Consider the following 72,089-nt stretch of genomic DNA (forward strand, 5'->3'; position numbering starts at 1 on the left):
ATATACATGCACATTTATTTTATTTTTCTGATTTAATGATTCGACTCTGTAGAATATTTGAATTATTTGTAATTTTATAATATTTCAAAAATTATATGTACTACATACATATATATTTATATAAATTTCAGCCATCGACGCATGTCAAACCAATTCGATTGGGAAATTTAAAAACAGTCTGTTTTGATTTCCAAGTTGTGTTTAAATATATTATAAAATTAAACACAACCACTATGTATTCTTAACCTATAATAAAAATTCGTAATAAATTTTACTATAAATAAGTATTTATAAAATTAAATAGCATAAGATTTACTTGTGTGCGACACGGGTTTTTACCTGATTAATTGTATAACTAAAGTTGGGCAAAGATTAAAATTTTTGGCAAGAGGGAGACAAATAAATCAACATCATTTTAAAATAGTATAAATCATATTAAAATAGCATGTCATCTAAAAATTTGGTGTTTTAAATAAAAATGTGTACCATATCGAAACAATAACATAAATTTGGGGAAAAACGCGCAAACTTTTCCGGTGAGAAAAAACGATATGGGGAGATATATACAGAAAAAGAGATTCTATGTGAGGGTTATTAAAGAATTAGGGTTTCTTTTCCTCTTTCCTTCGGATATGCTATTCTCTCATCCGAAAATGTTTGCTCTCATCTTGTAGCAACAATAATGGTCGATGAGGGTAGGCCTTTAATACGAACTCCCTTAGATCGTAGACTCTGAAACTGGTTGAGTGACTGGGATAGGCTTGCATCGACTGAGCCAAAGCACAGAAGGCAAGGAATGGATCGAATGGTTACACAGAGGTTGCAAAAAACCTCAGATACACACTATAGAGACGACTAGGATTTCTCAAGGATATTACACACCAATAGAGAATGATCTAGCTTAAAGAGCTTTTTGATAAAAAGATAGATGATTGTCTCAGAGAGATACATGGAGTTTAAATAGAAAAGAAAGAGGAGATGAGAAGATAGACAACAAGGCATCGAAAATGACAACAGAATTAAAAGACAAGTTTGAAAACGAAATTAGCTTCCTCCCCTTCATTTGGTCGTGATCTTGAGACATATGAGGCCTTGGGATTTTGATTCAACAAATAGGCCATGATGGAGTGAGACAATTATCTCGTTAAAAACTTTGTCAAAAAAATCTATTGGGACAAAACTCGACAAGGTAGAAAGAGTACAATTGAATCACTCTCCCATTGTTGAATTCAATTAGTTTAGCTCTTTCTCCAAGCCAAGGTGGTTTGATCAGCTTTTTCATTAGAACATCCGCAACTACAAGCTCATCCTCGGGTTCATGATGCTCCTTTGATTCAAGCTGCTTCCTTCTTCCAAGCTCCTTAGTTGCAGCTCCATACTCGAGTGAGTCCTCCTTAGCAGTTTGGTCGAGTACCTGGTTGAGCTCCTTCTCCTTAGCTGCAACTCCTTCTCCTTAGTTGCAGCTCCATACTTGAGTGAGTCCTCTTTTGCAGTGTGGTCGAGTGGCTCCTTAGCTCCATAATCCAAGCTTCCTATTATCACATCATCTTCTTCCACTTGAAAAGGATTTGATGTCAAATCCAATTCTCCTACATCAAAAGGAAACGGTTTAGACACAAAGAACATGGTAAAACCAAAATAGACATTAGCAAAGTAGTATTTTAGAGTAGAGCATCCTATTGCGATTGTAGTCGTTTTCCTCATGTACTTCCAGTTTCAAACTCCAAAGAGATGAGTCCTTGCTTTATAGTTTATTCTCTCTGCTTGCTTTCATTTATAACCAAGCATGATCCATGAGCTCCTTTGATCCATAATCAAACAAATTAGCAAAATCGTAACTCTTTTTAGTGTTTCAAATCGCATCCTTAACATGATTTTCATGAACTTTCACAAAACACTAAAGGAAAACCCATCAAATGTGCGTGAGGAATCATATAGCTCTTTATGATGATGTTTCAACACTTTTCCACATCCTAAAGCTTTAGATTCAGATTCTAAATGACTCCTACTTTCATAGAGTAATTATGAAACACATAAAACAATTTTAATTGGCTTTTTGATAGAAGTAAACATTTCATACAACATACGCACAGTTCTAGATCTAATCCGCTCATATATGACACTAAACTCAGAAACACTCAAAGAAGAATGAAATTCATGCAATTCTTTAGTTACAAGATCTTTTGACTTTAAAAACGTTTCAGGTTTGAGTCTTTCAAAACTAGCTAAGAACAGAATTTAAAACTCTAAATTCTTTTACTTTTTCTAAACCAAAACATTTTTTCTTCTTCACCAGACACCAACACAAACAAATTAGGCTCTTTCTTAACTAAACCAATTTCCTTACAGTGCTTTCTTGGGTAGTCACAAGGAAATGGCTTAAGGACTGGTTCTGACACAAATTTAGGTAGCTGCTCCATATCATTAGCTAATGGCAAACTCCTTGGTTCTTCTCTTGATAAATTTTCTTCTAGGATCTGTGAAAAAGAAATAACACTACTCGGATGCACCGGTTCTAATTGGGTTAGTTTTTCACAAGATTGTTTATTTTCAGACACAAGATCAGAAAAAGGAATGTCACAATTAGCTTCCAAGGACTCCATGAGAAAGTTGAGATGCTCCTCAGGTTTGTTCTTTATTTGCTCTTCTTTGTTGGTTAAGTACTACTGTTCTTGAGCTGATGTGTATAGTTGAGTCTCGACATTCTCCTTGATGTTGCTGTCAACTTTTTCTTGCAACACCATGGGTTCTTTACAGATTGGTAACAGTTGAATTGATTCTAGCTCTTGAATAGCTAGTTCCTTCTTATGACAACTTGGTCTCTCTCTTGAACTATTGTTTTCGATATTCATCACAACCAAGAGTGACTCCTCGAACTGGTTCTTCAAATCATCATAATCCTTCGTAAATCAAGCTCCTCCTTTGAATGACTTGGTCTCTCCTTGGTTGCTTCGATATCAATAGATTGGCGAGTTGCTGGACTCTTTGTTTGGCTTTTCGTCATGGCATTAAGTGTTTCCATCATCTCTTTTCTAATTCCTTAATACGTCTTTGTCTTCGTAACTTTTCCTGAAGATTCTTAGCTTGCTCAAAACTTCTTTGTTCACTGCGACTATGCTTTGCTTCATATTTGGCTGATTTGCTCCCCCAATTAGGCTTCTCGCCAAGTCTCCTTGGTTTTGCCTCTTTTGGATGTGGGATCTGCTCATGCTGTTCTTGGCTTCTCCTTGGAGATCTTAACATTTGATGAAGCTCTGCGCAGAAAGCATTCAGTTTGGTGTCCATCAACTTTGTCATAGCTGATAACATGGGATTTTCGCCCATATTTGTTATTGTTTTCTTATATTTTAGGGAGCATTTGGAGTGATTTCAGAGCCAAGAAGGAGTTATTCAAGTATTTATGGAGTCAAGAAGGTTTTAAGAGTTTTTGAGCTTTAAAGACCAAAAGGCGATCAAAACCCGTTTCAAGATAGTTTCTATACGTCAGAAGTATGGCGTCCGTTCGAAGTCTTCCCGATTACCAAATCAAAATATCTCGGTGGATATGGAAAGCTAGAAGAGTCAGGATTCGACTCGAAGTGGAATCAAAGCTTTTCATTAAGACGTCAGAAGTTATGACCAGAAGAGTGAAGACATGTCCAGACCGGCCAGAAGCTATGCAACCGATCCAGAGCTTCTAGGCCACCCCGGTCACATGGGATGTGCCCAGGCTGCCTCCTACTCTCCACTCCGGTCACTAAGACTTCTCCCTTGTCCAGAAACGTGAGTTGCACTTAGCCTAATCTATGGGAAAAGACGCTTTTATCCCTAAACCTAATTCTTTGTCTCCAAACCCTATAAATACATGTTGGAAGCCCTAACCCTAGTGTGTCTTCAGAGAGTATCTTCTAAGAGCTGCCGTGAAGCCCTAGAGCTCGTCCCTGCCCTCACTTGAGCTGCAGCCATCGACCTTGAAGCTTTGAAGTTCCACCAAATCTCTCTCTTTTCTCTTGTTTACTTTAAGATCTACTAAGGTGAAGTCTTACCTCTTGTATTCTACATTCAAAGAAGTAATCTCTAAACCCTATTCAGTTCTTATTCATCTCTTTCTTATGAGTTTATCAAACCTTACTTTGATGATCTCTTTAACCATGCTAGAGTAGTTTTCTAGTTGGGTTTAAAGGGTTAATCAAAGGGGGAACATGATCGATCATCTAGGTGCGATACTTAGGGTTTTGTTTGATTGTTTACATTGTATTCTTTCTAAGTAAGTTGTTTCTTAATGCATGTAGTTTGATTCATTTCCTAACTCGTGATCCCAAGTGTTTAAATTGCTCACAAGGTTGTTTAATACGCTAGACCTAGCTTACGAATGTGTATTGGGTTATAACAAGCACACACCACTTAGTATTAGGGCTTTATGGACTAGAATCGAACTTGATCTTATTGCTTTGATATATGCATCGTTGCATACGTAGGTTGAGTAACGGAGTATAAGGATTTTAGCCGACTAATTCTATAATATAGGGTTAGCCGAATCTTAGTGTTTCATATGTCCGAGACTTGGAAGTAAACAAACCTAATTCTAGTATTTCTTAGATAACGATCATTGAACCCCTTGCGATACCCTTGATGCCTAACGTTTGTATCTTATAGTTTACTTGCTTATTTTTTTTTGTTTATTTACTTGCTTTCTTTACTTGCTTTCTTATTTACTTTTACTTGCAAATCGTGACACCAACCAACAACCCCTCTTTATTGTTTTGTCCTAGCTTTACTTGTCTAACGATTTGTCCGAACAACTTCTCTCTCTGTGGGATTCGATCCTACAAATAATACAACCGATTAACTGTGCACTTGTAGTAGTCGTGTGGTCTTTTAAGGTAAAAGTTTTGAAGTGAAAAACCACTGCACATCAATAGCTTCCATCAAAAGCTGGTTGTTGTTGTTGCTGGCTTTTCCCTCATGATAAAACATTCTTCCTGAAATAAAACAACACATAAGTCACCAGTAACAAGTCCTAAAGTTTGTTTTAAAGTCCGAACGCATCACAACAATCCTAAAACTCATCAAATTCTTAAAAACCCTAAACTAGATTCGTAGAAGGCGAAAAAACAAAAACGAGTTCTACTCTACCAAAGCGGTCGAGCAACTAGGTCGAGTACAATTTTTTTTTTGTTGCTTTTGATCTAAAACATCAACAGAAGAGGAACAAACAAGATAAGGATTTGAATACTCAACTTTCAGAGTTCGCTCTGATACCGCTTAATACGAACTCCGTTGGATCGTAGACTCTGAAACTGGTTGAGTGACTGGGATAAGCTTGCATCGACTAAACCAAAGCACATAAGGCAAGGAATAAATCGAATGGTCACAAAGAGGTTGTGGAAAGCCTCTGACATTTCAGCTAATTTCGTCTTTGGATATTACACACCAAAGAAAACACTAAGGTTTCTCAAGGATATTACACACCAAGAGAATGATCTAACTTAAAGAGATTTTTGATAAAAAAGATAGATAATTATCTCAAGGAGATACAAAGAATTTAAATAGAAAAGAAAGAGGAGAATAGAAGATAGACAACTAGGCTTGAAAAATGACAAGATAATTAAAAGACAAGTTTGAAAATGAAATTAGGCTCTTCCCCCTTCATTTGGTCGTGATCTTGAGACATAGAGGACTTGGGCTTCTGATTCAACAAATGGGCCATGATGGAGTGAGATAATTGCCACGTTAAAACCCTTGTCGAGAAAACCCATTGGGATAAAACTCGACAAGGGAAAAAGAATACAATTGAATCACTCTCACATTATTGAATTCAATTGGTTTAGCTCTTTTTCCAAGCCAAGGTGATTTGATTAGTTTCTTCATTATTACATCCGCAGCTACAAGCTCATCCTCGGGTTCATGCTGCTCCTTTGATTCAAGCTGCTTCCTTGCTCCAAGCTCCTTAGTTGCAGCTCCAAACTCGAGTGAGTTCTCCTTAGCAGCTTGGTCGAGTACCTGGTCGAGTGGCTCCTCAGCTCCATAATCCAAGCTTCCTATTATCACATCAACCTTTCAAGATGAGCCAAATCTCACGAGTCCTGCTCTGACACTGACATTAGTGTCATCGGCTCTAGATTTGACTCGAGTCTTTATGTGATGACCTTCATTCCCTTTCACCTTTCAATGTTTTCTCTCTTCTCTTTCTCCGATTGTAAGAGTGTCTCTCTTTTGGCCTTTTTTTCTTTTTGTAGGATATCCTATCTTCTTCAAACTAGGTAGTCTTTTAATTCTGTCATGTCGGCCACGGATGAACTCTTTCTCTCTACATTGAGGAGAGAGAGAGAGAGAGAGAGAGAGAGAGAGAGAGAGAGATTGATTGATTGATTGATTGATCTCTATTTTTTTCATCAATTTGATTTCATCTCATTCATTTGAGGGTTAATCATTTACGTCCTACATTTGCCGTCCATTTTGGTAAAAATTTTCATGGACCATAATAACAACTATATATACAATAATTAAGTTACAAAATTACATCCAATCAGTTTGATCAATATTCTTTCAATTTGATCAACCTCCCTTCAATTTGATCAACATCTCATTATATGTTACTTTGTCCAAAAAAAATTTGAATATTTAATACTATTAAGTAAATTAACTATGAAAAAATTATCGTGTTTAAATCTTTAGTCTTTTAGAAATCTAACTTTAATAAGATCATATTTTGATATCCAATACCCTATTTTGGTGTTCTTGGATGTATATATATATATATATATATATATATATATATATATGATATATTGTAATTTATTTCAATATATATCTATTTTAAAGAAAATATCTGATTCTTAAGTTTGGACTTAATTGTCAATGATGGTCAGTAACAAAAAAATCATTCAATACTATCAATAGTTACATTTGTCTATTTCGAATAGATACTATTCCTTTCGTTTCATAATATAAGTATTTTTGGATAAATTTTTTTGTTCCACAATATAAGTCGTTCTCAAGTTTCTATGCAAATTATATATATTATTTTAATATTTTATATTTATTTATATTATGCAGTTTTTTTTTATGATTGGCTGAACTTTTTAAAAGTAGATTTTTTAATTTGTATGCTTTTAGCTAAAACGATTTATACTATGAAACGGAGGGAGTATCAATTAAAATTTATCAAGAAATATATAAACTTTTTTTCCAATAATTTTTTTTATCAAGATTATATTTGGTTTTTTGATAAAAAAAATAATAGTTATTACAAGAACTATATATACGGAAGTAGAAGAACTACATGACAACTTGATAAGTCAATATTTTATCTAACATTGTAAACATATACTAGATTCAAATTCGAATCTAGTTATTTAAAAAATTATAAAAATATAAACATGAAATACTTTGAGTGCAGAAAATATATAATTTTTTTTAACTTAACTCTATATTTTTATTCGGGTTATAATTATAATAGGAAAAAATGTCAGAAAATGCGCGAACTTTCAAATATGGGACAAATAAAGCATGAACTTTCGAAATGTCATTTAAATTATAAAGTTAAGTTTGACTTTTGATTAAACGGTTAAGTTTTCGTTGACCTGGCCATTTTAGGCATGTCGTTAAATTTCAGTTAACAAGACGATGACGGGGTTAACTTTCCGTTAGAAATCTTCGTTGAATAGAAAGACGTCGTTTTAAAAACAACAAAACGATGTCGTTTCAACAGTTGATTCGTTTTATTTTCCAGTGAAACGACATCGTTTTTTTTGGTTTTTAAAACGACTTCGTTTTGATTCAACGGAGATTTCTAATGGAAAGTTAACCCCGTCAACGTCTCGTTAACGGAAATTTAACGACATGTCCGAAATGGCCAAGTCAACGAAAACTTAAACATTTTATCAAAAATCAAACTAAACTTTATGATTTAAATGACATTTCGAAAGTTCATGCTTTTTTTTGTCCCAAATAAAAAACTTCGCGTATTTTTCAACATTTTTCCCAATTATAATAATCGAACTTTGTTCTTTTGGTAGTGCGTATAGATCGATGGCTATGATTGGTAACCAATTTTAAAGCTGTACAGCTTTGTACAGCTTTGACAGTTACCAATCACAAATTTTTTATGAAAAGCGGTACACTATAAAAATAAAATAAAAACTGTTTTTTTGGACAAAAACAAAAATAAATTAAATACGGTTACGATTAAATACGGTTATAACGGTTACGGTTAAATACGGTTATAACGGTTACAGTTAAATACGGTTACGGTTACGGTTACAATGGTTACGGATAATTATGGTTATAGTTAATTGATGACTACAATACGGTTAATATCGGAGGCGAAATCTTACGAGTTACCTAACTTATTATAATACTTTTCATAAAAGCAAAAAATATGTTACAAACCAAATTTTCTTCATTTCGAGCAAAATAACAGTATAACATATTTGTTTGAAAAAAAGACCATTTTTTATAACGTAGATTTTTTCATATGCGGTATTATTTACTTTTTTGAAAAATCTTAATCTGAATATTCGATAATTTTTTTTGCATTATATGGAGTTACAATTATATTTTTAAAGTTTTAACTATGCGGTTAACCATATGGTTAAATAACGGTTTTCATATATTTACCGTTAATTAACGGTTACGGTTAATATATTTTTTAACTGTAACTAATTATTTTTTACGGTTACGGTTTTTAACCGTTTTATACGGTTACGGTTGAGAAACGGTCCAGTTACGGTACAACATATGGTTACGGTTAGCTTTTGGTCATGCCTAGTAAGCTTGACCAAAAGCTAACCATAACCGTATTTTGGATCATAACTGGACCATTTTTCAATCGTAACTGTATAAAACGGTTAAAAACTATAACCATTCACCGTAAAACTAAATTAGTTACGGTTCAAAAAATATACTAACCGTAACCGTTAATATACCGGAAACGTATCAAAATCTTTATTTAACAGTACGATTAGCTGCACGGTTAACCGTATTATTAACCGCATAATTAAACTTTATAAAATATAATTGTAACTATGTATAATGCAAAAAAAAAGTCTCGAATGTTCAGATAAAGATTTCCGAAAAAGTAAATAATACATCCTATGAAAAAATCTCATTAGAAATAATGGTTTTTTTCTCAAACAATTATTTTGGAATGTTATATTGCTCAAAATAAAGAAAATTTTATTTATTATAGGACTAGTAAATTCATATTATTATTCTAACAATAAAATATTGTTCATTCTATATAATCTTAATTTTCATATGTAATTATATACTAAAGTATATTTCTATATAATTTTTTCTTTCTTTCTAAATTCTTAATATTATTTATTATGTGTACCGCTATGATGTTTTCAATCAGAATAAATTTTTAAAATTTGTTCAGCGTTATTTTTTTGTACAGCTTTGCACTATTCCCTAACAGCTAACAGCTCCAGCTAACCGTTACAGCTAACAGCTAACATCTTGTTACCAATCAGACCCAATATTTTAGTCACAAGATGAATGTACAAATATTTGCTAGATAAGTGATAACTGAATTTCGTAATGATAGTTGCCATAATTTGTTTATTTTATTCTCAAATAATAACAATATGGTCGTGGAAACAATATTTTTTAAACTAAGAAAATCTAACCAGAGTTAGTTAAAAACTTAAAAATTAAAAACCATAAATTTCTCTTTGACTCTTCCTATATAGTAAATCTGTCATCTCCTTCTCTCTCTCTCATAGCATGTTGCCTATATAAACAATGCCACACACACCCATTTAGTCCCAAACCAAAGACTCTTAACCATCTCTCTCCCTCTATCTCGCTCTCTCTTTGAAAACAGAACCAAAAAAAAACAGAGCAAGAAACCAAAAAAAAAACAAAGATGGGCATAATGATTATGATTTTGGGTCTTCTTGTGATCATTGTTTGCATATGTTCTGCTCTTCTCCGATGGAACCAGATGCGATATTCCAAAAAAGGTCTTCCTCCTGGAACCATGGGCTGGCCAATTTTTGGTGAAACCACTGAGTTTCTTAAACAAGGACCAGATTTCATGAAAAACCAAAGACTAAGGTAAAAAAAAAATTTCATTATATTATTTTTTATGTTAAAGGTAATCCATAGGTTCTGGCCGAAACCGATAATGTTTGTGACCTTCTTCAAATCAGATATGGGAGTTTCTTCAAGTCTCACATTCTTGGTTGCCCAACAATAGTCTCAATGGACGCAGAGCTAAACAGATACATTTTAATGAACGAATCGAAAGGACTTGTCGCAGGTTACCCGCAATCGATGCTCGATATCCTCGGGACATGCAACATAGCCGCGGTTCATGGCCCGAGCCACCGGCTCATGAGAGGCTCGTTGGTTTCTTTAATAAGCCCGGCCATGATGAAAGACCATCTCTTGCCTAAGATTGATGATTTCATGAGAAACTATCTTTGTGGTTGGGATGATCTTGAGACAGTTGATATCCAAGAAAAGACCAAACATGTACGTTTTTTAAGCTTTTCTCTCTCTTTCTTTCTTTGTTTTTTAGACATTGAATCTGAATCTCGGGTCTATATCCTTTATTGGGGATTTAATGTTTTTAATATGTCAGAACAATTTATTATTTTTGAGAAAAGAAAATTAATTACTATCATTCTTTTTGACAAAACAAATTGGTTCGTCCTCCCTTTAATTAATATTGTTGGTCTCTAATTGATTCATATACATATGCCTCTATTTAGTGTATTAAAACCTAAACTATAATAACTTAATTTTTTAAATGTAAAAAAAAACATTTTTTGTTAATTTTAGTTAAAAGGTAAATTAGGTATTAATATTATTCTAAAACTGTTTCTTTTTTAAAAAAAGGATTTATCTGTCTAAATTCTTTGAGGGAATTAGTCTTTTGTTTGTTTGTTCTGGAGGGACAGAATCGTAAACTTGATGATAATTGTTAATGTCTGAATCTTTAAGCTTCTCTTTTTTTTTTAAAAAAAAATATATTAATAATCTTCTGTTGACTCATGTTTTTGTGTTGTGCAGATGGCATTTTTGTCATCGTTGTTACAAATAGCTGAGACTTTGAAAAAACCAGAGGTTGAAGAATATAGAACAGAGTTTTTCAAGCTTGTTGTGGGAACTCTCTCGGTCCCGATCGATCTCCCGGGAACGAACTACCGAAGTGGAGTCCAAGTAAAATACCCGAAAACCGATATCAAGTTAATAAAAATGCAAAAAAATGAAAATATCCTGACATTTTTCTGGTTGCTTTTCAGGCAAGAAACAATATCGATAGGTTATTGACAGAACTGATGCAAGAAAGAAGAGAGTCTGGAGAAACTTTCACAGACATGTTGGGTTACTTGATGAAGAAGGAAGATAACCGATACTTGTTAACCGATAAAGAGATAAGAGATCAAGTCGTAACGATCTTGTATTCGGGTTATGAGACTGTCTCTACAACTTCTATGATGGCTCTTAAGTATCTCCATGATCATCCAGAAGCTCTTGAAGAACTCAGAGTATGTACTTAAGAAAGAATCACTAAACCGGTTTTTGATTTGGTTTGGTTTGGTTATTGATTTTTTGGTTTTGGTTTTTGCAGAGAGAACATTTGGCTATAAGGGAGAGAAAACGACCTGACGAACCGCTCACTCTCGACGATATTAAATCTATGAAATTCACTCGAGCTGTGAGTATTTTCGTACACAAATTAAATTATTAATATTTATTGTATTTTGATTTTGACATTGTGATTTTAATATGATTTTGGACCATTTTGGTTTAATAGGTTATCTTTGAGACATCAAGATTGGCAACGATTGTTAATGGTGTCCTGAGGAAAACTACTCACGACTTGGAACTCAACGGTAAGAAACTATTTTCATTGTTGATTGTCAAATTTTGAAGAATTTTATTACTATTAGTTTTTTTTTATATTTAATTTGTTTTAAAGAAAAAAAATAAATTGGGCATGTGGACCTTACATTACATCAATTATTTACAAAAATATACCAACCAATCCAGCGAAGCAATCATCTCCCCGTGACCCTCCATGGTTTTAGTTCAATTATTTTGACAGAAGAGAAGATCATCAACCCTTTTTATTTTTACTTTGTAATCATAAAGAAATCAATCTTTTTATCTGTAATAATAGTGGTTGTGTGTTTTGAATAATTACAGGTTATTTAATCCCAAAAGGTTGGAGAATTTACGTATACACAAGAGAGATTAACTATGATACATCTCTTTATGAAGATCCAATGATCTTTAACCCATGGAGATGGATGGTTAGTGTTTGCATCATAATTTTTGTTGATGCTCTTGTGTTTTTTTGTTTTAAACATTCTGGCTCACAAAGAGGGTTTCTTTATGCAGGAAAAGAGCTTAGAATCAAAGAGCTATTTCTTACTCTTTGGAGGTGGAGCTAGGCTTTGCCCTGGAAAGGAACTAGGAATCTCTGAAGTCTCAAGCTTCCTTCACTACTTTGTTACAAAATACAGGTATGTTCTTGATCCATGTTTCTCTAATGTGCTTTAGATCTTATATGTTTTGATTTTCTTCTTGTGACTGATGTTGAGGACTTAATTGTTTTTTGATTTTGTGCAGATGGGAAGAGAATGGAGAAGACAAATTAATGGTCTTTCCAAGAGTTTCTGCACCAAAAGGATACCATCTTAAGTGTTCACCTTACTGACTAGTTTTGTCCTAATATTGAAAAATGTGTAAATAAATCAATGAAGGGTCATTTTGTAGGGCTAATTAACCTATTTTATCTATTAAATCTCTCAAGATCTTAGAGGAGATGGATAATGTACAGTGAGAGGAGAAGAAGAAAATGTAATATAGAAAAAATAAAATATTTGAAATGTTGAGCTTAGTCTTTTATATCTTGTAAATTTGTAACCCATAAATTTAACATTTCAGAATTATTGTGTTCGTTCCAATTACAAAATTTGTTTTTTTTTTCTGATGTCAAACAAGTGTTCCAGAATTTGTGAATGATCTTAAAACGAAAAAAACTGTATATAGTGTCGTTAAAATAATATGGGGGTATATTACCGAGTAACATAACTAAGGAGTAGGACCCCAAGACTTTTAACAAGGAGAGGCATAACTAGTTAAATCGTTTATATTTGATTTGGGCAAAGACGATATTGAGAAGGCTGATTACTAATTTGTGGGCCTGCTTGCATGAGCCGATTATAGCCCATTCTACTTATTGATGAAATTTCAAAATATTTATTAAGAAAAGACCAACACACGACTTAAATCCATTTAAACACCAACCTCTTGCATCAATTCTATTTCTGAGATGTGGGCAATCATCCCCGGCCCAATATATATATATATATTTTTTATTTTTTTTAATTCCTTAGGTAAGAATTGAATATTTTAAGTGGAAGCCCCCTTGGCTCATTGGTTGACTAAGAGTTGATTAATGCTTCTACACTAAAAAGGTCTGGGGTTCGAGTCCCAGGTATTACGATTTATTAACAAATTTGCAGATTAATGGAGGCAAGTGTACAAGAGATCTCCAGCGATGTACAATTATAGCCGTTCGCCAGGATTCTACGCAGAGAAAGGAAGTGTCGCCAGGTCGTGGATCATTGAAGGTATTCATCAAGATTACGAAGAAGGAATGAAGTGTAGTCTGTCGTGAATCTAGTAAGGGTCGGAAGGAATTGTCAGTTGTAAAATCGTCTATGTAACAGTTCTCATAATTTGCAATTAATAATAAATCTAGACGACAAAAAAAAAGAATTGAATATTTTAAATATTCATATTTTTTTAAAGATTTTTTTTTTATTTCTACAACTTATAGTTTTATGGGCTAACTTCAAGCTAGAACCGTTGTGATATGAGCCAAAGACTTTGACGTGTTTCTAGTAACAGGTGCCGTGGTGATTTAGAGAATTGAGTAGCTTAAGCTTAAAGAACAAAGAGATTTAAAGCTAGCTTCCTCTTAACCCTATGTTCTCTTGGAGATTAAGGTTAATTCTTGGAAGTTGGTTTCTTATTGATCATAAGAAACCATTATATAGATCCTTACAAGCCGACATATTGCTACTTTTAAAAGGAAATTAACAAAACCTTAAATCCTATTTTTTAAAAAAGAAAACACCAAAATAATTCTAATAAAATATCAAAACCCAATAACCGTATCATTACTCCCCTCCTCGACTTGGAGCTCCATCCACAAAGTCATCCTCTCCGAAAGGTTCGTCGTACTGATTAGCCCCATCATTGACTAGCACGATTTGAAAAAGGGATGGTTTGCGAACATGCCCTCGTGTGACGATTTCATCACAGTTGAAGCATAAGTACCTCTTGCTCGTCGCTCTACCATCTCAGCGCTAGTTAATTTCTTCAAGAACCGTTGTGGAGGAGCTTGCTTCAATTCTGTTTGTTGAGGCATCAGAGCTTCCTCTTCTTTTCCACTTTGGTTTCCACCAATTCCTGTCAACGTTGATCTAGTTAGCGGAACTGAATGTCGAGCTGACGGAGCCATATGTCCTCCAAAAGTCCGTGTTCGCTTCTCACCATCGATCTTGTATTCATTATCTCGGGCATATTCCATAGCTTTAAAGATTGTTTTAGGACGTAGGTATTCAACTTCTTTTCGCAAATTATCAGTTAACCCAGCACAAAATTGCCATAGTTGCTGTTCTCCTGTTAACCTTGTTTGCCTTCCCAAACATTCTTCAAATCGATTACAATACTCATCCACTGTTCCTGTGTGTCGTAGATTACTTAGTTCCCCTATGGGGTTTACAGCATCTGCCCTCTCAAACCTACTCTTGCAGATTCTTTTAAACTCCTTCCACCCCAATTTATGTGTAATCAACCTTCGCAAATTGGCATTCCAATGGTAGGCTTGTCCCGTTAAAACAAACGTGGCTTGTCGTACTCTTGCGTCATCATTGAATACCCCTTGGTCTTCAAAGTAATCCTAACACTTCTGTAGCCATTCCACCGCATTAGATGCTCCGTCATACGATGGAAATTCCATTGTAGATGTTTGCACCATCGTCTTGGCAGCCTCTATTCTGCCGTTTTTTTTAACCCTGAAATCTCCCGACGAGTTCTCCGGGATATCTTCTTCAGATCTTGCTCCAATTGGTCGAACTGGACACTCTCCTCCCCCATCAGTCAGTCGGTGACCACGCTCTTTTCCCACAGAGCGTTGAGTCCATGGCCCTCTTGAGGAAACCCTTCCCTGCTCGCTTTTCAAACCTACGTTGCCTTGAGATGTTTCCTTGTTTAGTTTGCTCTTCGATACATATACTTCTTCTTTTCCTTCCTCTATCACGTTCCTAGCCACAACTAGTGAAAGAGATTCAATTTTTTTTTGTGATTTCTCCTCTTTCTGTCGCTAAGCTCTCTCTGAGTTTTTCGTGTTCCTCACGAAGTTCTTCTATCATTGATTTAGTCTGCTCACTCTCCTCTTGCTGGGCCATAACAATGGAATTCATAGCTGCCTGTTGTGCCTCTGTTGTGGACGCCAAGGCGTCTTGTTGTGTGGCAGTCCCCTCTTGAAGCTCTCCAATGTTTGTTCGCATCGGATCTAACATCTCATGGAGCTCTTTGATATCAGCTTTTAGTTCTTTCTTCATCGAGTCGAATGCTTCGAACAGTTTCGTGAGCTGCGAGTGAATGGATTCTGGCTCTCCCATCGAATCGTGTGTCTCTGATACCAAATTGATATGAGCCAAAGCCTTTGACGTAATTCTAGTAACGGGTGCCGTGGTGATTTAGAGAATTGAGTAGCTTAAGCTTAAAGAACAAAGAGATTTAAAGCTAGCTTCCTCTTAACCCTAAGCTCTCTTGGAGATTAAGGTTAATTCTTGGAAGTTGGTTTCTTATTGATCATAAGAAACCATTATATAGATCTTTACAAGCCGATCTATTGCTACTTTTAAAAGGAAATTAACAAAACTTTAATCCTATTTTAAAAAAAAGAAAACACCAAAATAGTTCTACTAAAATATCAAAACCCAATAACTGTATCACGTTGATCATGTTTCCAACAATTTATTGACAAAGTTAAATTGAGTTACCAAGCTTTAACCATTGCTCAATTTTTTTATGAAACTGCTCCTGCCACAAAAATGAGTGTACACTGAACGTTTACGAAATAGTTAAACAATCTTCATAGATACACATTTCAACAAAAGAAAAATGAGAACAAAATAGTATGCAGAAATTTTAATATTATTATTATTCACCTTTTTTTTTTTGTCAACAACTTTATTAGATTAGCTTATATAAGCCAATTCTGTAGAATATTGTTTACATAGGTAGTTAGATGCGGTTGGATACGAACATTTCGTGCCAAATTATCCGCTTTTGAATTTGCACGGCGAGAAGTCAAAGATAAAGTGAAAAAATCAAACTCCTCATTCTCGCTCTGAATAGCCTCTAGATAGGTAGAAAAAGTTGGCCACTCCGTCAGGAAAGACACCATCTTCACCAGGTCTGAGCAGTCTGTATAGAAACTTACTTCGCGTTTGTCTTGGCCAATCATACATCTCATGGCCCAAACTAATGCTTCCACTTCTGAGTGTAGACATGTGAGACTTCGTCGAAGGTTGGCAGCACCCATGGTTGGTTCACCCTCACCTTGTAGTGTACAGAACAATCCTAAACCCGAGTAGTTGTCACTCTCTTTCCAGGAGCCGTCAATGAAACATCGATACCATGTAGTGTTTATAACCTCTGACTCACGGGGCGGTGCGTCCTTTACCATCTCCAGTTGAGCTAGGTTCCAAGCATTTGCTTCATTATCCGCTAATTTCAGAGTATCTCTGGGATCTCTGTCAATGTTTTCATGTATCTTGTCATTCCGTGCTTTCCAGATGTACCACATAATCCAAGGGAAACTTGAGCTGTGGGAATCTGTTGGTTTCCTCCAAAACAAATGATCAATATTCACATATAGTGATGATGATGGGAAAATTCCAGGAACCGTTGGTATTGGCGATAGTGCCAAGTTTGAATGGCTGGGGGGGCATTCAAAAATTGTATGGTTAATTGTTTCTTCAGGTGCCCCACATCTACCATAACCCGTTTCACATTTGATACCCCTTTTCTTTAAATTTGAATTTACCGGCACACATCCAGTAAGAACTTGCCAAATGAAGTGTCTCAACTTTGGTGGACATTGAAGTTTCCATGAATTAGCCTGCAACGGCCGGATATCCGGGCCAAAATAACGAGTTTGATTTTCGCTTTGTTTCATCATTTGTTCTGTGTAATATCCAGACTTAACCGTATATTTTTTGGTTTTTGTAAAGTGCCACCCCATGACATCCGGACTGTTTTGTAAGCCCAAATGTAGGACACATATAATAGGAATATCCTTAGGATAAAAAAGAGTCCTAATTAATTCCATATCCCATGAATTTGTTTGACTATTAATCAAACAATTCACAAGAAGAGATGGGTCATGATTATGACCGTTGCTTAAAGCTGGCCTCGGGAATTGAGCAGGTATCCAGGGATCATTCCATACTGAAATTGACTCTCCTGAACCTACTCTTTTAATAAGCCCTTTGTTAACCAGAGGTTGAGCAGATACTATACTTCGCCATCCATAAGGCGGTGAGTATGATCTAATTGGGTCCATGGGATTTGAATTCCGATCATATCTTCTTTTGAATACCTTTGCGAATAAAGAATCAGGGACCGTAATCAACTACCAGAGCTGTTTTGCTAACAAAGCTGTGTTAAAGTCATCCACATTCCGGAAACCAATTCCACCATCCAATTTACTACGACAAAGCTTATCCCAGGCCTTCCAATGTAGACCCCTCGTTTGTCCATTTGAACTCCACCAAAATTTTGCTACTACACTAGTGAGTTTTGATGTCACCGACCTTGGTAATCTAAAAAAAGACATTACATAAGTCGGCAGTGCAGCAGCAATCGATTTAACCATCACCTCTTTACCTCCTTTTGATATAAATTTTACAGACCAACCGTTTATTCTGTCATTCAAACGTTCTTTAACAATTGAGAATATTTGTCTTTGATCCTCCTAAGCTTTCTGGTAATCCCAAATATTTTCCCATGCCCCCTATACTAGTAATACCGTAGATTGCCATTAGTTAATCTTTGTTAGAATTGTCTACCTTATGACTGAATTGGATTGATGATTTTGAGAAATTTATCCGTTGGCCAGAAGCCTCCTCATACATCTTTAATATGTTTAAAACAACGTCACATTGTTCTTTTGTCGCTTTACAAAAAAATAAACTATCATCCGCGAAAAAGCCATCTCCCCTTGTATTATTATATTGCCACCCTTCCGCTATGGTTTCGAGTAACCATTCCTTTCCAATCCATCTTTTATCGAATCTAAAGTTTTTTTTTCCTCGGGGAATTTTGTCCTCAATTATCGCCACTATTGGTTTATGGTCCGAAGCTACCATTTCTAGATATTCTACATATGATTTGCAAAACATTTCGTGCCAATCCTCGTTGGCAAGTGCTCTACCCAATCTAAACCTTATAGGTTTTTTATCTCTCCACCCTCTTCAAGACAAAAAGTCTCCGAGATGTGGAAAATCTAAAAGCCCGCAATCGTTTATCATAGTGTTAAAAGGAATGAAAGAAGACGCATGCCGCAAGGTTCCACCTCTTTTTTCATGATTTCCAGTTAATTCATTAAAATCCCCAATTAAAAACCAAGGTGAAGACCGAGTTATACTGATTCGGGTTAATCTTTCCCAGAACTGATCTCTGTTCTTGGGCACTGGATCCCCATACACAAATGTTAAATGTATTATTTTACCCTTTACGATGGCTTCGATATCAATTAACCGATTATTCTCAAATAATATTGTAACATTATACTCATTACTATAAAATAAGGCTAAACCACCACTACATCCGACTGGTTCAACCGTCTTTAAATTATCGTAACCAAAATGAGGAGGGAATTTCTCCATAAACGATAAATATTGTTTTGTTTCTGATAAAAATAAAAAATCCGGTCTATGTTGTTTCCACAAATCTCTTAGATATCCAATTGTCGCCTTATTTTCTAGCCCTTAAAAATTCCAACTTAAAATTTTCATAAAAAAACTTTTAATTTTATGAGAGATTTGTCCCTCTCCATACACCCTAATCCGATCATGGGTTTTCGTTTCTCTATGTAAAACCGTTGTATAAATCCAATAAAAATCTTTTTGCCACAAAACTATATACGTACCACATTTTAAACCCATCATTCTTGAAATAAATTCCTTGTTTGACCAATACCACAACCACCGAACACAATCAATCCACATGGGCCGAATAATGTGATCAATTACATGGATCCAATCCCAATAATAATCATCATATATACGAAAGTTTGCTAACTTTTTCCATATGAGTGACACATCATCACTTTAGCATTTTCCATGTGTCCACTAAATAATTAATGTAAGCTTTAGTTTTTTTTTATTTCATAGGTTAATGATATATTTATTATTTAAGTACATATTATATAATTTTATATATTTATATGTATTAATACTAACTTTATTTTATTATTATATGTAAAATTTTCAAAGAAATTATTTTATTAGTTTTCTCATACTTGGGTTTTTTCGCTAATTTTTATAATTTTAGCTCAAAATATGAATAAAATAGTATAGTGTATTAGTTAATGGTTTGAGTAAGTTATTCTCTTAAATTGTTACATATATTATCACATAAGGTGAAAAGTACGTAAGGAGCTCCATCATGAAATTCGTGAAGCTTCTATAATCCCAACATTACTATCTATAAAATTGGTTTAGGACGAAGATTGTTTATAAATTACTTGAGTGATGCATTGTTGAGTATGTTACTAGAAAAAGTACTTTAAAATTAATGGTAGTTGATTGTATGAGTTAAGCCTGGGCGTTCGGGTACTCGCTGGACTTGGGTTTGGGATTTTCGGGTTTAAACCTCTAGAACGACCCAATACTATTTCGGGTGGGGTTTGAGTTATTTTGGTTTGGGTTCAAGTATCCAAAATATCGAAAAAATCTAAGAAATTGGCTCAATTTGGATTTTTTTTTTGTTAAATGTTGATAAACATAGTTAAAAATATTTTGGATATTACAGTTTTTTTTTGGGTATTTTAGTTATTTCGATATAAAAATAATTGAAATTTTTGGATTTAAGTTATATTTCGGGTTCGGTTAAAATTAGTGAATGTATCTAAACCTATTCAAAATTATCCATATTACTCGAAAACCTTGGTATTAAAAAACACTCAAACTATTTAAAAGTATCCAAATTAACCAAAACTATTGGTAATAGAACTACCCAAACGATTTAAAATACTTAAAACTTTAATGAAATACTAGAAAAATAGGTAATGAGGTTGGTGGGTTAGTTAGGTTCAAATTTTTTTGGGTATAAGTTTGGTTCGGATTAAGCTTTTTGGGTACTCGAAATTCAGGCATCTAAACCTCTTTCGGATATTTTTAATGTTTGGATTCGAGATTGGATCGGATATTTTGGATCCTGGTGCCTAGACCTAGCACGAGTGAATGATTAGATAACTAAAAATTAAATTTATCAAAATATAAATTTTTTTTAAAAAAAACTGGAAAACCAAAAAGAAAACCAGCGGCGTAGCGCGGGTGATCACCTAGTCCAAAATAAAAAGACACCGTAATCTTATAGTCGTAGCCGCCAAAGCATATAATAAACTCGAACAAGTGAGATAACCAATCCTTCCTTTTATTAATATGGTATTAACCTAACTGAATTGAAAACCATATAAGATCTGATAATTATTGAAACCAACAACAAGAAAGTAAACAGAGGCCTGACAATAGGCTTCGGGTAAACTGAATTAACATAATTGAAACTGAAAAGATTATTGAAATCATGTTCTTGAAAAGAACTTATTTGAGCAAAAAAACAGTCCCCCCTCTCACCTTTTCCACCTGAGAAACACATTAACCGATTAATGTTTTGGAGGAGCTTTCTCTCCTTGATGAGGGCCCTTGACTACCGGCAGGCCAGCGGGCTTATTTACATTTTCTTCATTTTCACTTTTATAATTATCTTTTGTTTTTGTACTTTGAATAATAATTCACATTTTATATCTTTTAAGATTTATTTTCCAACTTTTTCTTTCTACTTTGAATTGTAATTTTTTATTATTTTTACTATGAATGGTGTTGTTAAAAACAATTCTAGATTAGCATCAATATGTACATGATAATAACTTTACTTATGTGTCACATTTAAATTAAGATATTGCTAATGAAAGAACATAAACTTCTTGATGTCTACATTGACAATCAAATGAGCGTGAATTTTATTTTTATTTTTTCTACTTTAAATTATAATTTTTTATTATTATTATGAAAGGTGTTGTTAAAAACAATTCTAGATTAGCATCACTATGTACATGATAATAACTTTACTTATGTGTCGCATTTAGAAAATGATATCACTGATGACAGAACACAAACTTCTTCATTTCTACATTGACAATCAAATGAGAGTGAATTTTATTTTTATTCGTAGTGAAGATTCAAATATAAACTATTTGTGTCGTTTTTTCCAGTCCGTTAAGAAAGATCTGAATAGTGTGGATAATAGAGAACCACACTAATGAATCACAACATTAGTGTGGTTGGGATAAAAACACAACAAAAATCTTATAAGAAGCTTCAATTGTGGATGAAAACAATAAGTGACTATTTTGGACTGTTATTTTGCGAAAATCTAAAGTGGTCGTTAAGTAGTCCTAAATAATGTGTTTGTGACTGTTTTGTGGCTACTATGGGGGTCGCTAACTACGTATTTTCTTGTAGTATATATCCTATAAAATAGGAATGATCGAAGAAAAATACAAAAAAGGTTTTCTTGAAGATAGGGTACGAGAAAATATGTGCTGCATGTTCGAGGAAAGATGATACACGGGTGTATTAGGTGCATGTGATCGAAGAAAAATCGGAAAAACTCAAACATTGGAGAAGACGGATCGAGGCAATCGACTATAGGAGAAAAACAATAACTATGGGGCTTATAGGTAGTAAAACTGTAAAAAAAAAAGGGAAAAAACTACTGTGATCGAGAGTGGGTCGAGACAAGTAGTTGGGTAATACGGAGTGATCGAGGAACAACTGTCGAAAGGTCATGGGAGGATGCATCCATGGTTGGACCGTTACCGGACAAGAACAGTATCCGTGGGGTTGAGCAAGAAAACTTTGTCGGCTATCCGTGACATGAAAATTTCACGGTCAGTGACAAAGAAGAAGAGTCAAAATAAGATAATGTAATTGGATGGGAAATTTAGGTGAAATGATCAAGGAGATCTTGTTGGAGTATTATCGGCCAATAGAAAAAGAAACAATAAGAAACGACCAAGAATAGTACCCGAGTGAGGAACAAGATGGTTCCGATAGAATTGGTCTGAGTCGGTGCTTAGAATTTAGGGAACAAAATGAGACATGTCGGAGTTAATGAGGAAAAATGACAAGACTTAACAAGAATTGGTGAGAATGCCAAGAGAAGACATGAAGTGACTAGAGACGAGTTCGTGTTGATGGCAGTGGTATTCTGTTTTATCTCTAGCAAAGTGTTAAGACAAAGGAGAAATACGACCCAATCACCAGGGGAAGAAGTTGTCGGAGGAGGACATGTGTAACTCTAAGAAGATTCAGTTTCACATGAATTATTTATCCTCCACTAAAAGTGTCGTGTGTCGCTGTAATAAGAAGTGAGGGCCTCAAATATGGTACATAACAACTGATGCGTGTGATTTTATCGCTTCAATCTTTTACCTCAAAATACCACACGACTACTGCAAGTGCACAGTGAATCAGTTGTAGTATTTAAAGATCGAATCCCACATAGAGAGAAGTAGTTCAGACGAATCCGTTAGAACAAAGTAAAGCTAGGACAAAAAAAATAAATGAGGCATTGTTGGTTGTGTCACGGTTGCAAGTAAAAGTAAATAAGAAAGCAATAAGAAAGCAAGTAAGAAAGCAAGTAAATAGCAAGTGAATTCAATAAGAGACAAACGTTAGGCATCAAGGGTACCAGAGGGGGTTCAATGATCGCTATCTAAGAAATACTAGAATTAGGTTTGTTTACTTCCAAGTCTCGGACATACGAAACACTAAGATTCGGCTAACCCGATGTTATAGAACTAGTCGACTAAAATTCTTATACCCCGTTACTCAACCTACGCAGGAAACGTCACATATATCAAATAAATAAGACCAAGTTCGATTCTAGTCCATAAAGCCCTATAACTAAGTGGTGTGTGATTGTTATAACACGATACACATTCGTAAGCTAGGTCTAGCGTATTAAGCAACCTTGTGAGAACAAGCACTTGGGATCACGAGTTAGGACATGAATCTAACTACATGCATTAAGAAACAACTTACTTAGAAAAAATACAGTGTAAACGATCAAACAAAACCCTAAGTATCGCCACCTAGACGATCGATCATGTCCCCCCTTTGATTAACCCTTTAAACCCAACTAGAAAACTACTCTAGAATGGTTAAAGATATCATTAACGTAAGGTTTGATAAACTCATAAGAAAGAGATGAATAAGAATTGAATAGGGTTTAGAGATTGCTTCTTTGAATGTAGAATACAAGAGGTAAGACTTCACCTTAATAGATCTTAGAGTAAACAAGAGAAAAGAGAGAGATTTGGTGGACTTCTAAGCTTCTAGGATCAACGGCTGCAGCTCACGGCGACGGCAAGGACGAGCTCCTAGGGTACGACTCTTCGAAAGCACACTAGGTTTAGGGTTTTCATCAATTATTTATAGGTTTCAGAGACCAAGGATTAGGTTTAGCGGTAGAAGCGTCTTTTCCCATGATTAGGTTAAGTGCAAAAATGAGTGCCTGGACAGGGTAGACGCCTTAGTGACCGGGGTGGAAAGTAGAAGGCAGCCCGGGCTTAGCCTTTGTGACCGGTGTGGACTAAAAGCTCCAGAACGGTCGCATAGCTTCTGGCTGGTCTGGACATGTCTTCACTCTTCTGGTCATAACTTCCGAAAGTCTAAATGAAATTCTCTGATTCCACTTTGAGGAGAATCTTGACTCTTCTAGCTTTCCGTAGCAACTGAGATGTCTTGATTTAAAAATTAGGAAGACCTCGAACGGACGCCATACTTCTGACATAGATAAACTGTCTTGAAACGGGTTTTGATCGCCTTTTGAACTTTAAAGCTCAAGAACTCTTAAAATCTTCTTGACTCCATAAATACTTGAATAACACCTTCAGGGCTCTGAAATCACTCCAAATGGTCCCTAAAAGATAAAAATACAATGGCAAATATGGGCGAAAATCCCATGTTATCAACTCCCCCAGACTTAGACTTTGCTTGTCCTCAAGCAAACAGAAGACTGAATCCGGTGAAGAAGTTTGAAAATCGCGGGAACTCTCCTAATATCATTGACCGTATCTTGAATAATCTACAGACCACTTTAAAACAAAATTCACGTTAGAACATCCGCATAATAGTCCCACACCTTTCTCATCTTTGTCCATCCGTTTCAAACCTACAGAAACTCTGAATTCACGTCAATCAACTCTTTAAATTCATTAAGTATTTGGCGTGAGCTTTCTCATTAGGAGGGATCATTCAGGGTAGACAGCGCTTGGTATGAAAGGTGATATTTGGTGTTTGGTGGTGGAGTTAAAATGTTTAGGGTTACCGTAAATCTTGATAATGCAGGATATGTTGCAAAACCGCAAAAGAGAATGGATCGGTTTGATGTCCACAGTTCCCAACCACTTCATCTTTAAACATCATCTTTCTTATTTACTTCTTTTCTTTTAAGTTTCCCTAAACTTAAATTTTTCTGTGGGGATCTCTGTGAATATTTCCATCTTCTCTTCATGAACCATGTCTTTCTTTGGGACTTCCTTATGATATGAGACTTTTTTCGGTAACTGTTTCCTTTCCTTTATATGTATAATTTATTTATTTATTTATTTTTTTTTTTTATGAAAGGGGAAACAACACTTTTTAAGAATGAAAGTGTCATAAACATGAAATAAGTACCTTTTGAAATCGAATCCCAAGGAAGAATAGGTTCGAAACCAAAATGTCTTCTTCTTTGTAATTTTCGAATATCCGTCTTCGTGGCGAGAAACTGTGTCGTTCCTTTCTCTCCGACGTTTTTGCACATAGCTGCTAAAAAAGAGAAAAGGAAAAGAGACTGTGTTAGGTCTGAAAAGAGGATACGGTTTAAAGTTAGGAAACCACTAAAAGTGAGTGGCCATTCAGGATCAGCAGAGAGTGGTAAAAAGGGATAAGAAGTCCTGAATGTATATGCTCGTTTCCCTGATCTGAAACCTCTTCATGAGAAAGAATTAAGGTCAAGTTAATCGTCCAATATAAGGTAGATTTGGCTTTCGATCCAACAAAAATCTCCACAAGTTGAAACTTAAGGGGGACGGTTCGGATGTAGTGTTCAAATTTGTCCTTTCTAATGAACCTAATGAACCTGTAAGTGTTCCTTAAGAAACATTCTCAACACAAAATGGTCAATAATCATCATCTAACAAGGTCATAGTTCCCAACTATTTTGACTCAATAAAACTTTGACTCGATAAAATAAAAAGTTTTTGCTTCTCTAAAACCTATTGATGTAAAAATTGGAAAAAGGTCTCAAGTCAACAAAATAAAGAGATGGTGGATTCATTAACCCCCCAGACTTAAATCACACCGTCCTCGGTGGGAAAATAAATAAAGAGATGAATCCGCAAGAAAGATAGGTTAAGAACAATGTCACCTGAACGACGATGGGGTGGTGGTCGGTGGATGTGGATGGTGACTAACCATATGATCTTTCTTGTGCTTGACATCGAATTTAACTCGGCTAAGTTAATCGAATTTCCATGATATAAATTTCTATTTGCATCTTCCTTGAGACAAAAACCTAAAACCATCAATAAAATTTAACAAAACAAAATAAATAAAAATATACCTAAGATAGATTTGATCTTGGAGTCGGATTATCCACGATTAAGATCAATATCATGGTTACGGATGATGAGAACGGTCGGCTTGACGATTGCGGTGTCGGACCGTACAGGTGGTAAGGATGGAAAGGATCGCCGTTGGAACTTCATGTGACCGATTCTTGATGCTTGGCCTGCACCGGTCAAGAGTAGGTGTGATCTGGCTGGTTTCTTGAGACGTGGAACCGGTTGCAGGTCGTGCGACCGGTCGTGGATCTGTACGGTTCGGGTCGTGCAAGCTTCAGCTTCCTCGTTGATAGAATCCTGGACGTGGATCTATTCCCAAGAACACACTTTGTTGGTTTTGAACATGATGATGCAACGGAATGGAAGAAGAACGAAAACGAAGGTGGAAGATGAACGGACGAACGGATAAGCGGTTGTAGCGGATTGAAGGGGGAAACGAATTGTACTTCCAAAAGAGATGAAAATCTCTTACACTACGGCTTGAATACAACTTAGATATTACACACTAAGAAGAAAACAATTTGAGAAGATATTACACACTTCTTGGATCAAACAAGAAAAGAGAGATTTTTGATAAAATGTTTGATGATTGCAAATAAGAGTTACAAGGAGAATATAAAGAAGAGGAGGATGAAGGAGAAGAGAGGAGAGAAGAGAACATGCACGAGCATGCACAAGTCCACACTCATGCAAGCTCATGCAAAGCGTCTCGGAAATTACAACGACATTAAATGCAAAGTTTGAACATAAAAATAAGATAATGGGCCAAGGCAAAGTGATGGGCCTTGGACCACGAATTGGACTGATAAAGGGAGGTTTGAAAGTGTTACTTAGGCCTCATTAAAAACCTTGTCATGAAAACCCATTGGGACAAAACTTGACAAGGGAAAAAGAGTGCGTAAGCAACACTTATTGATAACATTGTATTTTAGCCCACTTTTACTATGTTTTATTTAGGTTTTTCACAGAGAAAACAGAAGATATTGGAGATTTCAAGGATGTTTCCAAGTATTTATGCTTCAAGGATGAATAATGTGTTTTCAAGCAAAATGAAAAAGGAGTAAAAGTCGATCAAATCCCGTTTCAAGACAGTTTCTGTGCCTCAGAAGTATGGCGTCCGTTCGAGGTCTTCCCGATTAAAAAATAAAGAGATCGCGGTGGCTGTGGAAAGCTAGGAGAGTCTAGTTTCACCTCGAAGTGGAATCAGAGCTTTCAACGAGCCAATAGGAAGTTATGCTCCGAGGAGTGAATACATGTCCCGGACCGGCCAGACAGGCTTGCGATCGGTCCGGAGCCTTCTGACGCAGCCGGTCGTGAGTGCCCATGCCCGAGCTGATCCTCACACTTCACTCCGGTCATAACGTCGTACCCTGTCCAGAAACTCGAACTTCACTTGACCTAATTCGAAGCCTATAAATACCGAGATAAGTTGAAGAAACCCTACGGCCTCTTCACAGCTCTTCACCGCCTCCTAAACCTAGATCTCACAGCCTCCATCGACGAGACTCTTAGCTCTCCTAGCTCCACCTCGTCGAAGCTCTTGAATCCCGAAGAACTCGTCCTTTGAAGCTCTCTCTTTTACTCTTCATTGTTTTCTCTTCTACTCTTTCTTCTACTATTTCTTTCAAGACTTTTGGGGAGACAAGTATCTTTTGTGACACTAGAGAAGTTTCCTTTGAACCCCCTTTGTTATATTCATACTCATTTATTTATGCTTTTCTACTTCATCTCCATGTCGTTTCTTAGCATCATGAGCGAGTAGTTTTCTTCGTTGGGTTTTATGGGGTGATTCAAAAGGGATTCATGGTTCAAATCATATTATGTTTATAGATCCGTTTATTTCGTTCATACTTAGATTCTTTTGGGACATCTTTTACTTAATGCATGTGTTTGGATTGATCACCAAACACTGATCCAAGAGGTTAGGAGCTCTAATCGGGTAAACCTAATCTCGGACATACCAATCCTTCGTGTTGTTGCCTGCGTAAGTTGAGTAACAGGAATTAGAGTAATTAGCGAATCCAACCCTAATGCGTCGAACTATGCATCGTTGCCTGCGTCAGTTGAGTAACGGAGTATAGGGAGATTTGCCGGCTTATTCTATAACCTAGGATAACTCGTTCATTCGCCTTTCGTAGTTATGAACTAGAACGATAACATAAAAACCCTAGAGATCTAAACCCTAGTTAGTCGAGAACCATGATTCCTGGAGAAACCCCAGAATGCCCAACGCCTTAGTTTCATAGTTTACAACCGTTATTCATCTTAGCTTTCATTAGTTTACTTAGCTTTAATTTATCGCATTCATTACTTTCATTGCATTAGTTATTAGGAAACCCAATACCAAAACCCCCAAAGTTTAGTATTATCTTATCTAGATCTTTTCATTTGAATTCAATAACCCGTAGCTACACTCTCTGTGGGATCGATCCTTAAATACTACTCTGATTACTGTGAACTTGCAGTTTAACATGTGGTCTTTCAGGTAAAAGTTCTGAAGCAAAATTCTACACGCATCAAGCTTTTTGGCGCCGTTGCCGGGGAGTGATTCAAGCTACCATTGAATTCTATATGAGATTTACTCTAAGATACTTTGAGTTTAACGTTTAAATTCTCACTTTTACTTTTCTTCGATAACTTCGTTTTCCTTTTAGTTTCTGTTTTTGGTATCTACAGTGCATGACAAGGAGTCAAAACTCAGGTGTGCCGCCATACCAAGATATAGGAAGACTAGAACGTGAAATCCGGAGACTTCAAAGACAACAACTGATGGCCGACCAACGAAACCAGCGAGACGGAGACCTTGGTCCGTAACACCAACAAGTTCTAGCCCTAGACGCGGACGGACAACCCTTACACGATGAAGATGGCAACCCCATCTACGAACCACAAGAAGAAAGACTCGACCCGCAAGATGGCCGAGATCGTGATCAGCAAGCTCCTTCGGAAGCTAACCCTCAAGGCGTGGGAGACAACCTAAATCTTTCGCAGCCCGCCAATGTCATCAATGCCCAACATCCTCTTAATGTTGCTGCAAGACATGCCGCCTATGTTCCACACCGTACGATAGCCGATTATGATGCACCAAACTCATATCCCCAAGATCGAGCTGCCATACGAGTACCTAATCCTCTAAGACGTGACTATGAGATTAAACCTCAAATGATTGGTCTTGTGAAGCAAAACCAATTCCATGGTTTAAAAACGGAGCACCGGATGGATCACATCGATCTTTTTGAAGAAATCTGCAGTACAACACAATCCCGTGGAGTACCTGACGATTATTTGAAGTGTAAGCTTTTTCCTTTCTCATTAGCTGACAAGGCTCATAGATGGTTAAAGTCTTTACCTCCTAGATCGATTAACAATTGGGAAGGATGCAAGTCAACCTTTCTCAATCACTTCTACATGAAGTCACGGTCCAATTCTCTAAGAAACAAGCTGCAAGGTTCCAACAAGGACCTGTTGAATCATTTCACGAAGCATGGGAACGATTCAAGGACTACGAACGCGATTGTCCTCACCATGGCTTCCCGGAAGGTAACCTCTTAAGTACTTTCTATAGAGGATTACATTCCAAGTTTCAACCTTCGCTAGACACAGCGAGCAATGGAGATTTCACTACCAAAACCGTTCAAGAAGGACGTGACTTGATAGAGAATCTCGCCACAAGCAACAGCAATGCTTCCACCGATTTTGATAGAACAACCCGTTCTAATGACTCCGACGCAAAGCAAATCGCCGAGCTGAAGGGAATGATGAATCAACTTCTAAGGAACCAGAACCGTGCCGCCAACGCATGTGAGATGATTGGTAATGGAAACGCCGAGGCTTTCCAAGAGTTCGATGATACATTCAACCAAGAGGAGGAAGTAAACTACGTTGGTTCCCAATGATTCTACCAAAACCGAGGGTACAACAACAACTTCAACAACAACTTTCGCAATACTTCTAACCTTTCTTACAAGAACATGAATGTGGAGAATCCTCAGGATCAAAGCTATCCGCAATAGAAGCCGTTTCAAAACCGCTTTCAAAATGCCAACTACGGTGGTAACAACTTCCAGCCGAGAGCTCTTTTTAACAACAACAAGGTGCCTTACCAAGCCGGACCGATCCAAGCCGCGCCTTCTCAAGGAAGTAATCTCGACATGATGATGCAAGAACTTCTAGCATCTCATCATAAGACTTCCCGAGATATCAATGTGAAGATTGAGAAGGTATATGGTGAATTGAATGGGAAGTTCAAAAGTCTTTCCACACATGTGAAAAAACTTGAAACTCAAGTCGCTCAAACCTCCGAAGTCGTTAAGCGACAAGCCGGTGTACTTCCTGGAAGAGCCGAAGAAAATCCTTAAGGATATTGTAACGCTATCTCAGCCGTACCAGCCCTCCAAAACTGTGAAGCCGAGCCATTGGTGCCGCTCTTTGATTCTCATGAAGACATGATTCGTATGAAGCGAGTCATTGTCGAGGACAAGCCCGAACGCTACCCGTTACAGAGACTTACCAAAGTCGAAGATCCGGGGCATTTTGTCTGCTCTTGCTCCATTACAGGCATCAAATTCCCTAACTCCCTTTGTGATACTGGTGCTAATGTTAATGTGATGTCAAGATGTATTGCAGAGAAGCTTGGATTGTAAGATTTATCTCCATCCAATCTTAGCTTAGTCTTTGGAGATTCATCCCAAAAGACTCCTGATATATTAATTCGCGACCTGCAACTAGTCATAGGAGATTGCATAGTCCCTACCGATTTCCACATCTTGGAGATGGATAAGAAGACCGATAGCTAGCTTAGCTTCAGTCTCAGCGAGCTCAGCGCCAACTGTCTCCTTTTCTTCAGCCAAGTTGACCTTTCCGTCCTCTATCTCTTTGATCAGATCGAGATTGCTCTTCATCTCATCACGCTCGGAGTTAAGTTTGCTCCAAGCTTTATCTGCAGTGATAAATTCCTACACAGCAAGAAGAAACTTTTGCCCAGCTCCTTTAACCTCTTTCCGAGCATTGTGAGATATTTTGCGAACATCTCGATCTTTGAGTTCGGAAAGAGACTCATTTTTGCGTTCGAGCTCCTCAGTAGCTGTTTTGACCCTGTCAAGCTCTGATCTCAGAAGCTCAATCTCGCCCTTTGCGAGGTTATGGTCAGCAAGGGCAGTCTCTAGCCTCTGCTCAGTTTCGATTACAATCTTCCTTGTCTCCTCGCCAGATCTCTCGAGTTGTTCGATTTTCTCCTGGCGAGCCGAATTAAGGCCAACAGTCTCCTGCACAACTCGACTGGAAGATTGCAGTTTCTCGATCTCTCCTTCAGCAACATCAGCTTTCTTGGAAACTTTGGCAAGCTCCTCTTTGTAATAGTTGATGATGCCATTCATGTCCAGAGTTGCCTAATGAAAGAAGATGCGTTTTAAAAAAAAAATCGAAATCGGTTGTTGAAGGGTGCAAATAGTCAAATCTGGGAGGAGTGGAATGAATGGCTGACATACATCTTCTTGATATCAGGCTTCCACCACTCAAAGGACGGGAGTTTTTTCCCAAAACGGGTGTGGAAGCACCTAAACATGTTCCCAATCTTCTCTTTATCTAGAATAAAGATAGTTATTTGAGGATTGAGCTTCTTAAGAAGTCGATTGATCTCAAGTAACAATATGATAATTAAAGGTTACATGATTGGGACGAAGCTCTGGCAACAAGTCCTGAGCTCGGAGACGATCGAACCCTAGAAGTATTGCCTCGGGGACGTCTAGGGGGTAACATCCCCGAACCCAGCGGTTCCTTTAAAACGATTCCTGAATCAGGATTTACATCCTGAGTTTCAGCAGATTCAGGAATAGGCAGATTCGAAGAAGCGGCTCTGCCCTTCCTTGTGTTCTTGGGACGTCCCTGGAGCAAGGGTTCAAGTTCCTCGGCCTTCCTCTTTTTCATTAGAGAAGAATCACCTGTAAGGCCTTCTTCCTCAGCAGTGGCAGCGACCACGTTGTCTGCTGCTGGGATGGGGGAGGGAGCGTTGCTCACAACAACCGCCATTGACTTTGAACCTTCAAGAGATCCATCGTCAACTAGGAGAGTTTTCCGGTAGACTTTGTCGTCCCCGGTGGAAGTCGCATTTTTCTTATTTTTCCCGACTAGGGAAATCTGATCTTTAACCTTTTTGTTTGCCTCTTTGATCTTTCTCCTGTCTCGGGCATTGAGACTCGAGAGATCAATCTCAGCGTGAGGAAGGTGACGGGGTGAGTAAGGGTCATTCTGACAGAAAACCCGGCACCGTGAATTCTTTCCAAAGTAAAAGAATTCCAATTAACTGGCCTCTCCAAGACGGCCTTGTAGAAGTTGAGAAATGCGACGGATGGAACTGGTCGAATCTGAGGACCTGCGAGAAAACAAGGAAATGTTGAAACACAGTTTGAAATAACAAAGGGAATTTATTCAGTTAAGTCCTAATTTCTACCCAAATTCGATGACCAGTGAGTTCGAAGGAGTTCAGAAGAACTCTGAATAGAAAAATTATTTATGCGGAAGAAGAACCAAAACTTCCTCCAGGCGTTGTCCTTTAAAGGCAGGCCGTCAATAAGATTCTGATCTGCGTTCGGATAAAGGGCATAATACCCAGAAGTTCGGGATTCGCGAGCTTGGAAAAGTTCCAGGAGTTCGCAAAGTCCCAATGAGAAGCCCGCCTCTGCCGCAACAGTGAAGGTACACAAAAGATACCCGAGCATGTTGGGCGACATCTGAGAGAAAGCAATTCCCAGATGGTTGAGGTAAACGAGAAGTGCCTCAGGAAGGAGAAAGAATAAGCCGCACCCTTTGAAATAAATTTCATAGGCACAACAGTAACCTTCTCGCCCCGACTCCGGAGACTCGAAGGGCTCTGGAACTACCATCTCTACCTCAGGGGGGATGAGACATAATCTACGAAGATCGTTGAGAGAATCGATAGTTGATTCACTCTGGGGGCGAAGATCAAACCCATCTCCGGTTTGGATGTGAGGTCCGGATCCTTCACCCATGAGAGCTTTGAGATTGTCAGCCTCATATTCGCGAAATTCGGAAGAAAGGTTCGACATTTTACGAAAGGGATTTTTTACCAAAAAGAAAACAATGACTTCTGTAATAAGAATGAAAGTTCTCTAGGTAAAGAAGATAAGATGGAAAAGTAATATTACCTCTTAGAACCCTAAAGTATGATGAAAGACCGCCTAGTGAATATTGGGAAGTGGGACAGTTTTCCCCGCAGTATTAATATAAAATTAGAAAATTAATGATGACGGTTGTCAGGAAAATCAAATCATTTGATTATCTGAGATCGGCGTAATAGCATAAAACATAGAATAATTCCGGAATGTTAAAGATCTCGAGTCATTAAATACTGTTTACTTAAGTTTTCCAAGCCGAGCACTCAGCTCGCAAAACTTCGGGGGCTAAATGTTGGGGTCGGATCCCACACATTTTCGGTAGGATCCACTTGGATCTGTCCACGTCATTATTACATAATAATCCTCTTGGAATTAAAGATATTTTATTGTGAGAATCGAGTTTAACCAGTCGGAAGTTCGATTCGGTTTACTAAAAGAGTTCGATCTTTACCAGTACGGAGTTCGCTATTATTCAACGTACAGTTCGCATAGAGAAAGGTCGAAGCGAGGAGAATATTGTTCGAGGCTCGCGGTAGCGTCAAGACGCGGGAGTTTGGAGTCAACAAGAAAGAGTTCGGAAGATCTACGCGAAGCCCAAAGATAGTTCAAATTCAAGCCGTTTCGGTCAAAATGTAACTTACATGATTAATGCGGATCAATGCGATTATGAACAGTAAATGACCGCATTGATCATGTTTTCTCTATAAAAACAACCTCAAACGCATGTGTTTGAAGGAGAGGAATCTCATAACTCATTACTTCTAAGCAATACAATATATTTTTCTCTTTTTACTTTCGCAAGGCATTTTATACTTCGTTCTTGTCAAATTTCTTTACTTCTTTTCTTGGTTGATTTCCTTTTCGAATTCTTATATTCATTTCCTGATTTTACAAGAGTTTTTCTCCACTGAAATACTTAAAGACAATCGAGTGTGAATCCTACATCCACTGAACCAATTTTCAAAAGCTTATCAACTTCGTCATTGACCGCTTAAGCTCGGTCAGGACCCAGTTTTCTTCTTTTTTGCTTTATTGGTTTAAAACTGGGATCGACGTTTAAATCATGGGTAATGATACTTTTGTCGATTCCAGGCATATCTTTCGCCGACCAGGCAAAAGTATATCTATTTTCTTTTAGGAAAGTTACCAATTGATCTTTGATTTCTGAATCCAAAGTAGTACCGATTTTTACTTTTCGATCTGGAAATTCGAGATCAATTTCAATTTCTGTGGTAACCTCACTCGAACTGAGATCACTTGGGTAACGCGAGGTGCTTTCTTGCTTAGCATTTAGCATTAATTGCTATTTGAGCTTTAAACGATGTTCCATGAGGTAGCAAGATCGCGACGTTTCCTGATCTCCTCGAATGGTCCCGATTCCACCGGGAGTCGGAAATTTCACACATTGGTGATAAGTTGAAGGTATAGCCTTCATTTGGTATATCCACGGAGTTCCGAGAATTATTTTGTAAGCGGCCGGACGGTCAAAAACAATAAATTCTACAATTTTTGGAACCCCTGCTGCGAGCACTGGTAGTTTTATGTTTCCTAAGGACATAGATGTGTCACTCGTGAAAGCTACTAATGGTGCCGGTGGACCGATAATGTCAGCTTTACTAACTCCCATTCTTTGCAAAGTGCTTAGAAATATGAGATCTACCGAGCTTCCAGTATCAATTAGACACCTTGTCACTTCGAAGTTTGCAACATCTAAAGTTATCACAAGAGCATCATCATGAGGCCCAGCTAATCCTTGGGCGACCGAATCGTCAAAGGAGATAGAAGGTATTTGTTCATTTGACTGAAAACCTGAATTGCTGCTGATTTCTTGTGCCTTTACATCGATCTGATCGAATCTCGGTATAATTTGGATCCTCCCATTATAACATCGATCCTTTTCTTAGGAGTGTTCGGAGTTCCGGGCCCATTGGGCTTATGTTTCTTTTCAGGAGGATAAGAAGCTTCAGAATCTTCTTTTTCTTTGTGGTAAGATTCCACAAATTCCTCGATATTGAAATTAGCGAGCTCTCCAGCTGCCCACAGTTCGGTGAGGTGCTTTTTGAGTACACTGCAATCTTTGGTGGAGTGCCCGTTTACTTTGTGAATATCGCAATAGGCACTTTCATCTCTAACCCAAGTATTAGGAGGATTGTATCTTCCTCTGCTTGGGGAGGATTTTCCTACAACATTGATAGAAGGATTAACTCCGAACCGTTTTTGATCTTTTGGTTCGAACTTTTTAGTTGGATTCGCAACGACTAATTTAGCGAGGCTAAGCTTTTCTTCTTCTGCCTCCATCCAATTAGTAGCTCTGAATAAAGCATCTTGGATGGTACTTGGACGGTTGACGATGATTTCTTCTCGAAATCGAGATTCATTCCAGGGTCCGTTCCTTAAAGCAGAAAAGGCAGCAGCGTGCGATACCCCAGGAATTTTGGCTATCACTTCTTTGAATTTAGCGATATATTTGCGAAGTGGTTCATTCTGACCTTGGGTTAAATTCCAAAGATCCGCATTAGAAGTTGCCTTTTCCATGAACATGGAATATTGCTTTAGGAATGCAGAGGACAATTCCTTAAAACTATCAATAGTTTCTGGTTCTAACTGGGTGAACCATAACAGAGCCGGCCCGGAGAGATTCTCGGAAAATAGTTTGCAAATCCGGCATCTTCCTCGCCTGGTTCTAGATCAATTCTGCCTGCGGCGATCTGAAAAGAAGCGAGGTGATTTTTAGGATCTCCTTTACCGTCATAAGTTGGTAACTTAACCTTTCGAGAATCTTTGATCCGAAGGTTCGAGATTCTCGAGGTAAACGGTGTTCGACGAGTTTCTTCGATTACTTGATCGATCTCAGGCGCCGAACTGGTCGCCTGATGAAATTTCAACTTCATTTCATTAAGCTCTTGACGAACTTTGATGAAATCGTCTGATTGGGTGACATCAAGATCTTCCATAAGGAATCCGTCGTCAATAGGAAGATTTCCCTGACCCTGGGGAATTTATTCCCCGGTTGGGTTAGTCGCTTCCCCTACAGCTGCCTAATTGCTAGTATTAGCAGGTTGGCCTGCAGGAGGGGTTTGAGTATTCCCGGGCCTGTTTTGTGCGGGAGTTGCGAATAACCTGCGCTGAAGCGTTGTTGTTCGTGCTGAGGACAAATTATCTAAACAGCTCGAAACAGCGTTCTGCGCGTTTGACAAATTTGTCTGGGTGGTTTGAACACTCGTTAAGGTTTGCTCGATTGAGTTTAACCTTTCACCAAAAGTGGTGTTGGCAGTAACAAGTGTACCCATCTGATTGGTCAGATCGGTGGTTTTCTAAGTAAGCAAGGCAATTGCATCGCTCAATGCTTGCTGATCAGCCATAGTTTCTTGGTTGGGAAAGAAAGATTTTGAGATTAAAGAGTTTTGTGGTAACTCTTTTGTGGATGTAGGATTCACACTCGATTGTCTTTAAGTATTTCAGTGGAGAAAAACTCTTGTAAAATCAGGAAATGAATATGAAAATTTGAAAAGGAAATCAACCAAGAAAAGAAGTAAAGAAATTTGACGAGAACGAAGTACAAAATGCCTTGCAAAAGTAGTAAAAGAGAAAAATGTATTGTATTGCTTAGAAGTAATGAATAATGAGATCTGTCTCTCAAACACATGCGTCTGAGGTTGTTTTTATAGAGAAAACATGATCAATGCGGTCATTTACTGCTCATAATCGCATTGATCCGCATTAATCATATAAGTTACAACTTGACCAAAACGGCTTGAATCTGAACTATCTTGGGCTTCGCGTGGATCTTCCGAACTCTTTCTTGTTGACTCCGAACTCCTGTGTCTTGACGATACCGCGAGCCTCGAACAATATTCTCCTCGCTTCAGCCTTTCTCCATGCGAACTGTATGTTGAATAAGAGCGAACTCCATACTGGTAAAGATCGAACTCTTTTAGTAGACTGAATCGAACTCCCGACTGGTTAAGCTCGATTCTCATAATAAAATATTTTTAATTCCAAGAGGATTATTATGTAATAATGACGTGGACAGATCCAAGTGGATCCTACCAAAAATGTGCGGGATCCGACCCCAACACAGGGAGGGTCATATTACACCAGAGATGACTGGTGGCCTCCTGATCCCGCATCAAGTACTTATCTCCAACATACTGGAAGGAGAACCGGTCAGGACGATCTGGGTTATCCCTCATCCAGAAAAAGGTCTTGTTAGGAGGACCCTCGTCTGTTAGGCCAGCCTCGGAGGCGTTCCTTTTTTCGCCAACTTCAACCCCTTTCCCCTTCTCTTCCTAGGACTTTGATCTCCGCTCGAGGGCAGCTGTCTCCATAGCAGGAAGGACGTCTGCAGTCAACTCGGGAACTGTCGGGTCAAGGTTGATCCGTAGAATTTCAGGTGCAACGACCTGAGCATCGGTGGTCAAATCGCCGACCTCCGATATACCAGTTTCAGTCCGGTCTTCAAAATGTTCTGTGACCTCGGTCTCTGCCAAATCGAAATCATCTGCAGCAGATCCCTCTGTCGCCTTAGGCAACTCTGCGCTTAAAGTGTTTGTGGGAGCCTGAGCAGAATGATCCCCCTCCAAGTCACGAGCTGGAGGAAGTGGCGAACCTCGCAGCCGCGCTGCGAAACTAACAAAACTTCTTCTCACTATTCCCATTATACGAGTGACTCTCTCTTTGGTAACGTCCTCCCAAGTTCGGTTCTGCACACGGAAAATAGCCGACCTGACTTCCTCGTACTTGGCTAGATACTCTCGGCTAGGTTTATGGCGATCTGAAAATAGAATAATAGATTGTAAGTATAAAGTCAAAAATATATGTTTCGACACGGCCAGCTGTTTAGAGGTCTACCAGGAGCCTCATTCCACATCCTCCTTCGGCCAGAGAGCGAGAGTTCGGAGGATTTGAGGTTGGAGCGAACGAAGAAGTAGTGACGTTCCCAATTCTTGATGTTGCTAATTTTGTCCCCGGGCATAAATTTGTGATTTGGCCGATTATTCACGACCCAGGTGTCCGACGACTTGCTGGCCTTCAGCGTTGTCATCTCCTCAAAGCAGCGAAGGTTTATTCGGTAACCTCCTTCCGCGCCAAAAGTAAGGACTCCAACGAAGTTGCAGATCGCCGCCGGAATTAGTTGCGAGATCGCCAGATGACGGCGGTGGATAAACGAAATCAGCAAAGTTGGAATTGGAAACCACAAGTGACATCGCCTAAAGTACGCCTCGTACAAACAAATATAACCCTTGGGAGGATTCCATGGGCGATCGGCTGGCATGGAAATCATAAAAGTAACTCCGCAGTTTGCCAAACCACAATATTTCAACATCCCGTTAGCCGACTCCTCGGTTGAACGGATGGGGCCCCGACGATCTCAGTATTCCAGTCTATCACTGGAGAAACATCGCGGATAAAGACACCAAGGGGAACAAGTCTCGCTTCCAACTCAGCCTCGGTATACGTAGGACGATCAAAGGGCCCCTCCGTAAGGTCGATCAGCACTTCAAACTGTTCGGATTCATCCATCGGATCATTACAGGCGGTTGAACTACCACCATCCCTTTTCTGGTCCAACCCGTCAACCGGTTCAGGAATTCTGATCTGGTTGCTCTAGCTCGGTTCAGCTTCATCCCCAGGATTCCGACACTGACGAGAGTTGCGACGAATCAGTTTAGTGTTTTCACCGTTAGAAGAGAAGGAGGCTCCGGTTCCCTTACCCATTGTCGGAATAAAAAGCAAGTCGCAAAAATAAAACAGAGAATTGTTAAAAGAAGGGAAAAAGGGCGCAAAAAACTACCTTTGCTTTCTCTCTTGCAAGCGGCTGGAAATAAAAAACGGGAGAGACTTATCAGATTTAAGTAGGCAAAAGTGGGCGGCAGACCTAGGAAGAGTAATCATTATATCTACGGGATTCTACGCTTTCCGAACTCCACGCGCCTGTTTGGACGACAAGCGGTGACACGTGTCAAAAGAAAACTGATACGTCCAAGAATTCGAAACGATACGAGAAAATCTCGCATTTAATTCGCACCTTCCTAAGGTATAAGACGAATATTCATTTCCCTAATTCGGAAATTCCGAATTAAAGCATTCGGATTTTCCGAACTGGGGGGAACTATTTTGTTGGTGCAGGAATTAGCACCTCCAACAATACCGGCTTAAACCGGACGAATTACGAATTAATCTGAGAATTCAGTTAAACCGGGGAATTCCGGTTTAGCCTGTTAATGGGCCGAAGCGGGAGATCGTCAGGAGAGCTCGACTTAAAGACGGGAGATCGCCTGCAAGCGACTTCCTCATCAAAGAATAAGAAGTTTTCCTCTTGGATAAAGGGGAATCACGAAAATAAAGGAAAAGGGAAGATTCAAGCTCCGAAGATTTAGAAGATTAAATTATCTCTAAAACCGCCCTAAACTTGTATAAATAGAGGAGTTTGTCCTCTATTCAAGGGATCCGAAACTTGGCACTAAAAACCCTAATTGTTATTGAGCAAAACCCTAACTTTGTCTCTAAACAATAAAGTTCATCTTTTCATTTAATCTTTGATCAGAATTTACAAGAGAGAATAATTGAATTTGTTTTCCCCTATTAAACAAATTCATTGTGTGATTTTCAGAATCAACAATGTTCACGCGAATCTGTTCCCACGTCTTCGTAATGGAGAAAAAATCATAGAAATTTCCTCCACGTGCTTCCACTTATGAATATCATGACCCACCACTGAATTTGGCAGTGTATTCGCCTGTTTCTTGGCCATGAAGGACTAGAAGTATTTGCTTATTTGCCCACGAACCAACCACTCTATTGGTGGTTCAACATCAGCCACCATTGTTTTACTTTAAATGCCAAACCATCAAGTACCCAAATCACCTGTTTTCTTCAACTGTTTACCCAAGTATCGTTCCAAAAGAAAGTAGACCTACCATCTTTTATTTCAACAAAGAGAATGAGAATTTTGATCTTGTAACTTAAGCAACTTGTGCAACACCTATAAGTGTTTAGAACCATCTTTGACATCCCAAAATATCCTTAGCGCCGTATTCAATATTTGATATTCAATATTCTCAAAATGTACACATATACTTGAGATAAATACCCCCAAATGGTAAAGTCTAATAACGATGTATAAGCATTAACATAAATAATGAGTCAAAGACACATCAACGATTCAAAATGTACAAACATATTGTCAAATAGACAAAAATTCCCGTGAGCCTTGCCTTGTTCACACACTAAATAACATTCTCTTGTTTTAAATTTTAATATTTCATATACTTTAATATTTGAGACATTATACTAAATAATTAATATTGTAAAAACAAGACTGAATGATTAAAAAATATAGTAATAGTAAGGTAGCTGGACTTATACACGTTAGCAACAAGTTTTGAAACTTCTTTCAATGGGTCTTTGCTCTATCTCGAACCTCAAGTCTTTGTATTTATTTTAGTAAGAAAATATCATTTTTGACTTCTTTAATTTATAAAACTACTGTATTTAATTAACTTGTGGTCCTGGTATGGAATATGATAGAAACATCTATTTATTTAAACGAATGAGGTGTCGACCAGCTCTACAATCTTATGAAGTCACAACAATGATTTAAGGCTTACTAATTTATAATATATATAACTTTATGATTTAAATGTACATATATAAATATATATTATGTGTTTTTTCTTGATTATACCATCATTTAAAGCCTAATATTTTGATAATCTGACACAATTAATCAAATCAGTATAATTGTTGTAATCATGATAAAATAATTTAATGAAATTAAGATGTTACCAAACATATAAATCACATAGTAATTTATTAGATTCTCCTACAGTGGTTAACTTACTTAAACTTAATTTAAATCAGATATTCAAACCTTTCTTTAAACTTACTCCAAATACTGCATTAATAGGAACTTTATCTGACAGTCCGTTTACTCACATAGTCACATGTCGAAGTTTCTTCTTATAGAACTCAAATAATTGATCCATATAAATAATTAATTAAGCCTTTATGATTATGTATGCTTCATCTTAGTGTATGTGTCTTACCTAATAAGTTTTTTATTGCTAGGTTTTGGAGAAAATTTTCTTGAAATAGACCAAATGATTCATCTTACAATCACGAACAAGGTACTAATCCTCCTAATCATCTCCTCTGCATGATAGACAAGACAATCTAAAACAGCATCTAATAAATACGGTTCAATGATCTGATCAAATACAGAGAGCTGTTTCGTGGATGGTTTCAAGGAAGAGGTGCCTCATGACCTTTTTGCTTATATTATTGATACATTCTTTGCCGGTTTTTCTTTGTAAATAATTTTTTTATTAATCAAGAAATTTTATATATACATGTAAAATGTCTTTTCAATAAAAAATATGTTTTAAAGTTACAAATTCTAATATCAACACGAAAATTGATTTATATAACATATTTTTGATATGAAGAAATTGTGAACCAGCGGACTGTAATATTTTTTTAAAGAAACCTAAAAAAAGAAACGTTGCTAAACAATAGCTGAAGATCTTTATTTTCTACCTTTCAACATAAATAGTGCTAAAATAGTAAGCAATCTAAGTGATGAACTACTAAAAGGGTCAAGCACCATGTACCATGATAATCTTTTCTAGAAGCTTTATCATCTCAAATAAATTTACTTGTTTTTATTTTAAGTATTAAGTGTAAAATATTGTATGTTAGCAGAAAAAAGTAAATATTTTATTCTAAGACAACCTGGCAATTTCAGTTAGTTTTCCAAAGAAATTGTTTCATGATTCGTCTTTCAATATGTTTTTTCTCGATTTGTGGATCTTGTTCGAAACAAACTCATACATACATACATCCATAAATATATATATATATATATATATATATATATATATATATATATATATATATATATTAATATACACATACACAAGAAAAGGTTCAACAATTTGAGGATACATGATGATAAAAATTTAGTCGAATAGTCAATATAACTGAATGATAATCTATTAGAAAAATTCGTAATGCAGATAAAATTAATGAGAAGGTAACAAATCACATGCATCTCAATAATAAAGACTAAAAAACTGATTATCTAGCTAAAAAAGAAGAAATCAGATGCATTGGATAAAAATTGTTACAGACTGATTCCTTATGAACAGACCAGTATAAGTGTATAACCTTAGGTCTTTTCTATCTCACGCAGACCGCAGTTGCTAAGACAACCTATGTCTATATTGCACAAACTCCTGTATTAATTCATCCTCTTACGGTCTTACCCATTGCATTTAAACCAGTTGAACCCATTGTATATTTGGTGTGACCAGACATCTCCTTTTTTATAAGATTTTGTATTTGTTACTTATATATTTTTATATATATTTTTTACTAATATTGACTTAATATAAAGACATGCACACAAAATTTAGGGTGCTTTTTTATTTCTCAAATTATTATTATTATTTTTTCTCAAATTATTGTTGTGCATATTTGTTTAAAATGTAGTCCATACGTATAGAGTCTTTGTGAGGATAGCTTTATGAACTTTTTTTATAGCAAAAATGATCCTAGTTCTTACGTCATTAAGGATTTTGTCTTTGATGCTTATCTGATAGCATCGACCAAAGAAATTACTTCGAAATGTAAAGTAAAAGCTACATGAAAAAGCTTTCTAATTAAAAAATTTCTTCAAAAGGAATAATCCAAAAGCACAAGATAAAGATTAGAAAAGTACAAAAAAAAAAAATCATAATTCTGATAAATTAACTTGTTTTCAAAGATCATTTTTAAATTTTACGAGGAAATTGAAATCTTGAGGGTTGAAGGAACCTTTTTTTTCTTAATCTAGTTTTCATGTTCAAATCTTGAACGATAAAAGTTTAAAACACTAGGATAAAAAAAAAAAAAAGACAGAAGATCGTTTAATGTTTGGTTAAATCGGTTTAACCAATTCAAGAAAACCCTAACATTGCCATAAATGTTGATACGTATAGCCGAAAGGCCACATGGATACAAGGTGAGTCATCCCATACTTTATTGTATGGAAGGCATTTTCTGATTTTTTATTGACCGATTTAGTATACACTTCATTAGGCCCATTATTTAGAGCATAATTATATTTTTATATTTATAAACTAATCACAAATTACTCTTAAAGCATGCCTATTTTTCCATTATTTTATTACACAGATGTTGAGATTCTACTGGCTGATAAGTTCTTTTCGAGAATTTAAAGGCAACCCACTAATATATTTAAAAAATATATATATATATATATATTTCCCCAAAGAACTGAATCTAGAACAAAGTTATGCCTCTGTGATGATGTCTATAAGAAACTTTTTAAGTGTCCAAAGACAAAACCTTGTTGTTCAAGAATATTTTTTTGGGTGATGACGAATAATTTTATTGTACGGATCTATGTATGGATTTGGTAAGAGGGTACTTGTAAAATCTTAATTGGGTAAGAAAATAATGAGCTGGTTCTCATTATGGTACCGACACTTGTTCGAAGAATAGTGGCTTCTCAAGATTGTTTCCGTGATAGAGGAACTTAAGTAAAAAAATTTATAATTGATGAGGCTAATGATAATGCATATGCTACATGGTTAACTAAGTAAAGTAAATGAAATATAATATATAGAATCAAACACCCACAAAAAGTAAGAAGTGACTGTTGTCAAGCATAAATAGAGATACACATACTATTTATATACACACGCACATGTTCAAGCAGAGACACAAACATAGAAACATACACATAGAAGAGCAAATTAAGCAACAGTCTCACACAGACAGAAGTTATAGTATTGGTTTGTGTGTGAAAGGATTTTTAGAATTTAACAGGTATGCTTGATTGGGGAGTTCAAGGCCATCATCAAAAGCATGATCATGATCTTTATCAACAACAACATCAACAACAAGGATGTAGAAAGGGACCATGGACACTTGAAGAAGATAAGCTTCTGGCGGAGTATGTTACTTCGCATGGTGAAGGAAGATGGAGCACTGTTGCTAAGTGTGCAGGTAACTATTTTTATTCAATCATGGCTATAAGAACTTAGATAATCTTCATCTTTGCTTGATCATAATCTCGTAGACAAATTAGTAAGCGAATCCATATCGAACTATACCAGTGATCTTGATCTTCTTTCTAGTTGAGTATTTTTCAATGTAATTTGTATTTAATTTATAATAATTAAATAGAGCTAAATAAAACATGCTTTCATGCCGATTAAAAATGATAAGTGTGAGATGATCATATACGATATGTGGTATAGTTGACCTTATTAAGCTCGTGGTTACATATTTCATTCCTGTTTTCTTTAATCTTACATTTTTTTTTAATCTATAAGTAGTCTCAAACTTTTCACAAAAAGAAAGAGGACAATATTTCATGGTGGAGAGCTTTTAGGGTTTATTTTTTCCAGAAATCAAAAGATGATCTTATGATTCCCTGTTTTCGGGAGTTGACTTTGATCAGTTTGGGAACATTTTAAATATATATTTACCTATTTATTCCAGCATTTTGGTCGAGATAATGTTAAAATAGGAAAGATTCATACTCATATATATTACATATATAGATAAAGATCATCAAGTTGCATTAAAATTATATATATACATGCTATATGTCAAACCCATTTATAGTGCTCCATTGCTTCCATGGAATTAAAAACTAGGTTTGAAAAGAAGTGGTAAAAGCTGTAGACTAAGGTGGGTGAACTACTTGAGGCCAGGGCTTAAGAGAGGACAAATCACTCCTCAAGAAGAAGGAATCATCCTTGAACTTCATTCCCTTTGGGGTAACAAGTAAGCTACTCTTTGTTTTTCTTTTTCTTTTTTTCTTGAAATTCTCTAGTTAATAGTAAACTCACACCTTACATAATAGATTGATAATATATATTTATTAATGCTTTTCTATAAAGAAACAAATACAATTACTCCAAAGTTTTGACTAAAATATTGTTTTTTTTTTTTTTTTTTGGTGTAACACTAAAATATTGTTTATAATCATACATTTGTATTAGTGTACCTATGTTTAGTTTGTGTAGGTATTCAATCTCTTGATGAAAATTTACATATCATTTTCACAAAATATATATAGGTGGTCTACAATCGCAAGATATTTACCAGGTCGAACAGATAATGAAATCAAAAACTATTGGAGAACACATTACAAGAAAAAAGAAAAAATTTCTTCGAAGCAAGACAAAGTCAAAAGATCTCTATCCCGGAAACAACAAATGGATCTTAAACCGCAACAACAGAATCATCAGTCTCAACTAGTGCCCCAAGACCACATGAATATCGACAACGATCAAAACATAGAGTCCGCTTTGTATTACCCGGCTAGTGTCTTCGATGACCAATTTTCTATGCCTCAAATTGTTGCAACAACCTCATCCGACCACTCTATGATCGATGAAGGTCACTTGTGGGGCAGCTTGTGGAATCTAGATGATGATGATCCACACGGTTTCGGTGGTGGCTCAGGACAGAGAACAGCTGAAAATATTGCTGAGAAGTTTCCAGGCAGCGGAATTGAGGCCCCATCGTGTGGCTCAGGGGATTATAGTTATACTGGCTTTTACATGGGAGGCTATATTTTTTAATTAGTATGCTCGAAGATATCAAGAAGTTGTGTCTTCGTATTGTTGATAGAAAAATTAAAAGACCTCATTGTGTATTTTCTAACTTTAATAATATCTAAAAATAGAACGGACTGAGGCTAATAAAATGGTTTGGAATATATATTTCTCGAAAATTATACTTTTTATGGAATAAATAGTTTCAGCATGTTCTTTCTATTTATTAATTCCATGAACTTTTAAAGCTGGTAGATATATGATATCAGATACCAGTGCCGGCCCGAGGATATTTGATGCTTAAAGCAAATTCAAAAATGATGCTCCAAAAATTTTTTTTTTGCAAAATAAAATACCATGAAATTTTATTTGTTTATAAGAGTTGAATAGAAAAAATTGTAAACAAGCAAAAAATAACAGAAACATCAGTTTTCTTCATGACGAAAGATAATCCTCCTTGATTATTAGATTAAGATGGAGAAGAAGCTGAAATTGTTTTATAGGGTTTTGATAGTGACAAAGAGGAAGAATAGAAATCGTCATGGGTAGAGAAAATTAGGTTTATGTAGTTAATTTGTCTAATAAATAATTGTTTAATTTTAATTAATTTACCAAATGGAAAGGGAAACGTTTTAAATTTATTTTTTTGAAAAAGAAAAAAAAAATCGATTTTGGGGAAAAAAATTGAAGAGGTTCGAACCATGCTTTGATGGAAAACAGCACAGCACTTTACCACTACACTAAAGGACATTCTCAAATTTGATGCCCCTAAAATTATATAAAAAATCTGCTGCCAGAAGCCCTTGCTTGTTGGGCTTCTGCTTCGGGCCGGGCCTCTCAGATACTCCCGCCGTTTGACATTTCTTGTTGTTCTAAATTATTTCACACAAATTAAGAAAATAAATAAATTTATTGTTTTACTACTAATTAATACATTATTTTGTTTGATAAAAATAATTAATAAACTTAAAAAGTAAGACTAAAACTAGGAAATTTGCCATAAATTTTTGTTGTAAATACAAAACGACAAGTAATATGAAACAAAATTTTTACTTTAAAACGACAAATAAAACGAAACGGAAAAAATATTATTATTCATATCAAAACTGTAACGACCCGAAAATTCTTAAATAAATTATGAACTTTAATAAAATAATAAAGAACACTTCTAAGAGTCACAAAATACATAAAATCCAAATTTGAGAAATAAAAGTGTTTTAAAATACTGAAAGAACTACCAAGTCTCGCGCTACAACTGAAACAAAAACTCTAAGCGTCAGCTACATGCTCCTCCTTCTCAAGTTTGATCTGACAGACTCTGGGAAGTACAGATCCATAAATGCCCTTTGAAAATCATCCCAAGTCAACTCCACACCTGGACGGGAAGTAACAATGCTTCTCCACCAATGTTGAGCATTTCCATCAAGCTGATGAGTAACCAATCGTAACTTAAAAGCCTCAGGAATTCCCAAATACCCCAACGCCTCTTTAACAAGATCAAGCCATTTCTCTGCTTCCATAGGGTCAGAAGAACCTTCAAACTTCTGTAAGCCCACTTCCTTCTTGAACCTATCCTGCAACACCCAATAGTCAGGTTGAGGGTTTCCTTGTTGAGCCGGCTGTAGAACAGCTGCCTAAGGTAGCTGTTGCAACAAAGTCTGTTGGATGGCCGAATTATGAGCAGACATCAGACTCATAGACTGAAGCATTTGTCGCATATCCTCCATCGGAGCAACATTCGGTGGAGGAGGTGGTGGAAATTGAGGACCATTAGGAACATGTGGAGGAGTTCCTGGAACAATAGGGACACCTCGACCACCCAGAGCAACAGGTCTTGCCTCTTGAGGAACAACTCTCGGATATATATCACAACCGAACATATATTATCAGAAATACATAATCGGATAATCAAAACAGAATAACATCATCAAACAGAATAATAACATCAGAACAGAACGACCATATATCTAGCAATGCAACTTCGGAATGGTAAAACTCCAGCATTGGTCGACCCAAACCATATACTAACAAAATATATACATAATATACTCGATAGGGATGCTGGCCCCTAACGAGGTAATAAGGAAGTACAGTCAACGACACTAACCGACCTCAATATCACTAAACTAACTAAATACAGAATACATCTGTCGGCGATGCCGGCCGCCACAGATTGCTCAATAGAGCTAGCTAAATCAGCATAGCATGCTGATACCACTCTTAATAGAATAATATATTTCATCATCAAAATCATATTCAAAATAATAACATTAACGCAGATAGTTAATTTTCAGAATTCAAAAGTACAAAAAAAAATCATTTCTTCTTTCTAACATATTCCTAAATATTACACAAATGTATAATAACTAATAAGGGAGTTAGAACTCACCTGAAAATCTAACGAGTGGTTAACAGCAATTCTAGACACGCCCCAAACTACCAATTAATTCACCTAAATTCAACCGTCTATCAGAAAAATCTGTACACTATACCATCGGAAAGATAATTTCAAGAGCAATCTTAATCAGGTATCAGATTTTCTAAAACCGGTGTAAAAGCAGCTGTACCGGTCCGAATTACGATCGGTTAAAATTCAAAACTCAAGCAATTCAGATTTCGATTTTAAAATGTTAAGAACCGGTGAAACGAAATCCCGATTTGACTATGAATCAACAAAATCGAAATACCAATCAAATTCCGATCAATCCGACTTTCGTTTGAGGAGATGTCAGTGGCGTTGGATCCATATGAACGAGAGCATTCTAACAAGGTATATCTTGAGTCCTAATTCTTCCTGAAAGAAAATCCACCATTAAAGAGCTTCAAGCTCACTTTTATGGAAGAAAATTGAAGAAAGAAGAAAATTGAAGAAGGAAGAAGATGAAGGTTACAAACCTCTTATACCAAGGCTTAAAAAGAACCCGAATTAAAGCTCTATTACGGAGAAACACAATCAACCTAAGTCACAATAAAATCCGGTCACAAGTTTCCCCAAAAATTGATCAAAACGGAGATGGTGAAGAAAGGTATCGAAAACTCACCAAAAACCCTAAATTGACAAGAGATTCGGCTTCTAATTTGTTGGGGCTTTAAAACGCATATATATACGAGGGGCTAGGGTTAAGAGATGAAGATTCGAATTGTCAAAAACAAGCCCTCAGAAATCGGAATTATGAAAACGAGTTGCACCTTTTTTTTTTTTGCACTTTAGTCTGTGGTTTCTCTCTATTTACAGTTTCTGCTTCAAACTTTTTAAATGATCAGAAATCCCCCTGAAACAGACAGTTTCAAATTGATCAATTTAACCTAAAGTGTTGATATCTCTCAATACTAATACCGATTAATTTCGACAAAAGAAAGCTGAAAAATGAAAATTGTTTATTTATACAACATCGCTAAAAAACATGTTACTTATTTTATTTTGTAAAACGTCATAAATTCACTACAAGAATATTGATCTTTAATAGCATTGAAAAATAGCGTTTTATATATTTATGCAATCGTTGACTTACCTCTAACTTTTTTATAGCGTTTTAAATTTATAAACGCTATGATATCTTCCCGTATAATTTTTTGAGTTTTTTAATTTTGTAAACAAGGTCTGTAATAGCACATACCATATAGAAAAGCTATGGAAAAGTTAGCGGAAAATAAAATTATTCACTGCTGCCCTTAGTAAAAACTTGGGCTCCAACAAAAAAGACTAAAATCTGGGCTCCAATTAAAAGTTTATTTGACCTAATTTTCCCCCTTTTGGTCCATAACCTTCGACATTCTTCCCCTTTGTTTGATTCAGATATTTCTTCTCTTTCCTTTTTGTTTGTTCTCTAGTTCTTTCGTTCCCGTTTTGCTCTCTCTTTCGACTTTTGTTCTCCTCTCCTTCTCTCTTCTTTCACGGTATCTTAGTATCCTTCCTCCTAAAACCCTAACCTTTCGAATCCATCACTTGTCACAAAACCTCGCCGCCGAGCAAGGATTTCCAATCTAAGTCTACAACTGAACCCTAGATCTTGCCTCTCAACAAGGACCACTCCAATCGATGTTCAATACTTTCCTTGCAATTTCGTTTTCTGGATCTAACAACCTAGATCTGTCATCATCCTTGCCAAAGCCAGAGCTCCCATTAACCAACCAGCTTCGCTCTCTCCGAATACATGGAGCAACACGACACATAAAATGCCTTTCCCAAATGTTCAATTGATTACTCAGATGGCTCCTATTCCTTACCTCTCACCAACCGTGAAGTCCAGGTTTGCTATTTCTTTAATTCAGATCTAAAATTCCTAACATTATCAGTGATTGAGAAGCTTTGTTTACAGTGATTGAGAAGGTTTGCTATTTCTTTAATTCAGATCTAAAATTCCTAACATTATCAGTGATTGAGAAGCTTTGTTTACAGTGATTGAGAAGCGTTGTTTATCCCTTTTACTCGCTTTTGATATAGGCTATCATCATCACCATATTACCTTTTACATTTCTCTTCGTTTGGTTTCTTATGGGTCGGTTTCAGAGTTTTCGGCTTCTTTATTTCTTTTTATGTTCATATTGTTCTTGATTTTTTTGCTGGTCGATTTGAAATTTTATCAAGGAATTAAGAATTTAATTACGGTTTGGACTTCCGTGTTTGCAGATGGCTAGCAATATCATCTTCTTCAAGGATATTTTCGTTATTGATAAGCTGCTGATGGCAAAAAAATTAATAAAGGTATATACTTTCGGGAAAAATGTCATTTAAATCATCAGTTTACCATTTTCGTTGGTTTTAAGCATGAACTCTGGATCTGGTGATTTAAATCCTCAATTTATGTGGATTGGTGATTTAAATCCTCAATTTTATGTTGACTTTCAATTTAATCACGAATTCTCGTTGACTAAGCTAATTGAGGCACATCGTTAACTGGCTAAACGGAGCAATCAGACGAAGAGGAAGATGGAAACCAAGTGTAGAAGAAAATTTATTTGATGGCATCGAAGTGCCAGTTTTGCGATGATATCGTCTTATTGATCCGTTTAACCATCTAGCAATGTGCCTCAATTGGCTTTGTCAATGAGAATTCATGATTAAAATGAAAATCAACATAAAACTAAGGATTTGAATCACCAGGTCTAGAGTTCATGATTTAAACCAACGAAAATGGTAAACTGATGATTTAAATGACATTTTTCCCATATACTTTCTTAACCTCTAATGTTTGTTCATTTTGTTGGTTTAGTGCCTTGACCATATGTAATAAATTGATTTTACAGGGGGCTTTTTGTTAAATGGTGGTGTGCTGTGGGGAAAAGGGGATTTTCATACCCGTACTATCTGCACCGTGGATTTTCATACTTGGACAATTTCGTAGGGTATTTTACAACCTAAACTTCAATAAAATTTGAATCTCATACCTATACTTGATACAACGTGCAAAAATCGGAGTCAATCTAATGGGTGTTAGTCAACTCCGTTACGGTGATGAGTCATCGTACACGTGTACGCTAACGTGTATCAAAACGACATCGTTTTCATACCCGTACTGTCTGTGCCGTGTATTTTCATACCTGGACAATTTTGTAGGGTATTTTACAACCTAAACTTCAATAAAATTTGAATCTCATACCCTATACTTTGGTTAAGTATTTATAACTAAATTCGATCATATCACACTAGTAACGTATAATGGAACATATAAACAAACTCCAAATTAGAAATTTGGATTGATCAATATCGAGAGTTGGTAATATGTAGCAAAGTAGTCGCTAGGTTTCAGGTGTTAGACGCAAAATAGTGGCAGAAGTGTGACCGTCTTGCGACTGTTTTGAAAAATGGTGATATATTCTCATTTTTAGTCGCTAAGTCTCAGGTGTTAGATGCAAAAGGGTGGCAAACGTATGACTGTTTTGTGACCGTTTGGTAGATGTGATCGATTATCTTGTTTAGTCGCAGAATGGTGGCAAAAGTGCGACTGTTTTGTGACTGTTAGTAAAATGATGGAAAAAAAAACACTCTACTTGACTCGAACCGAGAACCTGCTTTCAAGTATGGCAAGTATGTTACCAAATTGGCTGTTTAATTAATCGTTAAATGCTTACCAAAACTAGTAAATAAACATAACAAATTGGCTGTTTAATTCTATTTTCCAAAACACACATCATCAAGCCATTTAATTAAAATATATTACAAAACACACATTAAAATTTAGTCAATTATTTTACAAATAACTTATATTTATAATTATTCTTCATCTTCACCTTCTTCTTCATCTTCATCTTCGGATGTTGATGAATTACAATGAAATTCGTCTTCTCCTTCAGCATCTTCAATATCAAAATCGATAGGTTCATCTTGATGATTTCCGTCAACTAAGCTCTCAACTATAACTTCTTCAATCATGCTCGGAGGTGCCTCATCAACAGATTGTTGCAGTATAACCATATCATTTTCAGTAAACTTCCCTTGAACAACATTCCTTGGATTAACTTTGCAAATTGAAAGCCACGTTTTTCGAGGTCGTTTTGTGTTCGGGTATGAAAGATAACACACTTGATCAGCTTGAGACCCTGTACAAAGCCAAAAATTTGAAATAAAATAAGATCGTCTCTAGCAAATACTTGAAAATAGGATGAAAAATTACCTAAAATAAATGGTTCGTAATTTTGGTATCTCTTTGATTGTAGCACGTCTACAACGCCTCCATCTGAAATACGAATTCCTTTGCCAACATTTGGGTCAAACCATTGACAGTAGAAAAGTGTGATCTTTAAGCTAACCAGTCCACGGTCCCAAAAAAATCTTCTTCGTGAGATTCTTCAGAATAATTTTGTCCTCGAACACATACCCCATAATTCATTGTCTTTCTTGTGCGTCCATGATTCCGCGTGTGAAACATATATCCTCTAGTAAAATACATGGGCCATGACTTGACTTTGTTTTCAGGACCTTCCACTAGTTCATGAACCCATGGAGGAAAATTTTGATGACTTCTCGTTGCTTCCACCAAAAATGAAAATTATATATATTAGTAAAGATATATATTCCAATCCATGAGTCGATTTAAAGTGAGATCGTTAGTATATACGACGTACGTATTGGCGAATCCATAAATGAAAATCTTCGTCTCTTTTAGAGGTGACCTCATCATCAGAGAGTTCTGGATATTCATCCCGAATTTGCGCGTCCAACATACTATTTTTCGACATGTAAAAAATATTCTCATTAGTCGATTAATAGAGAGAACGCTCTTAAAACTAATATTATTACTTGGTAAAAATGTACGTATACCTTTCAAACGGTCGAAAATAGTCACAATTACGCAAAACATATGCATGTGCGCATGTATAATCTTGCTCAGTTAACCAGAACTCACTACTTTTGCCACTTGGACGACTGACTTGTGTGAATATGTCTGGTACCGGGACAGGATATACAGGAACTTCACCTTCATCATACCGACTTGTCCTGCGAACATAAGTATATATATTAATTCATAAAAATATTTGCTTTTATTAAAATAATGGTATTCTCATTATAATATAGTATGAAATACCTTCTTCTAATAGCTGTAGAAATGTGCGATGCAAAATAGTATTCCGAGAAGTATGATATCTCATCATTCATGTACGATTGAACGATTGAACCCGCTGGATATCTTTTGTTCTTCGCCTTGCCTTTCAAACGTTTAAAAAACCTTTCGAAAGGATACATCCATCTATATTGAACTAGACCGCCAAGCTCTGCTTCGTATGGTAGGTGTATAATCATGACAATATTCTCCTTCAAAAGTTGGACGCGACTTGACTCCAATGATCGAGTACTTAAATCACGGAAAAATGCTCCAATGCCTACAATACAAATAAAATAAAATTAATAGTCATATTATTTTATATATAGAACAAACATATATTTATAAATTAAATATATTTACCTGATAATGCAAGATGTACGTTTCGCGGCAAGAGTCTTGCAAACACAAACGGAAGCAATCGTTCCATAAATACATGGTAGTCGTGACTTTTCATTCCCGAAAACTTGCCGGCATTGATATATGCACAACTAGCTAAATCTGCTACATAGCCATCTGGAAATCTGACCTCTGATTTGACCCATTCAAGGAGATTTTTTTTGCTTTCGCACTCAATCTCCAAATAGGAAATGGAGCTCTCCCTCGATCATCAACATGAAATTCAGGCCGATCACAAAATCTGGAAACATCTATTCTTGACTTCACAGTGTCTTTTGATTTGTCTTTCACATTCATCACAGTGTACATGACGTTATCGAGACACTACAAGAAAACATGTCTTTTGCGACTCCCAAACGAGTCCTTAAACGGTCGCTAATCGTTGTTTGCGACTTCTTTGCGACTACTAAAGTTGGTCGCTAAAAAACGGTCGCTAAATTAAATGGTCGCATTGTAGTCGCATATTTGCGACGGTATTGAGACTTATTTATGTCATCGCAGATAAGCGACGACATAAAGACTGGCATTAAGAGTCGTATATTTACGACGTCTTAGCTACGCCTGTTAGTTAGCGACTAATTAGTGACAAACATTACAGTCGTTTAATTGAGACTAATTTGGGTTTTGAGAGACTATTAATTAGTCGCAAATAAGCTATATTTTTATTCTAAAAATAACAAAATCAAATTCATATAAATCCAAATGTTGCTAATCAAATCCTTAATGTTGCTAACCAAAAGCCCTAATGTAATCAAAAGCCTTACATAACCTTAAACATTAACAATATTCATCATGTTCATAAGAGAGAAAAAAAGTACAAAAGCACTTAGAAGGATGAAGAAGGTGTTGTTGTGGCTGCGACGGTTCCTGTTGGTGCAGTGGCTGGTGCATTGGCGGTGGCTGTTGTATTGGTGGCTGTTGCATTGGCGGCTTGTGTGTTGGCTGGTGCAGTTGGTTGTGGCTGAGATGCAACAAAAGCTGCAAAGGCAGGATCACTCTCTTTCCAATACATAACAAGCCTCTCCAAGTTTGCAATCCGAATTTGAGATGCTTGTTGCTCCGCATCACGTCAAGCATTCTCTTCATAGAATGAATAAACAAAATCTAAAAAAGCAGGGAATGGATAAGCTAGAAAAGGTATTTGGAGCAGCAAAGTTTCTTACCACTGCCTACTACAGCTAAATCTGAGACAAAAAAAAAAGCGAACACAACTTAACTAGAGACCATGAATTACCATGAAGAACATACTTCACAGAGAACACAAGAAGCTGCGTTTTTTCAAAGAAGAGTGAGAGTAATTGGCCTGCAAGAAAACATGTCGTGGATATTAGCTAGTAAGTCTAACCAATCATAGAACTTGAGTATGTTTGGATGATTTAGCGAGTGAAGGATCCTGACATGAAAAGGAAGAGCATAGTTACAAAAATTCTCAGTATCCAAGTCACTTCAAAAATCAGAGATTGTGAAAAAACAAAGATTGATTGTCAAATCTAGTATATGCAAATATATATGAATTACTTCGTGTATATGCAAATTTAGATAAATGTTTACACACTAACACAATATATCCCTAAATTATGAAGAAAAAAAAAGCTTCGTGGATATGCAAATTAGTTGCTGAAAACGTCAAATAGAGAGGTAAGTAAAAAGCTTACCTATAGACAGTTACACGGATCACAAATCCAACTGAAGCAAATTGAAAAAAGAAGTAACATTTATACCTCTGGCTTTGAATCTGTATCCATATGTTTCTTGCATTGTGTGCCTGCAAAAAATATTTCCCCTCCCTCTCCTTGTTTACTCAAACAAACATTCAATGTTATTTTTGAATCTTCCACATGAAAGTCTGCAGATTTCAAAGATCACTGCTTATACTAAACCGGATTAATGTTTGCTATTAAAGAATTCACTATGGTTTCCTCTAGGTAACAATTCATGTTTGCACTTCATGAAAAACTATCAGAAAATCAAAGGGACTCACCTGCGTCAGAATCCCTATCTTTACCATTTTCAATAAAAAAAAAAATCCATAGTGAGAGTCAAACATTGTTCCACACACTTCAAGGAAGAATACTAAAAAACAACAGAGTGAAGGTTAGTGTTACTGTATTTTCTCAAAATAGGCTTAAACAATAGAAGTCTTTCTAATTGGTTTAAGTAAGGGCAAGAGAGAAAGGGACTTACCTGGAGGCTGGAGCGACGTTGCCGCATTCAATACACTTAGGCTTGTTGAGACCACAAAGAGAACGAATCTTCAATTCGAGTTTCATAAGCAAGAGAGGCATGTAGGTTTGATCGAATCTCAGCATCACGTCGGCCCCTTCTTCTCTGCATTCACTCCGGATCTCCCACCACCACGGCCTCTACTTGCTTTCCCCTTTCCGGTAGGCGCCATTACAGAGAACAGAGAGAGAAAGGAGTGAGAGAGAAGGAACAAATTGAAGAAGCTTCGAAGAGGAATCGAAGAGACGAGTAATCGAATCGAAGAAGAGAGGAAGAATCGAAGAGAAAAGAGGAAGAATCGATGAGAAAAGAGGAAGAATCGAAGAGAATGGAAGAGGAAGAATCGAAGAAATCGAAGAAGGAGGCGGAGATATCGAAGAAAGAAGCTAAGTGTTTGTGTTTGTGACTTTGCAGTGGTAGAAATAAAAGAAAAGGAGTCGCAAAACCGTGTGAACTTAGTCGCACCTAAAAAAACACGAGGGATTAATTACCGCCTAATCGAAAACCCTAAATTTTGGTAAAAATCACAAACCGGTCCCAAGTCGGTCGCAATAGAGTGACACTTTTGTGACGACACTCATGAGTTACAAGACATTATTTTAGATTTGTTAGATAGTCGTCTAAGTATTGGATTTTAGTTTTGATTAATATTTAAATTTTGGTTTATGATATAATTTTATGATTAGAAGTTTGTTTAAGAGTTGTGTCGATAATAACTAAGTGTCGACAATAACTAAGTGTCGAATGAGTTTGTTTTAAGTTTATGATGTAATGTTATGAAAGTTTCTATAAATCATATAAAACTTAAGCTATTAGAATGATTCAATACCTACAATAGTTCAAATTAATGTAGAAACCTTGAAACTTAACATATTGAGAAATCTCTATTGGTAAATCTCAAAATAAAATCGCGAGCGTCGCTAAACGGTTACAAAATCGTCTCAAATTCAGGTGTTAGTCGCAAATAAGTAGCATATATGTGGGTAATTTAAGACTTATTTGTAACTCTCATAAGTTTCCGTCGCAAATTAGTTACCGTTTTGTGACGATTTTCTTAAGGGTCACAAACCTATTCTTATGAATTTAAAAGTTTTAGAACCAAAGAAAATCAATTTATAGTGTTAGAACCAATAATATTACAATACACAACAAGATCAATCATTTATATTAGAGAAAACATGAAACTCAATGAATTTAGGACATTTCAAAAGTATTAGTAAACATTACTTATATGATTATGTAATGTTTTAGATATTTGAGATCACATTAGAAAACATGAAGTTTTGTATGGCATACGATGTATTCACTGTCTATAATTGTTAAGATCATACTAAACACATCTAATATTACGAGAATTCAAAATCTAACATGGTAAATGTTTATCTAAATATCGAGAGTCGCTAATAGGTGAGAAAAGAGTCCCAGTCTCAGGTGTTAGTCGCTAAATAGTCACTAGAGCGTTGGTAATATGAGACTAATTTGTGACTACACTAAAACGCGAGTCGCAAAGAGTGACGGAATTGTGACTATATTTCAAGAGTCACAAACTATTTGTCAAGGATTTTGTAGCTTAAGAGGCAAATAAATTGATCTTAAGTGTTGAGAATAAATGAAATTACGATTATAGAACAAGATTGATCAATTAAATGAGTAAAACCATGAAATCCATTTGAGTTATGATCTTTGAAAAGCTTTAGTAAACATTACTTATATGATTATGTAATGTTTTAGATATTTGAGATCACATTAGAAAACATGAAGTTTTGTATGGCATACGATGTATTCACTGTCTATAATTGTTAAGATCATACTAAACACATCTAATATTACGAGAATTCAAAATCTAACATGGTAAATGTTTATCTAAATATCGGGAGTCGCTAATAGGTGAGAAAAGAGTCCCAGTCTCAGGTGTTAGTCGCTAAATAGTCACTAGATCTTTGCGACGGATTTGTGACGATACAAAAAAGTAACAAATAAGTCCTATATTGTGACCCTTTAGCGACGATGTTTTGTAACCCCGTTCTTTCCGTCCCAAATTAGTCGCAAAATAGGACCTTTTTTGGACCGGTCTTAAAATCGTAGCAAAATGGTCGGTAATTGGCGACTAAGCAGAGACTAATCGTTGGCGTCGTAAATTGGCGACAAATATGCGTCTACTTTTAACGTAGTCGTTAAAGAGTCACTATATGGTAACAATATCGTCGTAAATATTTGCGACCAACAAAAGAGTAAAAAAAAGTAGTCGCAAAAGGCTTGTTTTCCTGTAGTGAGAATATTTTTCTCAATATGCATCACATCAAGATTATGTCGTAGATTTAGATCGGTCCAGTAAGGTAGCTCCCACAGTATGCTTTCTTTGTGCCAATTATGCCAATCTCCATACCCATCCACTTTATTTTCATGCCCATTTCCTCCGCAGTCAGATGTCTTAGGCGGCTCGGCAGTCTTTATACGCTCATAAAAGACTTGTTCACCAGTCAACGATTGAGGTGGATACTCGTTCACTGCATTTTTACCCTTCAGAAAGTGCTTTTTGTCCTTCCGTAACGGATGGTTTAGAGGAAGAAATCTTCTGTGGCAATCAAACCAACATGTCTTCCGACCACCTGGCAACCAAAATGATTTTGTATCCTCCATACAAATTGGGCACGATATTCTTCGATGTGTAGTCCATCCCGATAACATGCCATATGCTGGGAAATCGCTAATAGTCCACAAAAGGACGGCTTTAAGTATGAAATTTTGATCACATGACACATCATATGCCTCAACTCCGTTATGTCATAACTCTTTCAACTCCTCAATCAGTGGTTGGAGGAAAACATCAAGACTGGCTCGTGGATGATTTGGTCCCGAATTCAAAATTGTAAGGAACAAATACTCACTGCTCATGCACATATCAGGAGGCAAGTTGTATGGATTCAAGATCACGGGCCACAACGAATGATTTTTAGACATGCCAAAAGGATTGAAACCGTCAGTACATAATCCAAGATAAATATTTCGTGGTTCTTCTGCAAATGAGGGATGGAATTGCTGGAAATTCTTCCACTCAGCCGCATCTGATGGATGACACATTAATCCCGCTTCCGATTCATGCTCAGCATGCCATCTCATCGAAGCTGCAGTCTTTTGAGATTGATACATTCTCTTCAATCTGGCCCCAATCGGTAAATACCACATCTTACTATATGGTATTCTTGTTCTTCCTTCACTCTCCTTGTATCTTGGTTTTCCGCAGAACTTGCAATTCCCCAACTTCTCATCATCTTTCCAAAACAACATACAATTATCTATACATACATCATATGTATAGTACGGCAATCCTAGCTTTCACATCAAAGTCTCTGTCTCGTAGTAGGAACCGGTCGCCTGATTACCTTCTGGTAAATATTCTGTAAACAATTCTGCCCATCCGTCCATGCAAGTTTCTGACAAATTGTAGTCCACCTTATTGTTCATGAACCGAGCTGCCAACGATAATTGCGATTGACCTTCCCGACATCCATCGTAAAGTGGAGTGTTTGCGACAGCTAGCATGTCATAAAATTGTTTTGCTTCTTGGGTGGGTTCTTCATGAACATGATCGTTTCCACTTTGATCATGTTCATTATATTCGTTATATGGTACATAACCATGAAATGCATCATTAACCATCCCAGCATATACATTCTCCCCATCATTAGCTATCCAAGCATATACATTCTCCCCATCAAATCCTATTGGTTCATGCGTACCACTAGTATAATTGGTATAATCAGCATATTCATGATGACTACTAGTTCCCTCCCCAACAACATTATAATCTTCACCATGTTCATACCATACATAATAATTCGCCATAAACCCCCTATTAAGCAAATGACTCGAAATTGTGGTAGCTTTCATGCGTTTAGAATTTTGACAGACTACACAAGGACAATAAAACCGACCTTTTCCGTCTTCAACGTGAGAGCTCGCAAAATCGATGAACTGTTCCACACCCGCCAAATACTCCCCCGGAACATGACTAGTGTATGGATCGATTCGGTTGTACATCCATTCGCGTGATGGATTATTCCACATCGTTTTTTTCTTTTTTTTTTCTCTCCTTCGTTTTTTCTTTCTTTCTCCTTACGTTTTTTCTCTTAATTTGAAGTTGGATGGAATGAGAAATAAAATGACGAAGGCCTTGTATATATAGTGAAGATTTTGTGACTCTTTTGTGACTGAAATTGAGGAGTCACAAAGTTTGGTACACCTAACTCTATCGCATTTATCACATTGTGCCAACTTTTGTAACTCTTTTACGACCGATTTCAAATAATTCACAAAATTCAGTACACCTAACTTTTTCGTATTTTTCACGTTTTTGTACCTACTTTTTGTGACTAATTTACTACTAAACCGTGATCGAAATATGTAGTTGCAAAAACATCGCTAAATTGGGACTGCTGTGCGACTGATTTTTTTGACTACATATTAGGTCGCTAAGTGGTCTCATAGTGCGACGTTTTTGCGACCAAATAAATAGAATGGCAAAACAGTCGGATATGAGTCGCTAAATTGAGACTGTTTTCCGACTAGGTGTTTCCGTCGCTAATTAGCGACTATTTTGCATCTGCTTGGATTGTAGTCGTTTAAGTGTCGCATATCAATTACAAAATAGTCGCTCTTTTTTGCGACCAAATAAATAGTCACAACAAGGAGTCCCAAATTGCAGGTTTTCTTGTATATACGTATAAGACTCTCCCCCATTCATAACGAAGAACCCAAGCACTACCTGCCAGGTTATTCCTTTTAGACCAGGACATCCCCACATTACATTCAACCAACCACTTAGAGGCGGTTTCCAGATTGGTAGTGGTTCAGGCAGAGAGTGAACCTAAGCTGCATAGGCAACAAAGCCACCCATCGAGGAATTCAAAAGTCCACAGTTGGCTCCTCTACTCTATCTTTCCTCTGAGCCAAAAACTATTCATCAACAGCGTCTTGAATCTTCATAACAGATTGTCTAGCATTAAAAGATTTGCCTTCAAAGAACAAGAGATTCCTATTTTTCCAAACCATCCTCAGGTGAAGGATAGTCAAACATAGCCCAGATTTGTCTCGCAACAGAACAATCAAACAAGACATGGTTAATGTTGGTGTCGGATCCCGCACCAGAGGTTCGGGACCAACCAAAGATTGCCACGTATTTGGGTTAACGACCCAAATAGGATAAAGCCCGTTAGACCCGCTAGTCAAAGGAACATTCGAAGTGGATATCACCATAAGGAGAATCCGAAGTGACTGCACCTCGACACAATTCCGGAGACGAAGTCACGGTTAAGTCGGTTCAAGGACATTTGGGCCAAAAGGCGAGGCCCATGAAGATCAGAATCAACTCAAATTCAAACGTTAAGCATTAAAAGCAAAGATCAAAAACGGACACATTTAAGAGAGAATAATTGTACTTAATTATTCACTTAAATGTCGTTTTTATGTATAAATATAAAGGCCAATGGCCATGTATAGGGGAGATTCTCTCGAATAAGAAATACCACCGCAATTTTTGTAGCAATTCATAAGCTTTTTACATATTCATTTTTTGTCCCTCAAGAGTAATTTTTCCTACTTAACAAAAATACTTGAGTGTGTGAATCCGACATCCACATTTTGGCGCCGTCTGTGGGGATAGAGGATTCTTGAGTGGTCAGATTTTTTTCCTTACTACATTTCCGAGATAAGCAGCAATGTCCGGAGGAGACGCCGTTGAATCATCATTGGCCGAGACTCTCAAAGCTATGCAGCAAACCATGTCGGACATATCACAAAAGTTCTCGGATGTGGAAAAGGCCGTCGACACATTACAAACATCCCAGGTATCTCTTAGTCAAAACGTCAGTACTATACAAACTCGTGTTCACTCTTTAAGTGCAGGGAACCCTGTGGGAATCCGAAGAAGGATATTCAACTCGCCAAGTTTCGTTGCGCGAAATGAAACCAGCGGACAAACGACTCCCAGTGCTACTAATACGGCAGTTCAGCCATTGGAGGGAGATACACAGCTCGAAGATGAAGAACAACTTGCAGCTCAATACGAGCAGGAGAACCTCGACCAATTCGAAACCATGAGGAAGGTTAGCCAGGAATTAAAAGAAATGAAATCAAAATTTCATCAAGCTACAAGTTCGAAGCCAGACATCAATCGAGTCATTGAAGAAGCTAGGCAAACACCTTTCATCTCGCGAATTGCAAGTTTGAGAATCAAAGATTCCCGGAAGCTCAAGTTGGACCCTTACAGCGGATTGGAGGATCCAAAGAGCTATCTCGCAGCTTTTCTGATCGCTGCTAGAAGAGTCGAATTGGATGAAGCTGATGAGGACGCAGGTTACTGCAAGCTTTTTTCGGAAAATCTTTGCGGCCAAGCTTTAATGTGGTTCACTTAATTAGAGCCGGGTTCGATAAGCAATTTCGACGAGCTATCAGCTGTGTTCTTAAAGCAATATTCCATCCTTATGGATAAAAGCGTTTCGGATGCCGATCTTTGGAACCTATCACAAGGATCAAATGAGTCACTTCGAGTTTTTATCACCAAATTCAAAGGAGTGCTGTCAAAGCTCCCAAGAATCTCGTAGCAATCAGCTTTATCTGCCCTACGAAAAGGATTGCGACATGATTCAAGGTTCAAAGAAGATTTAATACTTCATAAACCAGACACGATTCAGGATGCACTCTTCCGTGCAAACAACTGGATGGAAGTAGAGTACGAAAAAGAAAATTTCGCCCAAAGAAATAAGTAAGAAAAGCCGGCAATCACCGTCCCTACCAAGAAGTTTGAGCCTAAGGAGAACAAAGGACCAAGAAAATTTGGGTCGCAACCCTTCAACAGTACCGTCGGAAAGCAATTCCAAGGAAAAGGAAGGTCGAACACTTGGGTCCGTGATGAAAGTTTATATTGCGATATTCATAACGTAATCGGACATTTAACCAAGGATTGTAGTGTCCTTAAGAGGCATCTCGCGGAGCTTTGGGCCAATGGAGATCTTTCCAAATTCGATATAAAAGATTTCGTAAAGGAATACCACAAATCAAAGGATAACTCCAAAGATCAAAATTCTAAAAGACCAAAGTTATCCAATGAGGAAGAGCCAAGGAGTTCGAAGGGTAAGATCAATGTGATTCTAGGAGGTTCTAAATTTTGCCAAGATTCGATAAGTTCCATCAAAAAACATAGGCGAAATGTTTTACTCAAAGCAAGTTTGAGTAAAGAAGTCGATTTTCAAGGTGCATCAATATCATTTGACGAAGAAGAAACGCGGCACCTCGAGAGACCTCATGATTATGCATTAGTCATTACCCTAGACGTTGCCAACTTCGAAGTATCAAGGATTCTTATCGATACGGGTAGTTCGGTCGATCTAATCTTTTTAAGTACCTTGGAAAGGATGGGAATTAGTCGGGCAGACATTATAGGGCCTCCATCTCCGTTAGTGGCATTCACAAGTGAATCAGCCATGTCCCTCGGAACAATCAAACTACCAGTCCTTGCTAAACGGGTGTCAAGGATCGTGGATTTCGTTGTCTTCGATAAGCCCGCGGCTTACAACATCATCCTCGGGACTCCCTGGATTTATCAAATGAAAGCAGTCCCCTCTACGTATCATCAATGTATCAAATTTCCAACATCAAGAGGAGTGGAAATAATTCGAGGAGATCAAGAAGCTTCACGGACGTGTTATCTAGCTAGCCACCGTATGAAGATTCAATAGCAATTAACAAAGCCCGCAAAAGAGGGACTAAGAACAAAATTTCCTAGCGGGCAGAAAAAAGATGATGTAGTAATCGAAGTGGTGTTGGAAGAAGATAAACCAGACCGGAAAATTCGAATTGGGGCAACTTTTACTGGCCAAATAAAAGAAGCTTTGATCAAACTTTTGAGAAAAAACACAACATCATTCGCATGGTCAGCAGCAGATATGCCCGGCATAGATCCAAGCATAATTTGTCATGAACTAAACGTGGATCCGAGCTTCAAGCCAGTGAAACAAAAAAGAAGAAAGCTCGGAGTGGAGCGAGCAAAAATAGTAAATGACGAAGTGGATAAACTTTTGAAGATAGGGTCCATAAGAGAAGTGCAATACCCGGAATGGGTAGCAAACACTGTCGTTGTCAAAAAGAAGAATGGAAAAGATAGGGTTTGCATCGACTTCACAGACCTCAATAAGGCATGTCCCAAAGACAGTTTCCCGCTCCCACATATAGATCGACTTGTAGAGTCCACCGCTGAGAACGAGCTGTTAACATTCATGGACGCCTTCTCGGGTTATAACCAAATAATGATGAACCCCGAAGACCAAGAGAAAACGTCATTTATCACGGATAGAGGTATCTATTGTTACAAAGTGATGCCTTTTGGTTTAAAAAATGCAGGAGCAACTTATCAACGGTTGGTAAACAAAATGTTCCACAAACATCTCGGGAAGACAATGGAAGTCTACATAGATGACATGTTGGTTAAATCATTAAAGAAGGAGGATCACGTTAAGCATCTAGAGGAATGTTTCAATATTCTCAATAAGTATCAAATGAAGCTGAACCCGGCAAAGTGCACATTCGGAGTCCCATCCGGAGAATTTCTTGGCTATATAGTAACAGAAAGAGGGATTGAAGCCAATCCAAACCAAATCAACGCCTTTCTAAACATGCCATCTCCAAGAAACTTCAAGGAAGTACAACGGTTGACTGGGCGGATTGCGGCTTTGAATCATTTTATCTCGAGATCAACAGATAAGTCGCTACCTTTCTACCAAATTCTAAAAGGAAACAAAGGATTCCTTTGGGATGAGAAGTGTGAAGAAGCTTTTGGGCAGCTTAAGGCATACTTAACTACTCCACCTATATTATCCAAGCCAGAAGTGGATGAAAAGCTTTATTTGTACGTGTCGGTTTCAAACCATGCAGTTAGCGGAGTCCTGATCCGGGAAGACCGCGGGGAGCAAAAGCCGATTTACTATATAAGTAAGTCAATGACGGATCCGGAAACCAGATATACAATAATGGAAAAACTCGCACTCGCGGTGGTGACCTCGGCTCGGAAGCTGCGCCCATATTTTCAATCCCATTCAGTTGAAGTATTAACCAACCAGCCACTCCGAACAATACTTCATAGTCCGAGTCAGTCCGGACGTTTGGCCAAATGGGCGGTGGAATTGAGCGAGTACGACATAGAATTCAAAAGCCGGATCAGTATGAAAGCTCAGGTTTTAGCAGATTTCCTAACCGAGCTACCAATACCTAGAACGATAGAACAATCGGAGAACCAAACTTGGAAATTACATGTAGATGGGTCTTCATCAGAGCAAGGATCCGGAGTAGGAATCAAGTTGGAATCTCCAACATCGGAAATTCTAGAACAATCATTCCGATTATTATTTAATGCTTCCAACAATGAGGCAGAATACGAAGCCCTAATTGCCAGACTTCGATTGGCACAAGGAGTTGGAGCTAAGGAAATAGTCGCTTATTACGATTCGCAATTAGTAGTTAACCAGTTTAATGGAGACTACGAGGCCAAGGACTCAAGAATGGAAGCATACCTCGAAGTGGTGAAGGATTTATCTAAAAATTTCTCGAAATTCGAATTAATTCGCATACCTCGGGGAGAGAATACGACTGCGGACGCACTTGCCGCGTTGGCGTCAACATTAGATCCTGAATTGAAAAGAGTCATTCCAGTGGAATGCATTTCGGAGCGAAGCATTCAAGACAACAAGGAAACCCTCGTCGTTACAAGATCTCGAGCAGCGGCACGTGACCGTGACGAACCAGAGGTCGAACCGCCACCCAACAAACAGAGGAAATCAAAAGGATCAAACACGTCTAACAAGGAACCCGTCGTCTTAGCAAAAGATGCGATTCCAGAAACAGTACTAGAGACCGAGCCATTAATCGAGGAGGATATTCTTGAACCAAACGAGCATCCCGAACCAGAGCCACGAGTATTTCACAAGGTCGACCAAATTCCGGCTAAAGACTGGGGGCTGACTGGAGGGAGCCAATAAAGCGCTACATCATGACAGGCGAGCTCCGAAAGAATAAGTGGTAGGCCAGAAAAATGAAAATCGTTAGCGCGAAATTTTGTCTATCAAAGGATGCATTATATAGACGAGGTGTCAGTGACCCTTACCTATTATGCATTTTTGGGCCCAAAGTCGAAATCGTCATGAGCGAAGTACATGAAAGATTATGTGGGAGTCATTCATCAGGAAGAGCTATGGCTTTTAAAGTTAAAAGAATGGGATACTATTGGCCCACTATGATCACAGATTGTGTTAAATTTGCCCAAAGATGTAAGCGCTGCCAACTCCATGCACCATTGATCCATCAACCTTCGGAGTTATTCTCTTCCATCTCCGCCCCGTACCCGTTTATGAGGTGGTCAATGGACATCATTGGACCATTGCACAGATCAACTCGAGGTGTACAATACCTTTTGGTCTTGACGGACTACTTTTCGAAATGGATTAAAGCTGAGGCATATGTTGGCATCAAGGATTCGGCGGTGAAGACTTTCATTTGGAAGAATATTATATGTCGACATGGAGTTCCGTACGAAATAGTCACTGATAACGGGCCACAATTCATTTCACAAGAGTTTGATGCTTTTTGTGCGGACTGGGGAATCAAAGTTAGTTATTCTACTCCACGATATCCGCAAGGAAACGGTCAAGCTGAAGCCGCGAACAAGACGATATTGAGCAATCTCAAGAAACGCTTAAATCATCTAAAGGGAGGATGGTATGAAGAACTCCAACCTGTCCTATGGGCCTATCGTACAACCCCTAGGCGACCTACCGGAGAAACTCCATTCTCTTTGGTTTATGGCATGGAGGCAGTAGTACCAGCTGAACTCAACGTGCCCGGACTTCGCCGAACAGAAGCACCATTAAATGAGGAAGAAAATTCAGCAATGCTTAATGATTCACTAGATACCATAAATGAAAGGCGTGATCAAGCTTTGATTCGGATCCAGAATTACCAGCAGGCAGCAGCCCGATATTACAACTCTAAAGTCAAAAGTAGGCCATTCTTCGTGGGAGATTATGTGTTAAAGCGCGTTTTTGACAATAAAACAGAAGAAGGCGCCGGTAAACTCGGTATTAATTAGGAAGGACCTTACATTGTTACCGAAGTGGTTCGAAACGGTGTTTATAGGCTGAAAGACTTAGAAGACATGCCAGTCAAGCGACCTTGGAATGTGATCAACCTAAAGAAATTTTATGTTTAAAGCTACACGCATTTTATATGTACATGAACTACGGTGTGGCTTGATCCCGAAATGGGTACGTAGGCAGCTCGGAAACGAGTTCAGCTATTAGTAAAAAAATTTGTTTTATTTTCTGTATTAAAGGGAAAGGTTCGACTTTGCGAACAAGTGAAGCAAATAAAGGTTCGGCTATGCGAACATACAAGAGATTGGAAATGGAGCGTTTATTCAAACAAAAAAGATGGAATGTCCCTCATCGTACACTTCGGGTTATCGAGATCTTGTTGACGAGCAGAACACTTCAACTCCTTGACCAGCTGATAGTAGGATTTTCCTTATCTAACAAGTATCAATCCCTAATACACATGCCATTGTAGTATATTAGGTTATCAATCCAATCCCAGTGTGACTGCAAGCATTCAAGATATGAAACAGAAAGCAAATAAGTCAAGCCAATTATGAAAGGGTTTTGTGTGTTTCTATTGATCCTAGCAACCAATTTAACATGCAAATACCAAATTTAAAAGCATAAAAAGAGAACTAAACAGCAAGTAAGCAAGGACAAGAAGTAAACTAAAGACCAGAAACTATCATGCAAAAGCTTTGGAAAAGAAACTAACAACCTAACAATGCAGAGAAGCGCTCTAGGCCTAACAGGTCGAGTAGAACACGAAAGCTAACAGAAACGAGATTTAAACAATCAATAGAGATAAAAGGTCCTGAGGAATGGGGTAATCGATTATGGCAGTCTCCTTAGTCTACCTAGGTGGTTAACAAACTCAATCAAGCTATCCCTAGACAATAGATTCGAATACAAATCAATCCACTCTCGTGATAGAGATTCTCAAGCTAAATCACTTTCATACTCAATTCTCATTGAAGAAATATAACCTAGCAGGCATTATGATTCAATCTAATAGAGTCAATAAGCATTCTAAACATCCAATCTCTTGGGCTAGAGTATGCAAATCTCTGGAAAAGTTTGTTCAGACATTTCATCAAACACCTTTTGGGTGTGGAAATGTCTGAGATCAATTTCCAATTGATCAGAGAAGAAATAGCATTAAGATCTACTAAACCAGAAGGGAAATCAAGCAATTCTACACTTAACCACCTAAATATACTAAGGATTCCACACCTAATCTATCCCATCCTCAAGAACCCTAATCCACTACTCAAGAACACTGAAGAACATCATGCATAAAAACCCAGAAAACGTTTCAAACCCAGAAATCATTGAAAAGCAAGTATGTTATAGATAAGAGACAGATCTACAACTTTGATGAAGAAAAGAAATGCAAAAACTCAAAGGATCAACAGGAAAAACGATTACAAAAACTAGGGTTTATGAGAGAACAAAGGAATATCTGCTGGGTAAAAGGAATATCCGCTGGACAATAGCATGTACCCCTATTTATAGGAAATACTAGGTTGCCCTAATTGGCTACAGGACAAAATAGAGAGTCGGTGGAGGCCAACTCGACGTGTCGTCGAGCCTGCCACGTCGAGACCATGTGATTCTCAAAGGTGGCGCCTTGATGTCCATCTCGACGTGACATCGAGCCTGCGTGGTCGAGTCTGCTCCCAGGCGTCCATCTCGACGTGTCGTCGAGCCTGCGTGGTCGAGTCTGCTCTCAGTCGGCTTCCTGGCGTCCTACTCGACGTGTCATCGAGCCATGACGTCGAGTCTGCTCCTGGGTTATCTTGAACGACTTCATTCCTCTCCAATTCGATCCCAAGTCTAGCTCCAAGGTCGTGTTAGTTCCTCCTTGCTCCATTAAGTCCCAAATAAACTCCAAAGTACCTAAAACTCATCCAATATGCAACATGCTATGCCATGCAATGCAAATCGTACTAAGTGATAAAAATCTTATGAAAAGGACTATTAATGCAGTGAAACAGAGAGGAAACTAAGCTAAATGCATAAGAAATGTGTGCTAAAAAGAGGTAAAATACAGAGATATCAACTCCCCCAAACTTAGCTCATGCTTGCCCTCAAGCAAACAAATAGAACCAAGCTGGAGAAGAGGTTTGAAAGTGGAGACTCAGAACCAAAACATGCATATAGAGTAAGTGAATTCAATGTCCAGGTTGCTAATTCTAGAATGCAAGGTTGACTGATCCCTACTTAAAAACATTAGGCATCTCCTTCACATCTCAACCTAACCTCTGCCTTAATCAAATCAAGCATTCAAATCTGCACATTCCCTTTAACATTTATTAAGTAGGAACCGTGAATCATACTATGCAATGAATATGAACACATTTGGCTAAAGGGTAAAGGTTTAGAGACAAAGATGGTCCCTTAAAGATCTGGTTTAAATCGCAACAAGGGATCTCTCAAGAATGATTGAGCTTTAGTAGAATGCTAAAGGTGAGTATCAAGTTATGCATACAAGGATAAGACCCCATCTACCCAGAATGTAACCAATATAAACCCAAATGGAGGTCATATTTCTAATCCAAGAATCATGAACTTAACTCTACCCTTTTGCACTCAAAGCATTTACAGACTTTTACTCACACCATTCCTTTCTTTTCTTTGCTTTTCTATCCTTGGAGAAGCTTTCTTATTTTGCTCTGTCTAGCGGATTAGGATACTTTAACAACTAGGGTTCCCTTTTCTTTCTTTTTATAACATAAGGCTTTTTACCCTTTCTCTTTAAGCTATTACAGAACCCTTTTCTTTCCTTTAACATTCCCAAATCCTTTACTAGACTTTTCTTACTTTAGCTACTTCTCCTAAGAACTCTTTTCCCTTTTCTTTTCTTTTAAACACAACCCAAACCCAGAATTAAGCACCCACCTAGTCCTATCTAGTCCAGATAATGTGAACTAGAACTACATGAGATACTATCCTTGTCGTTACAGACCTAACACTTTCTACCAAGCTCAATCGAAATAAGGCCTCACAGTCACACACAAATGATAAATGGCTTGAAAGAAGGTTAAGGCTAAGGGTAGGGTATAACTGCTCCAAAGATGGGAGTCAGCTACTTGGACTAGCAAGAGTGATCAAAAGGTAAAAGAAAGTCCAAGTATTTTAAGGTATCCATGAGTTCATAGCACAATGCACAGCATGATAATTATAAGTCAAAATTAAGGTTCAAATTGATAGGGAAATGCATCAGATCAAAGCGAGTTTCGACTAAGAACAAGAAAATCAAGCGTTGAATTCAAAAGATGGTGCGGTCTTACTTCAAGTTCAGTCGATTATGCATTAGAGAACTAACAACCAGGGCACTGAGTTCTACTTAGTGAATAAGCATATTTACAAGGTTATAATCATCATAATCTCCAATGCAAATGCATGATGCAACAACCCTAAGTGAAAGCATACTAAAACAATCCTAAAATGACAATGCAAGCTATATGAACACTCTGTTTTTGTGAAATCATTTTCGAAAAATTTCAAATTTTTATGGTTTTTCTATGCCTTAGATGCAATGATGCAAAATTTGAAATAAGAAAACAAAACGCAATGTCAAATACTCCCTGAGCCCTCCCCCAAACTTAAATTACACAGTCCTCTGTGTAACAAGCATTTGGAAGAGAGTACTCAGGGCAAACCAATCAGAGAAACAAAATGAAATGCGGTATATACAATGGTGAATTGGAGTTGTTACCTCATGGATGGGTGAAGAAGGAGGTGATTGACCTGGTACTGGTGGGCTTCATGGGCTAACTCGACGTCTCATCGAGCAGGTACGTCGAGTAGGCTTCATTTTTCTGCTTGGAGTTGGTCCATTGGGCTAGCTCGACGTGACGTCGAGTAGGGCACGTCGAGTCTGCTCCTTCTCTATTCCTCTGACTCCAATTCGATTAATTCCTAAAAATCACAGACACTACAAAAACACATTAAAAATAACAAGGAAATAACTAATTTTTACAAGGATAGACATGGGACTTCCTCCCAAGTGAGCTTGTTTAAAGTCTTTAGCTTGACTTCTCACAGTGAATAAGCTTAGGGTGGATTGTAGAGAGCAAATGAGGTCTCATCTGTTCTACAGGTGGATGAATCATCTGGCTTAGCAGGCTCTCTTGACAAATCTGTAGTTGAGTACTCAGTGGCCCTTTTCTCATAGTAAGCTTCTTGTTGATCAACTGGATAATCTTCTGCTATAGACCATTCTGAAGTGAATTCACTCCCCTTTGCGCTGACCAGAGTAGACGCTTCATCATTTGGGATGTCCTTGATTTGGAGTGGTACTTGGTTGGCTATCCCATGGAGCTTCTTGATTTGATCCTTCAGCTCTCTCACAGTGCCTGTCAGCTCCCTTATGGCTTTATCCTGCCATTTGGACCTCTCCTTGAGTTCTAACCAGCCATCTGGAGCAGAATTGCTAGACTCTAGCAGCTTATCACGATGTTTGGTCGAGCTAGAGTTCTCCAGACGAGTTGTAGGCTTGCTCAAATGTATACTCGAGTCAGCTGGTTGAGCATGTGTTGAGCTTGCTTCATATGCTGTCTTAACCACTGTTTTTGACCCAATCAAGCCTTTAAAGACCTCTGACCCTACTACTTCCTTGTGTGCATCGAGTGACTTACCACAGCTCAAAGTTTCAGTGAGAAGATATCCTGCTTCACCACTCTTAGTCAAAGAAGTTTGTTGGTGATCTTCCTCAGCAACCTCCTCTAGCTGTTCATCAGCTAAGCAATCCATTACCTTAACTACGAAGGTCTGTCCTTCAATTGTTGGCTTCCTCGTGGCATCATTGATGTCAAACTTCATTGTGAAATCATTTCCCAGATTAAGATCAATCTTCCCATTCTTAACATCAATGACAGCTCCAGCAGTGGCTAAGAAGGGCCTTCCTAAGATTAAAGGATCTTTTGGTTCATCCATTTCTAGCACTATGAAGTCTGTAGGGATTTCAGCATTTCCAATCTTAATAGGCAAATCTTCTAATAACCCATGAGGAAATCTGATAGACTCATCAGCCAGGATCAAGGAGATGTTGCAAGGTTTATACTTGCTGAAACCCAGTCTCTTGGCCACGGAGAGAGGCATGAGACTTTTAAAAGCACCTAGATCGCAGAGGCAGTTACTGAAGGCTAAAG

The 72,089-nt window shown here is 37.3% G+C and overlaps 2 protein-coding genes, 2 long non-coding RNA genes and 1 pseudogene across 4 annotated transcripts; 3 read left to right on the top strand and 2 right to left on the bottom strand.

Moving 5' to 3' along the window:
• Positions 1-175: 175 nt before the first annotated feature.
• Positions 176-6,265, bottom strand: LOC110228296 (annotated as a pseudogene).
• Positions 6,266-9,722: 3,457 nt separating this feature from the next.
• On the top strand, positions 9,723-12,908 carry LOC9311596 (cytochrome P450 85A2). Its single transcript, XM_021026541.1, has 9 exons — positions 9,723-10,044; positions 10,140-10,464; positions 11,005-11,154; positions 11,238-11,483; positions 11,567-11,653; positions 11,753-11,831; positions 12,145-12,251; positions 12,340-12,464; positions 12,571-12,908. Exons 1-9 carry the CDS (start codon positions 9,854-9,856, stop codon positions 12,656-12,658), a joined length of 1,398 nt encoding a protein of 465 aa, XP_020882200.1. The 5' UTR covers positions 9,723-9,853; the 3' UTR covers positions 12,659-12,908.
• A 30,552-nt stretch (positions 12,909-43,460) lies between these two features.
• LOC9311597 (myb-related protein 305) lies at positions 43,461-45,840 on the top strand. The gene is made up of 3 exons (XM_021024253.1): positions 43,461-44,070; positions 44,727-44,856; positions 45,152-45,840. Exons 1-3 carry the CDS (start codon positions 43,893-43,895, stop codon positions 45,657-45,659), a joined length of 816 nt encoding a protein of 271 aa, XP_020879912.1. The 5' UTR covers positions 43,461-43,892; the 3' UTR covers positions 45,660-45,840.
• Positions 45,841-46,755: 915 nt separating this feature from the next.
• Positions 46,756-49,197, bottom strand: LOC110228011. Its single transcript, XR_002331610.1, has 3 exons — positions 48,674-49,197; positions 48,528-48,590; positions 46,756-48,426 (listed from the first exon to the last, which is right to left on the bottom strand). It is a non-coding gene; the product is annotated as an uncharacterized LOC110228011 (long non-coding RNA).
• A 246-nt stretch (positions 49,198-49,443) lies between these two features.
• Positions 49,444-50,918, top strand: LOC110228010. Its single transcript, XR_002331609.1, has 3 exons — positions 49,444-49,882; positions 50,263-50,337; positions 50,880-50,918. It is a non-coding gene; the product is annotated as an uncharacterized LOC110228010 (long non-coding RNA).
• Positions 50,919-72,089: the final 21,171 nt, after the last annotated feature.

This window comes from Arabidopsis lyrata, assembly GCF_000004255.2.
Source record: "Arabidopsis lyrata subsp. lyrata unplaced genomic scaffold ARALYscaffold_5, whole genome shotgun sequence".
NCBI lineage: Eukaryota > Viridiplantae > Streptophyta > Magnoliopsida > Brassicales > Brassicaceae > Arabidopsis > Arabidopsis lyrata.

Excerpts from the sequence above, each read along its gene's own strand:
- LOC9311596 (XM_021026541.1), top strand. The coding sequence starts at position 9,854 with ATGGGCATAATGATTATGATTTTGGGTCTTCTTGTGATCATTGTTTGC. Across the intron at positions 11,484-11,566 it reads AAGCTCTTGAAGAACTCAGA|AGAGAACATTTGGCTATAAG; the intron begins GTATGTACTTAA and ends TGGTTTTTGCAG. Across the intron at positions 12,252-12,339 it reads TTAACCCATGGAGATGGATG|GAAAAGAGCTTAGAATCAAA; the intron begins GTTAGTGTTTGC and ends TTCTTTATGCAG.
- LOC9311597 (XM_021024253.1), top strand. The coding sequence starts at position 43,893 with ATGCTTGATTGGGGAGTTCAAGGCCATCATCAAAAGCATGATCATGAT. Across the intron at positions 44,071-44,726 it reads CACTGTTGCTAAGTGTGCAG|GTTTGAAAAGAAGTGGTAAA; the intron begins GTAACTATTTTT and ends ATTAAAAACTAG. Across the intron at positions 44,857-45,151 it reads CATTCCCTTTGGGGTAACAA|GTGGTCTACAATCGCAAGAT; the intron begins GTAAGCTACTCT and ends AAATATATATAG.